General features: G+C 40.9%; 3 protein-coding genes and 1 long non-coding RNA gene across 26 annotated transcripts in view; 3 read left to right on the top strand and 1 right to left on the bottom strand.

Annotated features, from left to right (window-relative positions):
• The window catches only part of MTA3 (metastasis associated 1 family member 3), a 696451-nt gene extending 691077 nt beyond the window's left edge, over positions 1-5374 (bottom strand). For 19 of the 21 annotated variants that reach the window (XR_002436305.1, XR_002436306.1, XR_002436307.1 and 16 more), the window contains exons 1-3: positions 5244-5374; positions 3371-3438; positions 2086-2179 (exon numbers count right to left, since the gene is read on the bottom strand). Coding sequence is in view for 4 of the 21 variants with exons in the window: in XM_021389468.1 (XP_021245143.1) it covers positions 2086-2179; positions 3371-3438; positions 5244-5271 (190 nt within the window). In the remaining 17 variants the exon portion in view is untranslated. Of the gene's footprint in view, positions 1-2085; positions 2180-3370; positions 3439-4177; positions 4818-5243 lie in introns of those variants that run through there. The other 2 variants (XM_021389471.1, XM_021389470.1) reach the window with 2 other exon arrangements.
• LOC110395302 lies at positions 5050-7036 on the top strand. The gene is made up of 2 exons (XR_002436321.1): positions 5050-5253; positions 6442-7036. It is a non-coding gene; the product is annotated as an uncharacterized LOC110395302 (long non-coding RNA).
• KCNG3 (potassium voltage-gated channel modifier subfamily G member 3) lies at positions 21370-33928 on the top strand. 2 transcript variants are annotated; one of them, XM_021392567.1, is made up of 2 exons: positions 21370-22152; positions 30645-33928. In XM_021392567.1, the coding sequence occupies exons 1-2, from the start codon at positions 21530-21532 to the stop codon at positions 31288-31290; spliced, it is 1269 nt and encodes a 422-aa protein (XP_021248242.1). In that variant the 5' UTR covers positions 21370-21529; the 3' UTR covers positions 31291-33928. The 2 variants fall into 2 exon arrangements, with proteins under 2 accessions (XP_021248242.1, XP_021248240.1); XM_021392565.1 differs by having other exon boundaries at positions 21370-22185.
• Positions 48529-53573, top strand: LOC110396323 (cytochrome c oxidase subunit 7A-related protein, mitochondrial). 2 transcript variants are annotated; one of them, XM_021391919.1, is made up of 3 exons: positions 48568-48844; positions 51751-51885; positions 52742-53573. In XM_021391919.1, exons 1-3 carry the CDS (start codon positions 48773-48775, stop codon positions 52883-52885), a joined length of 351 nt encoding a protein of 116 aa, XP_021247594.1. In that variant the 5' UTR covers positions 48568-48772; the 3' UTR covers positions 52886-53573. The 2 variants fall into 2 exon arrangements, with proteins under 2 accessions (XP_021247595.1, XP_021247594.1); XM_021391920.1 differs by lacking the exon at positions 51751-51885 and having other exon boundaries at positions 48529-48844.

Below are 72089 nucleotides of genomic sequence, written 5' to 3'. Positions count from 1 at the left end.
TGTTTAAAATTGGTTTGAAACTCTTTCAAGTTACTGGAAAAAATGACTGCAGTTCCTAAATATTTTCTTACAAAGGCATTTTATCTTATTAAATAGAGCTTGTATCCACATCACAAAATGCAACCTTCATAAACTGCAGTGTCACCCAAAAAAGCCAACCTCTCACTCAACTAAAAATCTCAAAATATGCATCAGTCAGGATAGCTTTCAACAATCAGAAAAGAAAAGTAACAATCACTAGTAAGAGCAAATATCATTAGAAAAGCTCAAGCAGACCATATACTTGAGATTTCTCTGGATATGCACACTGGAGTAACCAGTGACTGAACAAGTATTTCCATTTCAGCAGAAACCCCTGTCTTTTAAGCTTTATTTTTTAACAAACACAGGTAGAAATGTTGAAGCACCAAAATGTTTAGTCATATAAACATTCAGTTCATAAATACCCAAATATTTTGTTTACATACATCATATTTTTTAAACAGAACACTGGTATTTCAGAAACAAAACATTTAAATTGATTTGACATTTAAATACATCTGCTGTGTGAGCTGTACGAAGATCCAGTCCAGCAATTTTACACTATGTGCCATCCTCTACAATGAAATACACATCTCATAAGACAATTCAGCTGTGCAGATTGGTGAGAAGGAAAGCATTATGTACAGAGAAAGCATCCACAGAGAAAATTAAATGCTAAGAACAATGGTTATAAGAATTACTACCTGTAAAACATAGAGGTGTTCTAAAGAGGCTCGTTGGACCAGCTAGAAATTACACCTTTATTTTCTCACATGAAAACAGCAAGGGATTCTCAATAGAGAAGACACAGTGGAACACTCCCTGGTGCTTCTACTGACCTCACAGCAGTGCTAGCATACTGGAGAGAAAGAGCAATGGACCATCAGCAAATCCTTTTTGCTAAAGTGCTGATGAGACGGCAATCTAAACCTCACAGAGGAGTTAGAAAATCTTTTTTCACTTTTTCGGATTGAATGATGCCAATGGAACTAACATTTCTTTTATTTCTACTTTGAATTCCTTTAAACAGGAATTGAAGATTCCTGTTTTAAAAATCAAATTCAAAAATTATATTCCTAGTAAAATAGCTTTCTTTTTCATCCTTCCCTTCCCTGCACAGAAAAAGGAAAGAAGCATGGAAAAGTTTAGCGAGGCTCACTTTAAGTTCTATGTTTCTATCCATATGTTTCTGTGTTTCTATACCTTTCACATAGAAGAACTGAAAAGACTGCGATGACACTGGAGGCAGACTATCACTAATAGGTCAACAATAATGCTAAAGTGCGTGCAGAAGTACTTAAACCACACCCCTAGAACATTTAAACAAAATAACTTCCATTGAAATACTGTGCTACATTTAGGAAATGCCTTCCTTAATAGAAATTATCTTATTCTGTATCTTATTTCTCCCTGCTTTAAAATCAAGCTAGTACTTCACACTACATATTTAAATCACCTCCAATTCTCTAAGGACACTGAAAGAACAAATTAATATCCAAAACCTAGCTGTTTCTCTTCGCTGTGGCTACCCACATGAGTAACATTAGCAGAATTGGACCTTAAATAAGTTGTAAGGTATTTTCTTACAAGTCCTATTACAACATCATTTATCTGCCCACAAAACATGGCATTAGATAATGTTTTTAAAGAGATGCACTATGATAAATTGCAGAATGGAGACTTATGACAGGTACAAAAATTTTGAATACTCATTCTTAACTGAGCTGTTATTTAACAATGTATTACACCCTTAGCTACAGTGTTACAGAGAAGTCTAGTGTTTCAGTTGTTGACCAAAGGGCAGCTACCAGAAACAGCTAAGTGAAGGACAAAAGTAAGTTTTTCCCCATTACCACAGAGTTCCCCACATTTTAGTGCAGTTTAAAACTCCAAGAAACAACTACTAGAAACAGGGCCAATATCAGATAACAATAAGAATCTGAATGGATATTAATTAACGCTTAACAAAAATATACATTACTCATGCCAAAGAAATGAAATTTGAAGTGCAAAAAGCAAGCAGGCTGTGATAGAAAGAGAAAACGCGCCGTGCAGTCTACTTACTAGCATGCTTATCTGCAAGCATTATGAGGCTGTTGGAAATATCTCTTCGCCTGTAGAAGCACACCACTTTCGCTTCCACATTCCCATTAGCAGTCTACAAAAGATAAATTAAATCAGAGTGTGTCCCTGCTCAGCTGAGTAACACAGACTGCACGTCCCCCACTTGCAATTTTTTCTTTGAATTAACTAGTTCTTACATGAATAGCCAGACTGAGATCAGAACTGCAGGAATTGCTTCCTGACGTGGGCTAATCAATTTCATATCAAATTACAGTATTGATTATAATTATTTACACATGCAATAACATATATTACTCAGCTACTAAGGGATGTTAAGGGATGTAACACCAGTATCATGTTAACGTAAGAATACCTAAGAAGCAGTAGAACCTTGTGAAGACATATATATTTAATCTAGTTTTAGACTGAAACGCGTGTATCAACAAATGTGTACCTCAACCTTTTTTTTCCAGAATCATATTTAATATTACATGGTTTGAAAATTAACTTCAGATTACAAAATAAATTAGCCAAAAAAATTATCATCCCTGTTTGCATAATGATAAGCATTTTACTCATTAACTTTTGACATAATAGTTTATTTGTAATTTACACTACTGCTTAATGGAAAAGTAAAAAAAAACCACACTACTTTATTATATTTTTAAAGTCTTAGTAGCATAAGATCTAAGAAATATTCATGCTTTTCCCAAGATGACACGCTGAAAAGGCTCCATACCCTATATAAAAATACACTGGGGATAAAGACAAGAGAATACAGTATCAATTTCAATTCGCAAGCCTGTCCTTCATTCAGCGCTACAAAAAAGCAACGTAAGAAACATCCACAGGAGCTGCGTATTGTTACTGGATCACTGAAAAGTCTCACTGACACCTACAAGCTCTTTATGTACGTATCCAGAAGCAGACACATTACATTATCGCTATCACTCCAGATGGATTCAGTGTCATCATCATGAAAAGAATTAAATATAGTAACTTCCTCAGTCATCCACACAATTGGTTTGGAATTTTTTATTTTATTTTATTTTTTTACAGCAGGGAACTCCTGTTCACCAAGAATGATAAACTGGGTGTTTCCTTAGATAAAAGGGTGGAACTGCAACTTCTTACACAGCAGTATTTTAATAACTGAAATATAAACACATAACAAATCTCAAGGCAGTAAAAACAGAAATCTTTTGGGATGTAAGTCACCCTCAGTTTTGGAAAAGTGCATTGACAGTTGATGAAAACTAAGCAGGAACCTTGGATGTTTGTGTACCTTGTTAAGCTCTTCAATTCGCCTAATGAGATACGGATTGCTGGAGGAATTTTCAAAATAAACATAATCTGCAACAAAAAAAATGAAAGACATCATATTATTTCAGAAAATAACATAGCTAAAAATATATATTTTTAGTGCAAAAGTTTTTCTGAAGCCTCCAGATGACCTGCAGAGGTCCTTTCCGACCTCAACCATTCTGTCATTAAGGGAGATTTAAGAAGAGAGATCTTAGTGAGTTTCTAGATTACAGAAATAATACCTGTGTAACATGTTACCTCACATTTATTATCACATGCTGCAGTAACAGAGTTGTCTGGATGAGTAATGTACATTTTCTGACACTTGGTTTTGTTGTCATCTCTGCTCACTAGCATGCAAACCGCAAACTATGTTAAACAGTAATAGATCCTCAAGTTGTGAGGTTCTGTACCAAAAGCTCTTCTAGGATCATTAAAATAAGAGTAATTTCACAGAGTATATGGAAATTTGCTCACATCCTAAAAGCTACTCCCAAGTAACATGCACACAAAAGAACTGACACATAAAACATTTCCTTCTATAGGTTTCTCAAAACTTGTGTCAAATGTAAAAGTAGCCATCAAACGACAGTCACACTTCGCACTCAGTATCTGACTTCTGCATGACGTGTCTCACAAGTTTTATTTAAGAAGAATAGGGAGTGAGAGGAACCGTAAGGATGTATAAAACCTTTTGCAATGCGTTAACGCTAGGTTAAAGCCAATTAGAGCCTCAGGTAGCTCAATTAGCACTGAAGGAAGAGTAAGATGTCTGGTTGTTGCTCACCCTTAAGATTACAACAAAAAAACCGGGCCTCGATGACCTAAGAAACAAACCCAACCAAGATGTCAACAGCGCTGCTCGGGTAGGGATTACTGCGATGAGTAAAGGCTGATGGGATTACAGCCTCAATGCCCTGATAAAAGAGAGCGTAGACAGGCGAGCTGTAGGTATGTCAGCACACCTTGAAACTGACACAGAAAGAGACTGAAGAGATGGGAGGGAGGGCACGGCTCCTGATAGCATCGCGCTTAGCAAGGAGCAGAAGCAGGGAGCGAAAAGTGAACTTCCGCGCTGCACCTGAGCAGCAGCGCTGGAACACAGACATGTACGCTCCACGGCGGGGGAAAGGGGGGATGGAAAGTTATCAGAGTCAATTTCGACAGGCTGGGGGTGAGAAATCCAATGTTTGTTTTGCTCCCAAGCGACTCCCGGCTCTCGCCGCATGCCAAGCGGCCATCTATTAACGACCCAGTCGAGCCGACAGACCCCTCCATCTACCCGAGCCGATGCGCTATTCATCTCCAAGAGATGCGGGGAGGCGCGCAGGAGCTCGGAGGACGCCGAGGCGCGGCCCGCAGCGCAGCGCCCACGGCCACCCCCGTGCCGCCTGCCCGCACCACGCCGCCCGGGCCCGCCAGGCCGCAGTAGCACCGGGCCCAGCCGTGCCACAGGGCCGGGGCGCACCGCCCGCCAGGCCGCCCGAGCCCGCACGGCCATCGCAGGAGGCGCGAAGGGCGGCCATGCCCGGCCCGGGAAGAAGCCGGCGGCGCCGCTCCCCCCGTCCGTCCGTCCGTCCGTCCGTCCTTCCTTCCTTCCTTCCCTGCGGAGGGCGGCGCTGCCCTTGTGCCGCTCGGCGCGGGGCGGCCTCCTACCCTGCGCGCGGGGCTGCGGGGAGGAACCTGCGTCCTCCGCTTCTCCCCGGCCGGGCCCGGGTGCCCCGCTCGGGGCCGGGGCGCTGGGGAAGGAAGGCGGGGGGGGCCGGGAAGCCCCTTCTCAGCCCGGCGGGTCGGGAGCGCTGCGGGGCGCGGAGCCGTGGTCACCGTGCGGGCGCTGCCCCGCCGCCACCTACCTCCCACTCGGTACATGTTGGCCGCCATGTCTGCGCTCTGCGCCCTCCTCCCGCCGCCGGGCCGGGCTGGGCGAGGAGGGAGCGGCTCCCGCGGCCCCCCCGCCCCGCGCTCGCCCCCACCCTGCGCCAGCCCTCCCCGCCCGGGCGCAGGACACAGCGCCGCGCCTCGAGGGGCCGCCGCTTCCGGAGCCGCCCGGCGGGGAAGGGGTTAAAAACCGCCCCTGCCGCCTCCGCCTCAGCGTGCACATCGGCCCTGGGTCGGGCGTGGGGCTCGACTGCCGCCCGCCGACCCCTGGGGGTGCGGCCGCATCCCCTGCATCCCCTGCATGCCCTGATGGGTCGGCGTGCCGTGGCCGAGTCCCCCCCACCGCATCACGACGGTTTGTGCCCCACTCGGGCCTTTGTTCCCCGTAGCCAAGCGGCTTCTCTCCGTGGGCAGCTACTTGCGGCAGCTGGGGGAAAGTTTGGCACACGTGTGCGCGCAGCACCTGTTGATGATCGGTTGGGAGAGGGTTTGTTTCCCTACAAAGAGCGGGATGCGACCCAGGGGCATGCTTTGCGGCTTCTCGAGCCGTCTGCTGTACTCGGCGAGGGGCAGCAGAAAGCGTCCTCGACAGGACAAAGATAGGTCCCGCAGCACCTCGGCGTGAGGAAGGGCTGAAGGAGCTGCTTGCAAGTCACCTGATGAAGGAAGTGCCTCAAAAATATCGATCTTGATGTTGCAGGAAGCCACCTCCCCGTGTTTGTACACAGTCTGCACCACCGCAAACCATCTACATGCTTTATGGCCAATTTTACGCTGCTGCCTTCGAGGAGAAGGGCTTTTTATCATTTCTCTTGCAAGGATGGTGGTGATTTATTACTTGTTTCACACTCCAGATTTTTCAGCATGCATCTTGAGCATTACCAAGGAAGTTTTTCAGTTCATCCTGGGAGAAAAATGAGTTTCCCCAGTGTTTCAAGTGACGTCTCCTCACTTTCTCCCTTTCCATGAATCTGGGCCGATAAGATGACTGTTTCTTTTACTGCACATTTAACTGTCTGAAATGCTGCTTTGAGTCAAACAGATTACAGAATTGCTGAATGATGTGCACCTGGTGCACAAAACACACAGTCAGGTGACCCTCTTTAATAAACAGCAACAAACTCAGTCATTAATGAAAGGTCTGATATCATCCTCTATTTTCTCTCCTGGCAGGAACATCTGTGAGAGCTGAAAGAAAGCCCTTGGGAGGCTGCAGCACTATCCGGCTGGTTCCCCCCAGACACAACAGCACTGCTGTATCGGGGACCAAATAAAAGAAGCTAGAAGTTAGGTGGGGGGTTATTTTCACTCTTGTGGTTTACTGCCTGGTTAGTGAAACAGAGGATAAAATTTGAAGGCAGGAGAGTAGTAAAAGCAAATAGTTGGCTTGTCGCAGTTGTTATCAATTAAACAAAACACCTTCGAGCTCCTTCCCTCAGTTGAAGCCTGCACTGTGACATGAGAGGAATTTCCCACGCTCTGAAGCTTACCACGTCCTCATCCAGCAAGGAGTGAATTTCAGTGGAAGCAGACTCTCCCTCCCGTGAACTGAAGGCGTGGCTTAGATATGAGGAGGGCAGCTTCTGAAGGTACAGAATTTGCCTTTCCAAAATCGTGAGCAAACAAACAGCCCAGGAATTCCCACAGTCCCGAGCTGCCCCTCCAGGATGACAGCCTGAAAGCAGCAAGATAAAACCTTATTTATAGCTGCCTGACTTAGGCATGCGTAACAGCCCAAATAAATAAAGAATGCCATTTGTATACCTTAGCACTGAATCCCCGGGCCTGATTGTTCACACTAAGGCAGTTCGTACAGTCACAGGCTGTGCAATCCAATGTTGTGCTGTGTCCTGGTTTTGCCTGGCTCAGAGTTGCTGCTACAAGCTGGGGAAGGCAAAGACACTTCTTGCTGTGCTCAGGTGCTGAGCTGCAGCACTGTCAGTGTATTTTATTTTGGTAAAGCAAACACAAAAGCTTGGACACAGTTTATTTTCTGTGCTATCTCAAAATAGGAAAAATTAAAGTTGTTTAAATATCTTCATTTTTCTAAATTAAATATAATGGAAAACTTGAATGCCCTCTTGTTTCAACCACAACATTGTTGAGGAAAAAAATAAATCACATAAGATTTTTGTCTCAACCTGGTAAATGAAATTCACTTAGCTGCAACTATGCAACTTTTGAACAACTTACATTGAAGGTTCCAATTTTGAAGGTTCCAGTCCAGTATCTTCTCTATAAATCTAAAACAAACAAGAAAAAACAACAAAAAAATAACAAGAAAGAAAACAAACAAATGACCAAACAAAACAAAATGAAAACATATGAAACTTGCTTGCAGAAGACATCAGTGATGACGACAAATCTTCCTACTAAATTAACCTGACAGTTCAGAGGTTTAAAATAAAATATATTGATTGAAGTGTGCATAAGACTGAAGTATTTTTGGATGTAGGAACATCACACTGAAATCAACAAAAACAGTAAAGAGTTATTTGTACTTTAATTAAAGGTACAGAGCTCCTTGTAGAGTTTTAATGGAGACACATCCTCATATTGATACAACAGAGAGGAAAAGGCCTTTAGTGTTTCCCATCCTTGAGCCGTACTTGCAGGTCCTAACTCAAAGTCCCTCAGACTCCGAGTTTCATTTTGGCAACAGAAGAAACATTAAGCAGAGATTTTATTCATTTGTGCCAAGGGAATGTGGCTGCCTTGTTAGTACACCTTTGCTGCAATGGATAAGCAGGCTGTATGCATGTAACCCATGCAAAGAGTTAAAGAACTTTACATTATTATCATTCCTTATCAGCCTAAGCTCCTACTCACACCAAGAGTAATTCATTGCCACAGAGGACTTGGGTAGTTCGCAGACTTGTCCATGAATCAAACATTATTTGTAGCATAAACAAAGTCACTTTCATCTAGCATGGAAAAACATGCCAGTTAGTACAGTTTCAGGTCTGTCAGACTGGGTTATGTACATGCTTGCAAAATCTCATAAATGATTTTCTAACAGAAGCATAATTCCTACTGCTATTCCTTATTTAGTCACTGAAGAAAAACATTTTTCCATATTAATATTCATGAATGTACTCATAAAAGCCTTAGATAACTTCCCTTGTACAAAAGGTTGGGGGAAGATTTTTAAATTTAATTTACAATAATATAGAATTCAGTGTTCATTATTGAAATCCAAAATTGTGGCTGCCTTTACTGAAGTACAAGCTAGGTGCAATCCGTACCAGACGCTTCCATCTCAGCCTCTTCATAAATCAGCAAATAATAATTAAAAAAACTACCCCAAACCCTCTCCCAAAATAAAATCTTCTCTTGACATCAGAAATTATGTGGGTTTTTTATTTGTTTTTATCAACTCTGTGAATCAGATCTCTCCAGAGACAGCTAAATATAATGTCACTATTTTCATTAAGTATGATTTAAACTATAGCATAAAGTTAATTGCTGAATTATCAGCAGACTGCAGATTTAGAAACTCAATCCAAATCTTAAAGTCCTAAGAATGCCACTAAATCAATGCGTAGAGAAAAGTGGTGCTTATGCTGGCAACAAGATATTATTTGAGTGGGTATTGAAAAGAGATATTGGTAATGGTTTTCCACTAAGCATCATAGAGTTACGTAGATAGATGGTATAGGCTGCCATATGGCACTGCTTTGAAACAAAGTATAATCTTATTTCCCATAAATCATACAATTAAATTAAGGACGCTTTGTGCAAAAGAAGTCAGACCTTGTATCCCTCTTCATATTCTGACTGCATATGCTATGATGAAAACTGTTCTATCACAAATGGAAATACAACTATTGGTTTGAGAGAGGGATATTAAAGTGTGGTTTGTCATGAATCTGTAAGAAACTACTATTAATGACCATACATTACTGAAGACTATATGTTCAAGAATTGCATTTCTTTCACTCCACAGGCATAACTCTCACAGGATTTGCTAGTAAACTCAGTAACAAAGTAAAGATCTTGTTTGGTAATCAGATAAAAAATCAAGAAAAAAGAAAAGGGAAATTTGCCCACCCAGAGCTATAGTTGATACCTGCCAATGTATTTTGCAGCTCACATCCTAACAGAGAAAAAGCCTACAGCTCTAGGATTCTAGTTTGGTAACCCATTTTGTTTGCTGGCTTTGCAGAAGACTTGAGTGCACATCTGGCTTCTCTTAAAGTCAGTGTGAGTTTTGTGGCTGACTTCATTAGGACTAAGATGAGAACTATTGTACACCTGTGTTAGTTTTGACGTAAGTGAAGCTGAGAATCAGAGCAGTTGGAAGCACATCGGTGTGTTGCATTCACATGCGGTACTCCTAAATGAAGCCATTTTGGTCTTAAATACAATTATACAAGATAGAGATTAAATACGCTGCACTGGATTTACTCGTTATTTCTCCTCTTCCCTCAATTGATCTATTTTTCATACTAAACACCTGCTAAAATGCTGTCAAAGGTGCTTAATGACACAGATTTAAGTAGAGTACGGTACATTCATCTGAGCAGAATTAATTTAAGTCAAGGACTCAGCATCTGTTTGGCTCAGTTTTTCCAGGGACTGTGTGATTACAGGCAAGTACCACCCGAGTGCAACTTATTGATCAAAGGTACAGTTAGTCTCTTCGTGCCTCACCATGCCTCCAGCCACTGCTGTGTGCTTCCATTATGGAAGCGTTTGACCTAAAATTCTCAGTACTCTTTCTATTTCAGCTTGGAAAATCAGAGTAATTGCTTTATGCGGGTCAGCATGGTGACCCAACAATCGCTTGCTACGCTGTTGGTATAAGAAACATCAGTTCTGAAATGGCTGGGTGAATTTCAAGGACATTTTATCTCTGGTGCAATACACGTACACCTTCCTCTTCAGTCACTGGAACCGTGCCTGCTCACACATAGTGAATTTACCTTTGTAATCAAATGATGTTTATTTCTAAAAATAAGTAGTGCCACAGAGGAGGTCAGTTTGCCCACCTGGTTCACAGGCTGCTGACTTGATGACTCGCATCCCCATGCAGTGTGTGTGCTGGGGAGCAGCAACACTCCCCAGGACTGTGGCAGCACTGTTATTTCTGAAAGAATCAGTGGTTGCTTCCAGGCTGGCAACAATCACATACCTGGCTGAAGTCAGCAAAGTACACACAGTGTTTTCTCAGGAAAACACAAAATACACCTTCGGGCAGCAAGAGAACTGGAGGTAACCCAGGTCACCACACCAGGCATGAGGTGATGACACAAGAAATATTGCAGGATAAGAGGCTACAAGAGGCTCCCGAGGTGCAAAGCTGGCATGCTGTTTTGTTTATTTGCTCTATATCAGCTCTGTGTTATGCCTGGCAAGAAGAAATAAACACTTTGAAAACCCTGTGCCCCATAACACACAATGACAGAATGAGAAAATGGTTACACTGAGAATGTGCCTGCTATTTCTCTGTTGCTTGCCAGGGAACAGGAGATCTTACATATTTCATAAACAGGAGTATAACCAGGAGTGTAAGTTTAGATGTTAAACCAACTTGTATGTCCTGCAAGTTCTGTAGTTACGGTTATCTGCTTGTGCTGAGCAGGCACAAGAATAGCCAGATATGTTTCAAATAGGCACAAACTGAATAACTGAACAAGTGATCACCCTCTGAAGCATCCACATCCTGTGAAAATCTCCTGATTATTGCAGTCTAGTCTCCTTCCTTTGTATGGAAGGCAGATATCAGTACTACTGTCTGATACCCCATGCCCAGGCCTAGTCCATCAAGTTTTATTCTTCTCCCTGACAGAGTGAAGATGTTTAGCTCTGCAGTCTTCAGGGCCATTTAGGAGATGAGCCTATAAATATATGTTAACCTCCACTACTAGACCCTCTTGCACCTTGAGTCTTGGTTACTGCTACGGATGGAAATCCATAAAATCTAGACAATGGAGTCTGCAAATACCTGAGTTTTAATATTCTACAGTATTGCTTAGAATACCAAGCAATATTTTATGTGCTTAGAAACAAATAACTCCTATCATTTATATTTCAATATAAACAACAAAAAACAAGGTACACCAAATGCAAAAGTACAGCATATAGGTGAGATAACTGAGCCCAAATGGAATGCTTCCACTCCTCTGTCTTCCTCCAAGCTACCCAACCAACTACTTTGAAGCGGGGAATTGGCCAATGAGGAGAACTGCTAGAGAAAATCTCAAATTCTTGCTTTCAAGAAGAATATGGCCAAAGAAGTACCTTTTGCAAAATGCTCTTGGAAATAACCTAGATTCCCTGATCCAATGGCTCTGCAATAGAAAACATTTCATGGTGTCCATCCTGCAAGTGCTGCTCTGGGACAGAACTTAGAAGTTCCAAACTAAACAAACCAACCAAACAATAAACATTGTAGAAAGAAGGAGCCCTGAGCTCACATGCATTACAGCGTGTTTGGTTTTGTATTCTTGCTAACAAGAAGAATAAGCTGTAATGGAATAACCACCTTTTATACTGACACAGCTGTGTTCCATTGAGGAGTCTGTAAAAGTTTTTAAACTAATGCATATCAACAGCAATGATAAAAAAAAATACAAAACACAGCCTAAATGAATCAAACCAAAAAAACTAGGCAATAAGTTATTTGGGACTATTTTCACTGAAGCCAGTTCCTGAATTTCACTTGAGTAACAACTAGCAGTAAGGTCAAAGTACAAATATCCATGTATGCAAAATGCCCAATGACATCAGAGAGAAGATTATTACAGTTTATGTTGCTAAAGCACATATATTCTGAGAGAGAAAAGGCCAGCTCATGGGTGTTGCCTAGAACTGCTTCCAGGAGTTCTGATCATCCTCCCAAAAGAAGATTTAATGCCTTTGAGGACCAGCTGGGTCTGTAGCTGAGCAGTGGTCAACACCCAAACCCATCCCTGTAGGTCTCAGTTCAAAGAGGCGCTGAATGCCATCTGCTTTCATTAATGTCAACTGGAGATGCATAATACAAAGTACAGAACTTAAACTTTGCAGTGCTGGAGAGGCTCTGGTAATAACTATTCATAACATCAGCTCTCCACAACCTTCTCTATGAAAAGAGTTCATAATAGTGGACCATGAGAGGGAGGGGACAATTGCAATAATAATTTCCTAGCCATAGTGACTGTCAAGTCTTCCAGAATATTACATTTTTAATGAATATTTTAAGGAGATTACATGTTCTGATGGGGTTCTTTCCTGTCAGTTTCCTTACGTTTTGTGATGAGGAAGGTTATTTATGATTGTCAATGAATATTTTACTCAGAACACAAATCATGTGCTCAGCCATCAACCTTTTCTGTTTAGAAAATAAAATAACAGCTAACTGAATATAGCCTCGTGATCTGTTGTGATGAGAGAAGCAGCAGAAGTTGTTTGTGCAGGGGTGTAGTGTTGCCTCCTATAGGATGGCATGCAGATGCCAAGGAGTTTACACTACTAAATCTACTACTAAATGGGACAAATTGTGCTGCTGAGCAGCTTCCTTATTCACCTGTGGGTTTCTGTCTCAATTTCTGAAAGCAATATTTGCTGTTCTATCAGTTCTTAACAAATTCAAGTACATTTCTGAAGGCAGTGCACAGTTCAAGAACCTTGTTGCTCAGCAGTGAGCTGTTTCCTACAGGCACTGGGAAAACCTCATTATGCTGCCAGAACTATTTCTGCACCAAAGAGGACAGAAGTAACTCGTTCACAATCTTTCTGGAATTGAGTATTAAATTGAAATTCACCTTCTCTCTGCTGTTCTGAACACCAAGGGATAGCATTGCTATTTCAGACACATCAGTCTTGCAGTCCCCTCTGAGTACAAAATTTCTGGGCCCAGAGAACCCATCATGTCACCATTCATAACTTTAAAATTTTCTCCATTGCTATTGCCATCACCAGCCTCCATTCCAAGGTTTATAACTTGGCAGCAATAGTTTGCACTGGGCTGAAATTTGTCCTGTGAAGTTTAAGGAACCCAGGAACTACTTTCTTTCTGTCTTTCTTTTTTACTACAGAATTATTTCTCTGGTAGGAAACAGAGAAGATTGCTTTTCTGTCAACAAAATACACCAAGAGTCTAATGCCTGAAAACAACCGTACCAAGAATTTATCTATGAGAAATAATTGTTTTGTTACTCAGAATAGCTGTCTCTTGAGTTAGTTGACCTAAATAGCCACATCTTTTTTACAGTGCAGATTCTTTTCCATGGAATTTGTTACTGCAAGCTAAAAAAATTACTTTAATATATTGAATACTGGAGTACTAGGCAGGCTATCATTACTAGTGATGAAAATGTATTATATTATTTGCCTACAGAGAGTTAGAAATACTGGGCCATAACTAACTCTCAGTCGTACCACTGTAAATTCAGTCTAAGAGATTGTTAAAAAAATAAAAAATAAAAATCAACAGCACAAGCAGAAAATCCGATTATATATCTGGCAGTGCTGAGTATGCTCACATTCTGTTAAGTCATTGAAATATTGAATTTAAGAGACAAGGAGACTGTAAGGAATATTTAACAATTAATCTGTGGAAATAATGAGACAGAGCACCAGGCTGTGGCACATCGCTTGGTCCTGCTGGGACTCAGCCATGGCAACTGTATGCGTCTTTGGATGGAGGGAGCATTCCCCAGGCGCAGCCGTGCCGGCACCGCATCTCTGAGTGGGAGACTGCAGCGCCTCGGTGCTCTGCAGGCTGAGCAGGGAACTCCTCCGGTTACACAGAGGCACAAGAGAGGAAGAGGAAGAACTCATCACTTCTTGAGTAGGACGCTCACAAGAGGGCTCCCTGTTTTTGTACCTCTTTCTTTGAAACAAACAAACAAACAAACCAAAACAAAAATTAAAAAAAAACCCACAAGATTTTCATTCCTCATTCTTTTTATCTTTGGAAGAAGAAATAAAATTTACTAGACAAATAAAAAAAACAACAACAACAACACAGCAATGTGAATTACTGAATTAGATGGATCTCAGAACCGAAGACATAACTGCAGGGGGAAAGAGCTCAGACAAACAAGGCACTGCAAACGTGAGATGTATGTTCCCCGTGCAAAGTCTGTTTGGAAGCACAAATGTTTAAACAGATGAAATTTCTCAAAAGAGAGAAGAAGTAAGAGTCACATTTAAACCCGCTGAGGAAAAAAGCGTGCTAATGATCCAATATTCTTCAGAAAATTAAGGAAAAAAAGTCATCTTAAGGTCATGCATTGCAGACTTGAGCATGAGGACATGATAAAAAATAATAATAACTAAAAGAAGCCCAATTCCCCCAAAAGAAGGAAGCTCCTCCAGCTTCTGGAACACGCCGTAAGAATGCTGCAGTTCCTGGGCAGGGAGGTCTGCCACAGAAACTTGTTCCTCCAATCTTGCACCTTTCAGAACCAGGACAATACTGTATTCACTGAAGTGCAACACTGTGCAGAATGTCTCATTACATGGTGTTGAGCTTTTCCAAAGGACACGTACAAATTTCTTCCTATTACATTTTTGAAATTGTTGAGGTGTTCTGTCTTGTTTGCGCAATAGACCCTCCCTCCCTTTGCCCTACTCCCCCCCAGTCCGTCCAAGAAAACATCACAAACTCCTGGCTACCAAAGGAAGACCTGATTTAGAATCTGAAGCAAGCTCTTTGTTTCATTCCAGCTCCTGCAATTGAAAGGCAAGTAAACCTGCCTGGCACCTAACATGCAAAAAACGAATTGTACTGAACATTTACCAAAGATCTATATCAGAGTAAATTTGCATAGCTCTGCAGACTGCAGCAACAATCTGCTCCTTAACCATTATTTCCAAGCCAGGCAAGATTTGTTTTGTTATCAACACTATGAAATTTTGCTTTGGCACCATTATTTCCAAGCCAGGCATGATTTGTTTTGTTATCAAGACTATGAAATTTTGCTTTGGCACCACATCCAGGCTGGAGTTAGTCCTAAGCTGATGGCAAAGCTGATGCCAAAGTCCCTCCAACCTCAGCTGCTAGAGTTTGTCCCAGCAGGGAGCAAGAAAATTCAGGGCTATTGAAACTACTAATGCTGCAGCTCTCTGTGCTGCAGGGACACTGACAGAAGAGTCAGAGCAGCACTGGCCACTGCTGCAGTGTGAGTGGCACACTTGAGGTCTGTGTGACACAACCACTTCTGAGAGCAAACACCCCACGGTGGTGAAGGAACACGTGTCCTCCAGCTGCAATTTCATTATGGGCTTGGCACGCACTCTAGAGGAATTCCACTGTCTACCCTTTTCTCTGAATCCCACTCCTCCCTCCTCGAGGGGAGAGCAGAGAGTCCTCCTCCCTTTTCTGTCATTAGCAGGAAAAGAAAAATTAATGAACATGTTACAACTGTGACCTCCGTGAACCTAAAGCATGGGGACAGGCCTGCCTGCATGTAGGTGGGTCGGCAGTTGCCAGCAGAGGAAGAGAAGTGTGTTGAAAGAGGCAAAAATGTGCTTAAAAATAATAATAATCATTATGAAATCAGTAATTGCATAGAATGAAGCTATGGAAACTTACTCTGGAGGAGAACATAGCATAAAAATCATACACAAATGAATATTTCTACAGTGAAAAAAGAAAAAAGTATTTTCTCATGTGGTTGGTTTAATCTCAAAAACTTCTCGGGTGTTCTGAACACTATTTTTAGACAGGGAGAATTAACAATCTACTGTGTAGTCCTGGTGGATTTTGCTGCAAGTAAAAAAAAATACTTGATCCAGCACATCTGTTGCTATATCCTGAAGTCACTCTTGACGGTACCGTCATGAAGAATAGCCTACCACCACAAAAGGGTAGATGTGGCACCTGTGGTGAGGTGATGGGTTGATGGCTGGACTAGATGACCTTAGAGGTCCTTTTAAACCTTAATGATTCCATGATTCTATGAAGGGAGAGGAAAACTGAGAATCTTTCTGGCTACAGGGGACAATTCTAGCTGTATAATGGAGATGATGGGATGATCACTCCCAGGGCATGATGGAGGAAGGAATCATTTGATATATGGGGTGAGAAGTTAGTGCTCCTAGAAGCAGATGCTAACTCATGCCTGGGGTGCAGCAGTGAACTCAGGGAACGTCCATGTAATTTGCTTGGATGTTGAGAAAGATTGTGTCAGCACTTGGGGAGGACTGCACACAACTGCTTACAAGCATCCAAGGATAGCACGGCCTCTTTGCCAGAAGCAGAGCACTGTCCAGTATGTTGCATATAAGTCAGACGAGTTGCAGAAAGTGCTGAGGGATCTTTAGCTTCTATCTGCACAGCAACAAGAGACAAACTTCCATTTAACATCCTATGGGCAAACTCGGGCTGGAGAAGCTTTATTGGCTTCCCTGTAGCTGTAATGGAGCTATGCTCCAGTTGTTCCTGAGGCTCTTACAACGCAAAGGCTTTAACACCTCATTGCACTGCAGAATCAGGTCTGCCAATGTCCCGAGGAGGGATATGAACACACCAAATCCTCCAGCAGTTCAGTAGCCTCAGGAAAGGAGGATTTTTATAAGGAGGCCAGCTCTGCTTTTCACTGAGAAGCAAAGGGATCCCTGTGAACAGAACAAAAGGTACTACTGTTTTATTAACTTTAACTGGATAAGTATTTGACATCAGTTGCAGTATTTTAGGAACCTGAGCATCATCTTTAGGTTTAAAATAGTTTCACAAGCATTTATCTATGTATGCAAACTTGGTAAATTTTATAAACTGTAGTCAACAAGAAGACTTTCTGGAATTTCCAAATAAAAATCTGTGTGCAAAGCATCAAAGTGATTACATTGTATCCTCAAGTGTAATAGTAACAGGGTTTCTAAGTCCCATCTCCTTCCCCTACCAGCTTAGACACCTGAAATGGAAAACACCACTATTTCTCACTAAGGAAAAAAACATGTTACCCAATAGTTTCAGAAATCTCTCTTTGGAAATTTTTTTTCACAAATCTGGTACAACTCTACTTATGGGACACTAACTCACTGTGGTTGAGTGTCTCCTAATTAGCTCTCGGTGCTCATCACCTGCCAACAAGCAGGCAGGGGTCCTGTGCTGCCTCTGCTACCTCTGCAGAAGCCCTCTGCACCCTCTCCAGCCCTGGAATTCAGAGTCCCAGTAACCCTTTATGTTAGCTAATGCCAAAAAATGTAAGATCCCAACAAAATAAAACTTAGATGTTTTTTCCTTTTCTCAGAGTGAACTTTAGATTCCCCCTGAACACGGCTTCCCTAGGTCCAAGCATTTCTCTCCATCTCTGCAGAGTCCCCCTTCCTCTTGGTAAGCATTTCGGAAAGGATCTTAGTGGTGTGAAAATGTATTCCTGTGTTCTTCTCTCCTGTGAAAATATATTCGTGCCTTCAAATTCCCCATTAGCGAGTCTCGTTCTAATCACCTTCCTCAGGCAGGCAATGTCCTCCTGTCTGTGCTTGTTGTCTTCCTGTCTGTGGTTCTTTGCAACAAGCCAGCTAAGCCCAGCTAGCAGCCATCTCTGATCAAGAGGGCTTTGTTGGACTCACTGATCTTTGAAACATAATGACCTTCAATCATTAGCCCAGCGTCACGTTCAAGAATCTTTGCTGGACTTCAACTCAATACGGAGGTGAAAGACAACAGGGAATGGAGGTGTACCTCACACCACGAAAGCTCAGTCTGACCCACACTGTGCCCCCGATATAAAATCCATTTAGTCACGGCCAAATTTCCCAAACTGTTAGCATGTTTCATGCAATAAGTTAGTCTAATTCTAAATGTCAACCACAGATTGTATTCTGTGCACATGTATATATATGTGAGTACCCAGCTCTCTCCTAAATGTCATTCAGCCACTTTTAGAAACATTCATATTCAAAATTATTCAGATTTTTATAAGTGCCTCAGTGACAAGGGAACTGGTGCTCTCATGTCAGGTACCACTGACAATCCCAACTGCATCTGTCATTGGACTTTGCTTTGCAGTTATACATGGTGATAGGCTCTCTCCTCATAGATTTTCTGGGTAGCTCACAAACTGTGTTGAAGCAGTGGGGCTATGGAGAAGAGAAGCCAGATTAAAGAAATGGTTCTAGCGGAGATCCTTTTCTCCCCAAGATCTAAACTAAAGATAACTGCAAACCATGGTCCATCTGTGCACATTGAACCTTCTGAAGCATTTGTTCTATTCTTCCTTTATTGTCTCTTAAAGTAATTAAGATAAATATTGTCAAAGCAGTCCCTTTAATACTAAAAAACATTGATTTCCCCTCCTAATTTTACATATTACATACTGTGTGCTACCTAAGCAGGAAAATCTTTTGTTCTGTATGTACAAGTCCATCATTAGGGGATCCTGCTCCACAGCTGGAGCTCCTGGTGCCGTGGTCATAAAACAACCGACAATCCTGAGAGAAGACACCAGAAGCCAATGCTGCCTGCACCAACGGCACTCAGTAGCTCCCTTGGTAGGAGCAGAATCTGATCTGGAGTCATGAGAAAAGCCTGCCAGCAAAACATGCCAACTTGCTCATCATAAGACTGAAGTAAAGGACCTCTGTTTTTAAGAGCACACACAGTGCTGCACTCAAAACACAGATCAACGGTCTCAGCACGAGGCTAGAAAGATTTGGAAACGGCAGAATATATTTCAAGTTCATTAAATACCCTTAGGAGGCAATAGCACAGTGCAAGCCATGAAAATAAATGTTGATACACAAAAAGCTACTTTTACATAATGACTGTAAATTGTGAAGTTCTTCCTGGGCAGCAAACAATACAACTTTGACACCAGGAAAATGCAGTTGCTTTGATACAATGCCAGTGCGTGTTTCCAGAGCGTTTTAAATAAGAGCCATGCAGGGAAAAGGCAGCCCCCAGCCACCCAAAGAGCTGAACCCAACTGCTCCCTGGGAGAGGGCTTCACTGCGCTTCAGGTTTTCAGCCAGCTCAGTGCCACCAGAGATCTACTTTAAGCCCTCCGACCACAGCCTTTAAAGGTGTCTTCTTCTGCTTATATTTGCACTTCTATTTTGTGCTTTGTGTTTCTGTTTACGGTCACACTCGGTCTCCTTAAGCATCCTGTCTCTTCCAGGATCTCCATCCTATTCTTCAAGGTTCTTCACTCCCAAAATGCAACGACAAAAGAAGGTTTTTCTGCTTACTGAAACTTACTGGAAAATAAGACACACACTGAACTGACATCTGTAACTCCTGAGCAATTCCTGTGAAACCGTCTGAACTTCCACAAGCTGACTAACAAAGCTGCTATTTCATATGTTCAGCAGTGTGACCAGTCGCAGAAGGCCACAGATCAGAACGCTTTCCAGGAAACCACAACTCCTGTCCGAATTCTGAGCTCTTGTTCCAAATTGCTGCTCCTGGTAAGGGAACGTGTGGCTTACAGCTACCAAAACCTGCTAGCTAGAACAAATCACTATTGAAAGGTGGTAATTGTAACTAAAATAACTGAAGTGCGACATGCCTGACCACAGAGAGGGAACACAATGGCAACCAGTGTTGCTGCCATCAGGTTAGTTTTGCTTACCAGCGTTGTTCTAAAGGAGAAAATCACTGTATTCAGAAGAAATTGAAAAACTCACATAGAAACCTGTAATGCCTCACCCACTGGGTCACATTCAAGCTACAATCTGACTGCAGCATGCCCAGCACGTTACCTGCTCTGCCACGGGGCCTCGCAGTGCACGGAGCTCGGTCTGCCCCAGAGCGATCTCCTGAAGGCGCGCTCCTGTGCTGCTGCACGGGGCCCTGCGTGCTCTGCTCTCTTCCTCTGCAAACTCACAGCAAAGTAGCAGGCGGTGAGGTGTACAGAGCAGGAGGGACAGCACAGCGCGGGGCTGGAGGCACGCGCCTTATCCAGCGATAATGCCTTATCGCTGACACAGCTCCAGACAGGCTCTGCTATTCTCTTTCTTTTTTTTTTTTTTTTTTTTGAACCAAATATTCTAATAACTGTTTCTGAAAGAACGAAGGGCAGAAGCATACACGTCAAAAAAAAAAAAAAAAAAAAGTGCAGAGGTTTGGAAGAGCTTTTGCTGCTTGTAAAATCAACGAGCAGACAAAGCACGCGAACCAGCGGGAGTTGCTGGAAGCAAACACTTTTCCAGCTGTACGAAAAACAAAATACACCAGAATGCCCCAAAGAGATCAGAACGCCGTTGATGCGGAGCTGACGCGCTCCCCTTCCCACCTTCCCAGCCGGAGTGGGGTGGTTCCCCGCTCCTCCCGGCGCTCTCGGGCAGAATAGCGACGCGCGGGGACCTCTAGCGGCCGAGCGGGGTCGGGCGGGGCGCTGGGGCACGGCCCGCTTCATCGCCTCCCTCTTTCAATCACAGCTGCCGCTACAGAATCGCGCGGCCGTCCATTTCTTTTCACACGTGTGCAAACCTCAGCTCTGAAAGTAACGTGGCGGCGGCAACAACAACCGTAAAGACAAACATATGTACCGAGCAACACAGAACGGGGACGGTGAGCGCTGTTCGGACCCAGGGGATCTCCCGCAGCCTCACCCCGGGCTGCGAGAGGCGCGGCCGGGAGAGCTGTGGTAGGGCGACGGGGTACGAACGGACGACGAGAGTGTGGTGGGAAGGGACTCCCCGCGCGTGATGCGAACCCGTGAGCCCGGAGCGCTGGGGAGCGGCCAGCTGCTGGCGGGGTGATGCCGTGCTGGAACAGGAGCGCGGGCACCGGGGCTGAAGGCGCTGACTGACACTTCGAACTACTCGCGGCGTCCGCACAGCAAGAGAGAGAAGAAAGAGAGGAGCGCCGCCGCCTCCTCCAGCTGTGCAGGAGGGGAGGGCTGAAGGAGCCCAGCCAAGGAGCCGGGCAGCCGCCGTCCGCGCTGTGCGAGCAAGAGCTCGAATCCCAACTCTCAGCTTTTTGGGGGTAAAACGCCCCAAACTTCTGCGCTTGGGCGGACGCTCGCGGGGCCGAGACGAGGGCTGGGGCTCCGCGCGGCGCGGGGGAGGCGCGTTCCCTCCCCTCCCACCCCGCCTCCCGCCCGCCCGGCACCGCCACCGGAGCGGTGCGGAGCGGAGCTCCCGGCCCCGCCGTGCCCGCGGCGCCGCGGCCGCACCCGCACCCGCACCCGCGAGCGGAGCCAGAGCCGTGCGTGGCCGCTGTGCGCCGGAGCGCAGCCCTCCGCCTTCCTTCCTCTTCCTCCTCCTCCTCTTCCCCCCGGCCCGTCGCCGAGCGCTGCGAGCGGAGCCAGGGCAGCCGCTGCCCCCCGCCGCTGCTCGCCGCCCTGCCTTGCCCGCCCCCCTCCTCTGTCCCGCCCAAGCCATGAACTTTGGCCGCGGCCCCGCCGTGGTATTGAACGTCGGGGGCACCCGGTACTCTTTCTCCCGGGAGGTGCTGAAGGATTTCCCGCTGCGGCGGGTGAGCCGCCTGCACGGCTGCCTGTCGGAGCAGGACGTGCTGGAGGTGTGCGACGACTACGACCGGGAGCGGAACGAGTACTTCTTCGACCGTCACTCGGAGGCCTTCGGCTTCATCATGCTGTACGTGCGGCATGGGCACCTCCGCTTCGTGCCGCACATGTGCGAGCTCTCCTTCTACAACGAGCTCATCTACTGGGGGCTGGAGGGCTCCCACCTCGACTATTGCTGCCAGCGCCGCCTCGACGACCGCATGTCCGAGACGTGCACCTATTACTCGGCCGAGGAACCCCCGGGGGAGCCCGGCGCCGGTCCGAGGGGCAAAGCCCGGCGGGCGGCGGCGGCCGAGGGAGGGAAGTGGCTGGAGAGGATGCGGCGGACTTTCGAGGAGCCCACATCTTCGCTGGCAGCCCAGGTGCTGGCCACCGTCTCCATCCTCTTCGTCATCGTGTCCATGGTGGTGCTGTGCGCCAGCACCCTGCCCGAGTGGCGGGCGCCGGAGAACCGCAGCGTGGAGGAGCAGAGCAGGTACACAGCAGAGTCAGTCAGGGAGCCCTCAGGGTAGGAGGATCCTTTATTTTCCCGCTGTCCCGTGTGTCCCGTCCCGTCTGTCCTGCCGCTCGTCCTTGTGCTCTGTAGCTGCTGCCGCGGCGGGGAAAGCCCAAGGGCTGGAACGGGAGCCGGGGGCTGGGGAGCGGGCGCTGCCCCGACGGCCCTGGCGGCTCCGCGCTCCGCTGCCGGAGGATCCGCTGGTGCGGGCAGAGCGCGGCTCCGCTCTCCGCGCAGCGTCTCGGAGCTGCCGCGCCCTCCCTCGTAGAAGCCGCGGGGCTCCTTACCCGCAGAAGAGGTTGGCACGCTCGGGAAATCGCGTTAGACCGTACTACCTCTCTATTTAGGGAATCGAACCTTGAAAAAACGCGGTTCCCTTCTCTTTTCCTAAGGGAAGAACACTTCGGGTATTCACACCGGTCCTTCTGCTGGAGCAGACCCAGTGTGACGGATCTGACCCGGTAAAATCTGGCATGTGGGAGCAGCCTCACCCCGTCCCCTTTTGCCGCTCAGCATCTCTGAGCGTGGATCGAGCTCAGCACGGAGCTCCTGAAATGCTTCATCCCGTACCCCGCTGCGTGAATGTAGCAGATGTTTACATTTCCGATAGACAAAACACGTGTAAACATGCTCCACGTTGTGAAACAGTTGCAGAAACGAGGGCACGGATTTTAGGCTCAGCTCTGAGTCCTCCAAGCTAGAACAACCCCTTTAGTTTTATCTCTTTGTGACCTCAGCTCGGGGTTACATCCATGCAACCCTACCGACTTCAGTATCACCACTCTCCATCTTCTGCTCTCATACAGAACAGAATAAGCACTGCTCCACTAAGAGTTCTCTCACAAATAAGCCTCAGACAACACAGATTAAAGTGAATGCTTCTTGTATTTCCCACATCCCTTCGTTTAAAACCAATAGAATATTCAACGAAAAGTGTTCAGCTTCTACTCTGCTCATGGGGCCCCACAGTGAAACTGCAGCCTCGTCATTATGAAATTACCATCTTTTACCATAGAGTTAATTGGAATGTGATATATCACATTCAGCCAAATTAATTCCTTGGAAAGTATTTTCCTAGTTTCCATTAACTTAATGGAAAGTGCACCTGTATTTCTGTTTGTAGCCGAGCCAAAGCATTAATTGTATGAACAACAAGAAAGCAGCTACAGTCTGAGAAGCTCTTGGTTCCTGCCCAGATACAGCTATGTCAGAAGCTGCTCCTACACGTTCCTCCAGTTAGGAAGCCTTACATAACCTCTGCAGTTACTTCAGATGGGGGATGCTCTGGATGACCTCTATGTAAGGCAGTATATTGCTTAGATATCCCCACTAGACAGGGGAAAATGCACGCAACAGCAACATAGCATTAACGACTTTGGCCATATCTTTGATCACATCTTTATGATGTGGATGTTTACAATTTCCCACTTACTAAGAGTTTAATGTGCAGATGGACAAGGTAGATGACGTAATTTTTCTTTCATGGAATCTTCATCTTCCAGAACATGTATGCAAACATAATTTTACTCCTCTGATTGATTGTATGTTGTGTAACGAGTGTTGAGGTCCTAAGTACTCATGAGATTTTCTGTGTAGCCAAGCACCTGCCAGGGTAGGGAAGGCTGCTTTTAAAATGGAAAGGGGCACTGCCAATGGTAGGGTGAGTTTCCTTAGGACCAGCTGTAGTAGTCTATGGATTGACAATAATAATAATAACTGTAAAAGAAGTTGCTGCAAACAATTTCTAACCTTCTTGCAAAAGTCTGTTGCACTCAAACACTCACACAGGCTGGTTCATTTCATGTGTGTCTTAGCCCATGTGCTATCTCTGCACATTAATCAACAGCAATTTAATATGAACACACTGACAATAGATACAGATGTGCTCCTGCCTGTCCACAGCTTGTCCCCTTACGGCCGCTCTGTTCCTTGTTCTGCGTGCTGCATCATGACTAAAAAGCCTGCAGTGTCTGGAGAAAAGGAGTGAGCTGCCATTGCTTTTGAGCAATCCAGTCAAGTTGCAGCTACTGACACTTGCTGGAGGATTTGACCTAATATGCCTTGTTGTCAACTGACTTCATTTCATTTACATTTCCTTCAGTTTTCAAAACCTGAGCAGCTTACCTGAAAGTCTGACCTTAGAAACCGCACAGCAGTGCACGGAGTTGCGTACTCTGGCAGCCCCGCCTGTCAGCGAGTGTGCTTGTAGAAACCTGCCGCTAGGTCCCGATCCATCCAAAAGCTTGAGGTGAAATTCTGCCCTTTGTTTATTAAGAGAGGTATCTTACTGAAATGAAAAAATTCTATGTAACTTATAATATGCAACAATGTTTATTGTCAAGAGAAATTGTGACGTTACTGCTGTATGGAGGTGGGTTTTGACATATGACACTGTAGTTACCAGCACAAAGACTTTACGTTATCCGTAAAAACACATTTCAAAAACTTTTAGAAATAAAAATTGAATGAGCTTACCTAGAACTCATCAAAGTGGAGATTTTGGATGGAACTGACTATTCAAATCAGTATCAGTCAGTGCTTAGAAGAGATGAGCATTACCTCAGGAAATTCAGTGACCCTAAAATCTTGCAGATATTTTCAGTCTTTCTTAGGTTTACCAATAAAAAACAACCTTTTCTCAATGTTATGTTACTTATGGCTTGGAAAGGTGCCATGCAAGTAATTTCTGTGGCTGACCTGAGGCAACCACCCACAGAACCACTTAGGGCAGCTGTAGTGAAACCAGCTCAGCCAGGGTGTTTCCCCCATATCTGGACATTGTTTCTAAGGGCAAGATGGTAACTAATTCCATAATTTACAAAATCAGCCTCTTTAATGATGTTTGCAGTAAGGGTTACTACTGCTGCCAATTAATACCAACAGTGTTTATATCTTTTCTTTTTTTCTATTACACAAACACCTCTTCACCAGAAGAGGATTTGAGTCCACCAAGTTTTTCCCACATCCTTCTCAGAGACCCTTATGTTGTTATGACTTTTCATTGTGATAGCACTGTCGAAGGGTGAACAGTGTATGTCTGTTTCTGGTCCTTGCAGTAACACCCTTTAGAGGGCAACAGAGAACTCCAAGGCTTTTAAAGGAGAGAGGGCTGAAGAATCTGACCTCTGAAATTCACAGATCTCAGGGACAGTATAATTCCCTGATTTGCAGAGGGATTGCCTTCCTTGAGTCCATGTTTAGGATCAGGGAATGAGCTATTAAAATGTTTTTGCATTTTATGATTTCTCTCCCTTCCCCAACTTGGCACGTTTCACTTACCAGAACTAAAGATTTGCATCAGATCTGCACAGATTAGGAGCAGACAGGAGGGACACATGCCTCCCTTCTGTTGCTTCTGGCACTTTCAAGTCATCTTTGCTCTCTTCTGAACTATGCCAACAGTTCCATACCGACAGTCTCTGATCATGGACCCATCCATCAACTGACCAGCAGCAGCATCTTCTGGAGGGAGTTTGAGCCTATGATAGGAAGCTCCTTGACTTAGAGCCAGTGCAGTTCTAACTACCTGTCTTTAACTATTTTTCTAAGACTAAATATGAGTAGCTAGGTAGCATGAAAAAAGGCTGTTGCCTCTTTTCCACTTATGATTAAATTGATATTGAAATAATCCCTCAGTTGTCTGTGTATATGATTGCTGTGTTGTTAAGCAAAGAAGTTAAACAGCATTTCTCAACAGATGCCAGTCAGCTTTTTTTTGTGTCTGCAAAACATCAGCTTAAAAAGTTACATTTGAATTTTAGAGGCACAAAAATCATTATTATTTCAGAACACCCAAATGTTCATGTTCAACACCTGTTCATAAAAATAAGAAATTTTTTCTTGGAGAAGATCTAACCATATTTTTGCCTAAGTTGCAAAAGTAGGCTGAAGGTAATGAACAGAACTCCAGATTTTGTTTAAAAACACAGATGTAGATTCTTCTTGTGAATTTAAGAGATTTTTGAAAAATTGAGATAACACAAAGAATGGACATGCATCACTCCCTGACCACAGCGGAACCTGAACAACCTCACCAGGGCTGGGTGCTAATCCCATGTTCCAAGAATGTGATAAAGATGCTGAGGATCCCAGGGATGGGATGTCCCTATCCAGATATTGCCTGGGAGTGGGGAACCATTTGCCCCTTCTCCAGGCAGTGCTGGTCATTACACCTCCCCACAAGAGGCGGGCACTAACCAACATTTAATGCATCGAGAGATACTGCTACCAGAGCTGGCACAGAAGGGGAAAATGCCTGCAAAACTGGCTGTTCTATGATCCTTGCTCTGCATTTTGTAGGCAGGCAGAAATCCTGTTGATTTCAAAAGGATTGAAAAAGGCTTTTTGCTGAAATGATGACGAGTCTTCCTAAGCAGGAGTTTGATCTTTCTGGCTACTGCTTGGACATTCTTCAGGTAACATGGAAATAGGCTTTAGCAACAATTTAACACATCAGGGCTGACAGCCTTGAATCCTGTCACAGCCTCTCTTTGACTGTTTTATGTTTTCCTCATGTCTCTTGTTGATGTGTATGTTCTATTTACAAGCTGAAACAGTAACAGTGCCACTAATGAATATTTTGGGGAGATTTCAACTGAATCAGGAGGGAGTATTAAAAGTATACAAATTGGCACACTGGGCCAAGGTGTAATACTAAGTTGAGATACTTCACAATATTATTATACTAAAAAAAAAAAAGAAATCATATTGCAAAACTAGTCCTTTTTAGTGATTGAAAAAAATTCTTCAAGCACTTTTTCTTAGTGTACATAAAACTGCCTATTCCGAAAGGAAGTTACTAGATGGAACAGAAAATTAAACACTGACTGGATTACAGTGGTAGTGAGGCTCAGAAAGGCTTCATTGTCAGTTTATGGACATAAGACTCATTAAGGTAATCTTAGAAACCTATTAAGTACCAAGAGGCCATTTCTTGAAAAAAACAAAATCCCATCCTCTTTCACGTAACTTAGGTCTGGGCCAGTGAACAGTAAGTTTGAGCAGAAATAACCTATAATTAATTAAAAATTAGAACTTAATATTCTCTTTGGTTATTCAGATTTTGTGGGGAATCATCAAGGAAATACTTCATGGGCTTGTTTTTAATTTCCCGTCTCCTTTCTGGATATCAGCTGTTTTAAAACTGAATGGAGAAAACAAACGAACACTAAACCAGAATAGGTATTAGATTTTACCAAATAAAGCTCACAATTTAATTATACATTTAGATACAGATGCTAAAGCAGCATATTATTTCAGGAACAGGCAGTCTGTCATGTGAACATGCAGCAATATTTTAAGAATTGATTACAGTTTAGTAACATTAGTCTTTCTAGTGAATTTCAGTTGGCCTTAGCTTGATACTAAATTCTTTTAAGGATTTAATTTTAACTTTCTTATTAGATATTATTTCTCCATTAACAAGGATATAACTTTATTATAAAGATAAGTCACTATATGGAAGAGGGAACTTGATCTGAAAGTGGAAACATACAGTATGTAGCACTCTAGCTCTCACAACAGGTCAGAGGCTTCTAGTTGTGCTCACCAAATCATTTACTCACTTAGATGACTCATTAGGATGGTTGAAATCCATCTACAAATGCAAAAAAAACCAAACCAAAACAAAGCAAAAACAGTGAGAAGAGAGGAGGAACAACACATTTCACTTGTGTCTAAGTAGTAAGAAAAGACCCATCTTTGTAACCTCCCAAGCCAGGATGTGTGTAATTGACGAGAAAAAAGGATTGATTAAAAAAAAAAATGGAGAAATGGAAGTGCAATATGTTGTCAAGAAGAAGTAATGCACCTCCATTATTTTGATCTTGCTTTGTCATTTTGCATCAGTGATGTTCCTTAGCTCTCTTGTAGTCTACAATAAAAGGTTCTCCGGTCCTTCCTAAAGCAGTATAACTGACTTACAGTATCTGTCATGCTAAGGACTGCTGGAGTAAAAGAATGGAGTAAAAATTACATTCCATCTAACATGGATTTTTACTTGCACAACTATTTCCCAAAGTTATATCAGAACACTGAATCAATATTGATTCATAAAGATAACTTCTACTGAATCGCAATGATTAGGACCTACCTTCCTCAAGACTTGACTCAGAGATAACCTGCCAATTTGGGATAAAATTAAGGAATTGCACCACCGTAGTTTTAGGAGCATCAGGAGGAAATACCAAATGAAGCAATTTTTAATTGTAAAATTAAGAATGGCTTTTTCATTTAAATGCTTGGTCTCATAGATCACAGATGGAATTATTCAGAGAAATCTCATGAGATGGAATGGAACAAAGTTTGTTGGCATTGTAGAATATTCCTGGCTGCAAATTTATTTCCAGCTACAACTTTTCTTGTAATAATTATACAGGGACTCAAGCAGCCAACTTCAAAACACATTCAGCCTTTATCAGTTTGTTCATTACCACAGCCATGCTGTTTGGCTCCTTTTACTAAAGAAAGTTTATGTAGTTTATAGTCCTGTATGTAAAAAATGACTGAAGTGAATTTACCCACTAACATTTTTTCTTGATTTTTCAATCTGAAGTAATGATAATTCACATTCATACAATAACTTTCATATATTCTGTACAAGACTTCTTTAGAAGGCATTATGACCTGAACTTTTTTTAAAAACCAAATCGGCATCTGACATAGTTACCACTCACTGTTTTTATTAACAGGAACACTAGTGTCTTCGAAAGCTTAATTTTTAAGAGAACACATCATTCTTAAGGGAAAGCTATTTTTGAAATTTGTAGGTCCTTACATGAGAAGTTGCTAACATGATCAAGTATTTTATAGGCCCTTTATTAAGAAAGGCCCCTTGCTTACAGGACTTTCATTGGTATTTGTGAAACAAAGTCATAACAAGGTCTGTGGCTAGAATTACAGCGTACCTTATGAATATACATCAACTGACTATTACTATTGCCTCTACTTTTTAGTATAAAACTGAAGTGAATAAAGGAATAAAACAAAGTTAAAACAAAACTTTAGTGTATGAAGCTTTTATGAAAGATGGTTTATAGTCCGTTAACATAATTACAGCAGTTATAGAAGAATCTGTCTCTCTAGCAGCCCACTGTCTTAATAATAATGACAACAGATTTCAGAAACAGTAAATATATATGTATATGTAAAGGTGTTAAGGAAACAAAACTTTATGCTTGAAATGACAGTTGAATTATTACTTACAAATCATTATCATTTCTACAGACAGTACCTCATTAGAACCCCTGCAGTAGGAAAAAGTTGAATCTAGCATTTTCAAGTCTCCAGTCTAAGGTCACTTTGGTGGCAGACTTGTTCATAGAGATGGCTCTGGTGAGTGGCTTTTTTTTTTTTTTAGCACAAAAAGTTGGTGAAAAAAGATAAGCAACCAAAGGAAAGAGGGAAATACTAACTCCCATTCCCTCCAATATTAAACAAGTGAGCACAGTTTGAATTCCTAAAAAAAAAAAAGGGTTAATTTGAGATGTGAGATTCAATAGTATGTGCACAACTATTATCAAATAATTACAGAGAAAATTTATCTTCTGTTTCTACCTTCCAGTGTTTCAAGTTGAGAACGTTCTCAAGTCTCACCTGCTCATGCAGGACTTTAAAACACTCAAGAGAGTGCTGAAATCACCCTCCAGGACAGCAATGCTTTCTTTTACCAAGGCAGCTATTTGTATTTGAGAAGATGATCCCACCTATCATTTTGCTTACCTTGACATTTTACTGTGACACAGTTTAGAGGGAGTTACATTTAAAAGAAAATATAAAATTCAGTAATGCTAAGTATAGTGGTAAATGAAGGCACACAAGATTATTACTTTGGTACTATGTGTACCCAATAGTGAAGAATAAAATACTATCTGTAATTTGTGGCAATACTATGAAATCTTGAATACAGTTCTAGGTAAGACCCTTTTTGGGATGCAAGTAAGACTGGTTTCAGCTGGTTCTTAAAGAGCCAATTTGCATGAATTATCTGATGCAAAAGCTGATTTCCACCTACTCCATCTTCACTTTCATTCTAGTTTAGCAATCTGGATCAACACATTGCCAGTTCACTGATCCACAGTCCTTGGCATTCCTGAGTGGATCAAGCCTCGCAGATTTAAAACAAAACCAAGTATTTTAGATTACGTTACACATTGGCATTGGTGGCACACCATTTTCTCTAGGGTTCCAGATTTTGTAGGCATATTTGTCCAGTATAAGGATATGAATATATAATCCATAGAAAATGATCAGTGAATGAGTCCTTAGCACAGATCAGTTTAAACTCCTCATTAGATCCTATGGTTATTTGCTGAAATCTGGTGCTTCATGCTCAAAATAAAAATAGTGTGGCTTTGTTTGTTGTTTGTGAAGGTCTGGATGTCAACTTGGTAATGTGTGTGAAAAAAAAACAACAAACCTCCACTGAAGCCCTTCCGCAGAACATAAATGCTGTACTTTCTTTCTTTTGACAGGATAATTGAAGCTATCTGCATAGGCTGGTTCACTGCAGAGTGCATTGTGAGGTTCATCGTTTCAAAGAACAAGTGTGAGTTTGTCAGAAGACCTCTCAACATTATTGATTTACTGGCAATTACTCCTTACTACATCTCTGTTCTAATGACAGTTTTTACAGGGGAAAATTCGCAGCTCCAGAGGGCTGGAGTCACCTTGAGGGTCTTAAGAATGATGAGGATTTTTTGGGTGATTAAACTGGCTCGTCATTTCATTGGCCTTCAAACACTTGGTCTGACTCTGAAGCGTTGCTACAGAGAGATGGTGATGCTCCTTGTCTTTATCTGTGTTGCTATGGCAATTTTCAGTGCACTTTCCCAGCTGCTTGAAAATGGGCTGGACTTGGGAACAAAGAATAAGGATTATGCCAGCATCCCTGCTGCTTGTTGGTGGGTGATCATCTCTATGACCACAGTTGGTTATGGTGACATGTGTCCCATCACAGTACCGGGAAGGATTCTTGGAGGAATCTGCGTGGTTAGTGGCATCGTTTTACTAGCCTTGCCGATCACTTTCATTTATCATAGCTTTGTGCAGTGTTACCATGAGCTCAAGTTCCGATCTGCTAGGTATGGTAGAAGCCTCTCTGCTGAATTCTTAAATTGACCCAACTCGAATTCTGTTGTAGTTACTGGCTAAGCTTTGTCTTAGAAGAGAATGGTGGAAAGTCCCTCCATGTTTCCTCCTTGACCGTCCTATGGAACAACATTCTCGCCCACCTGGAGAAAGCCCATCACCATTCAGACAGGAAGGATGGCCACCTACCTTGGGCACCTTGCAAGGAGAGAGAGTGATGTTTCAAATTTGAGAGAACAAGATGACAAAACAAGATTCAGAAGTCCTCAGCCAGAACAGCTTGGTCTTCAGTTTGCCTTTCCACACAAAAGCAGAACAAATAAATGGGCTTAACACCAAGGTCTGTCATTCCCATAATTACATCCTATATCATTCAGAGCAATGTGTAGCAGAAGTACATGCAGCTCTGAATGTTGTAGCAAAGATCTCCCTAACCACAGTTACTTTCTTTTCTGGAATCCAACCTTTAATAGAAGTGTTGTACTTCATGAAGATCAACATAAAAATACAGGCATTGATAAATGTATTTTCAGGTAGTTTAGTGGGAGAGCTATCCAAACTTTATATACACTCAGTTCAACTCCATCCACCTGAAGTTACATATTCATAAGAGGTTTTTTTTCTATTTAATTAAACATTTATCTGTATCATAGTGAAGGCTGTCTAAGACAAATTATAAAATTCCATCACTTGAAAGAATCTGGAGAAAGCACTGAAGCTCCCTGTCAAATGAGACTCTCCATCATCTTTAAACTAAGCAATCCTTAACAAAGGATACACTTTATGGAGGTTTTAAAAACAAATGCCCAAAATATATCAAAGAAAGTGAAATATAGAAGTGCAAGTTGCACTTGGCAAAAGGGTATATTCTCCAGTGTAACTAGGAAATTAAAATGAATCAAGTTAGGTTCTGAAATGCTGTTCACTACATTTCTTGTGTAGTACTGCTAAATAGCCTTGTACTGTATAATTCTGAAAAGCTGCTATGTAGAACTGTGCAGTTACATACTAAAACATGTTTATGTACAGCTTTACAAATTTGAGTACCAATAAACATCAGTGAGGAACCTTATTACTAACCTCAAAGTTCAGAGTCAACAGCATAGTTGAATTTGGTGTGCTTGCCTTAAAATAATGCATTTAATATTACTGCGCTGTAGAAGCATCTTTTATATATGTATTTCTTAACAGCTTTAGAAATAAAATGAGTACCACCTAGAAAACACATGTTTGGAACTGCTCACTCAGAGAGAAGTATCACATTGGCCAGTGACTGGTATGTTGAAGGCTCTACCCTGAAAGAGCATGCAAGACTTGAACAATGAATTAGCATTTTAAGTGGTCTTAGTCTTAAGTAGTCTTAAAGAAATACATTGAAAAATAAAATTTTTCTGAAGACCTGAAAAGAATTTTAGCAGCTTTCTGAAAGACAAGCTTGACTTTTCCTTCAGCAGTTTTTAAAGAACGTATTATTGAGTAACATTACAGACATACCTCCATTTCTTGCCACTGACACGTTCTGGTGTGCAGGTGGTCAGCTGTAAACTTCCCTGTTCTGCTATATTTATGCCTTTTGTATCAGAATTATGTAGTTCAGGAATGTGCTCTTGCATCCCCAGAGAGGTGAATATCAGTTAAGCAAAAAATTCTTAGGTGAGATTCACAGCTGATGTTAGCTAGGCAAGTAGTGACTTCAGAGATACTCAGATGTCTTACACCAGAGATGCTGGCTCTGTATTCCTGCATGTGTACCTATATATATCCTGCATATATTATATATTATAGTCAGTTGCAATGTTTTCTACTCCTTACAAAAAAAAAATCCTCCTTGATAAAATTGAAATTTCAACCTTAAATCCAAACACAGCGGTTTGAAGAAAATGACATTTTCATTTTCTATTGAAAAGTTTATTTTGGCAGTATTAAAAAACATCCAATTTTCAAGGAGAAAACTTCTATTTTTTAAAAAAACTTATCTCCATTTTTTTTCCTTTAAAAATGAAAAAAAAAAAAAAAAACCACAAAAAAACCACCCACTTAAGAACTTTACCCTACAGATTTTCACATCATTTCCCAAGTATTAACCTTGGGAAAAATACCAATAAAAGCCCTTAAAACTGACTTTGTCTTTTGTTCATTGACCAAATCAATGATCTGAGATAGAACCCTCCTCTCACAAAACGACTCATCATCAGGATGACAACTGTTTGAAATTGACATAGAATGGAAATGTACTTTGAAGTATGTTGCATTCTTGATTCCAAGACAAAATAAAATACATTGCAATACCACCATAAATCTAACTTTTAGATGCCTGTCAAAAGGAAAAAATATATAAATTAATGCACATATTAACTTGTGAATACCAATTTGCATCATGAATCATTATGTATAAGCAATTAAGTACAGGAAATTTTCAAAGATTAACAGATTTGGGTTATATCTGGTACACAAACAAAATGTTTGATCCTTTATGAATTGTTTTCCAGCTAATTAATCCATTCCCCAGTGTAAAAAGATTAGCTACTGAAAATAATTGTGTAAAGGAATAAGTCTGTGGAGATTATATACTTTTTAAAAATTGTTTATGTTCAATTTTTGTATGGCAAAATGTGGACAGAATGACCTTATGTATTTTTAATTCAGCTACAATAAAATATTATTTTGATACTGCTCTCTTTATAAGCCAACTAAGAAGAGATACTGTTGGGTTGGTTCTTCTGTTGTAGGCTTTTTTTTTTTTTTTTTTTTTTTTGCTGTTGTCTTATGATTATCAGCATGTAGACTTTAGTTTCCTAAGAAACCAAGTTGAAGTAACATGATCTCATTAGTAACCTTAAAACAGAATTTTATACTAAGCAATTAGGGTTCCTGATTTTTAGCAGTATATGTTATACCACTTTCTATGGACAAGTGTTTTTGTTCTTTTTTGTTTAGTGAAACTGTAAAGAAAATGAAATATATTTGTGGTCTAAAATAAGAACATATTTGAACAGGTGAAACTTTTACTGAAAGCGTACTTGAGATCGTGTTTTATGCAGCCACTGGGTACAGTGCTTTCTTTCCAAATACAGCATGTCAAAGCCAAATGAGGACAAACTGGCTCATTTCTAGTATTTGCCAGTTTTAATCCAATACAATAAAAATATTTAATGGATGGTACCTCTTTGATTGTTAGGAACATTTGCAATTGAAACAAATTAGATAAAATACAAACATAATAAAAGTGAAGATAAATGAAGACAACTTACAACTTGTGACCCAGCCTTTCTGTTCATCTGAAGTTAAACCAATGCCAATGAATTTTGAACTACCATTATCCATCTTGATGACAGCAAAGGTTAATCATACCTTACAGTAGATTAAACTTCAGATTTGATCCTTACGACTGACCTGCTGGGAACTGTACATTGGCTGCAGTCCTTCAGGGTACTCAGTGCCACTTAAACATTTGATAATTACTGAAATCACTGTAATTCAAAGGTGCCCACACTACATCTATCTTCCTTCTAGAGATCTACATGGAGCATCATCCTCAAAAATTGCAAAGAATGAAAGACAGTTTCTTCTGATGTAGGGCTGTGAAATAATATTTCTTTTATGAACACCTGCAAAAAACCAACCAAACAAAAAACCCCAATCAATTTAATCAACTGGTGATTTTACAGTTTTATTATCATAGGGATCAGCCATTTAAATGTGGAATTCATTCTTACTGCACAGTGGTTGATGCTGGTGTACACAGCAGCAAGTTTGAAGATAAAAATCCCATGTGCCTTTCTTGATACCTATGTATTTAAAGCGAAAGGTACTTGGTTTTTGTATTGTCTATGAAATTTAGTCCCTGTAACGGTATCAGTTTCCAACTTCTTTAGCATTCAGCTCTGCTGTTTCAGAAAGAAAGCTCATGTCCTTACGTGTTCAAATCACTTGTCTCTTCCCCTCTCAGTAATGATGAGAAAACCTTACAAGCCTCAAGAGCCTGCCAGCAGTAGCATTACACGCACAGCAGACACTGAATTCCATTTTCAAAGCAATGAGTCTCCCGTAAGCCAGGAAGATGAACGTCTGCTTTGCTCTGAATGTTCTTCCATGTAAGAGGTTCAGGATAAAACAACCAATTAGAGTTTTGGTCTTTTGAGGTACCTTGATGTTTTTAATATTATCCTTTCCAGTGTGTTTGTAAGATGTTTGCCAGAAAAGAACCTTAGCTCTGCATAGCAAAAAAAAAAACCAAAACCCATATATATATATATTTAAAAAATTGCATTATAAACAAAATTAAAATAATTGCTGATTTTAGAAAAGGAAATTCTTCAGAAAACACCTTCTGTTATTTGTTTGTGAAAGAAAACATACATGTTAGTATATAAGACATTAGTTCTTGCTATATAAAACACATCTCTGTTTACAGTAAGGAGACTTCCTTAAGTGAGAAAGGTCTTCTGGCTTTGCTAGAGCTACAGCAGTTTACATTAGCTGAAAATCTGTCCCAACACATGTGGAAGAAACAACAAAACACCACTTTTATAGTGGAAAACTAATATGATCTATAGCCTCTGAAGTGCAACACAAAGTAGGGAGTATCTTTCATAGATGATGTAATAGGATAAGCACCAAGAAGGCTGCACTGGGAGCAAGCACAACTGACAGTATGCTTGACAAGAAATTTTAAGAGCCACAGAAGATGAATAATATAAATCTTTAGTCAAATTAATAAAATATGAATGTTTGCAACTACATGCCAGACTCCTTTATTCTTTACAAACTCAAATGTTTATAATTTTATAGAACATTCATATGTTGCTTGCTCCTCTGTCAAGAAAAATGTATACTATCATTTGGAAATGTAATGGATATGTTTTCTTGATGTGAATACAGAATTAGATGCCTAAAATCACAAAATAAAATTTACTGATTTTGTGAAATATTTTGTGGGCTATGGGTCAAGACAAACATGTTTAACTGTATAAAATGTTTTGTTTTTAACAAACAAATTCGGTGGCTGTTCATATTGGTACCTTGGCAAAAACTTTCCTTCTTTAAGAAATTTTGGCTGTTGAGAAGCTTGTCATTTAGAACCTAGAAGCCTTGCTTAACAGAAAATCTGAAAATTTAATCCACATGCTACTGTGAGACAATAAATAAACATAGAGAGGGTTATTCTTCTCAATGACAGCAACTGAATATCATTAGAACAATATCCGGACAGAGACCACTGACAAGCAGTGTCCTTCAGGGGTCAGTACTGAAACCGATGCTCTTTAATATCTTCATCAATGACATCAACAGTGGGACTGAGTCCACCCTCAGCAAGTTTGTGGGTAATACCGAGCTGTGTAGTGTAGTCAGTGCACCCGGGGACAAGATGCCATCCAGAGACCTAGACAGGCTTAAGCAGTGGGCCTCATGTGGCTCAACATATGCAAGCACAAGGTATTGCACCTCGGTCAAGAACCCCCACTATCAGTACAAGCTGGCAGATGAACGGATTGAGCACAGCCCTGCGAAAAAGAACTTGGGGGAACGGTTGGAGGGCAAGCTGGACATGACCCAGGCATGACCTTCACAGCCCAGAAAGCCAACAGTATCCTGGGCTGCATCAAAAGCAGGGTGGCCAGCAGGGTGAGGGAGGCGATCCTGCCCCTCTAGTCTGTGATGGTGAGACCTCACCTGGAATAGTGCGTCCAGATGTGGAGTCCTCAGTACAGGAGAGACATGGATCTGTTGGAGCGTGTCCAGAAGAAGGCTACAAAAATGATCCAAGGGATGGGACACCTCTCCTACGATAACAGTCTAAGAGAGAGCTGAGACTATTCAACCTCGAGAAGAGAAGGCTCCGGGGAGACCTGATAGCGGCCTTTCAGTATCTAAAGGAGGGCTATAAGAAAGAAGGGGACAGACTCTTCAGCAGAAGAGCATGACAGGACAAAGAAAATGGTTTCAAACTAAAAGAGGGGAAATTTAGATTGGACATAAGAAAAAGGTATTTTACAATAAAGGGTAGTGAAGAGCTGGAACAGGCTGCCCAGAGAGATGGTGGATGCCCTGTTCCTGAAGACTTTCAAGGTCAAGCTGGACAGGGCTCTGAGCAACCTGATTGAGCTGTAGGTGCCCCTGTTCATTGCAGGGAAGTTGGACAATATGGCCTTTAAAGGTCCCTTCCAACTCAAACAGTTCTGTGTTGATGACAATTATATACATCAGAACTATTAAAAAAAAAACACCACAGAAAAGAAAAAACAACCATGTAGCACATGTGTTATTCCTTGAGGATTATTTAGAAGGACAAATCTAGAACAATTGATTGAATTTGGCTTCAAGTTCACTGAAATGTACTTACATTCATAGTTTTGGAGTTTCAAAGTAACGAGAAGATCCCCCAGAGCAACGCTTGCATTGCTGGGGTTCATGATAGGAGCTAAAGGGACTGAGCAAGAAGAGCAAAGATGCACTTTAGTGATTAATTAAGTGCAGCCATTTCAAGCATACTTCCAAAAATAAACACAACTAATGTTCTTAGAAAAAAGTTTGAATATTTTAAGATATCTGTGAATTATCAACTACCCTGGCATCAGCCCACTGCATTATTATGAAAATGAACATTTTTGTTTAGAACTCATGAGCATTTTTACTTCTCATTTATTTATCAGTTTTCTAAGTTTTTACATGAAATTAATGATATGAGTATGCTTTGCATACATTTTGCTAAAAGAACTTCTGAAATATTTTGGAAGCAAAAGTTCTCTGTTTTTAATGTTTTAACACATTATTTTACAGACACTTCCAGCACTTGCATCTCCTATCAATCTGAGATGCAACCACAAATATACTGAACACCAAAAAATAAAATAGGATTCTTGCTATCCCAGGGAGCATTTTATACATTTCTTGTCATAAGAATTTCAAAAAGACAGTAAAGAGATTCAGTGAAATCTAGAAAATCAGATACTTCAAAAATGAGATCCTTTCCATTGTATTCCAGAAATTCCTGACTTCAATTTTTGTTTTTCTATTTCTTTTCATTGCTATTTCAACAATATTGAACCATAATGAGGATCAACCAGGCTTCTGTTTTCCTAAGTAATCTACAGCCATGGGTCAAAATTACAACGCTGCTCCAAAGAAAACATAATCCAAGATCAAAACACAACATAAAATAGGTAACCAGACGAAAGTGCAAGCAAGCAACACAGCTTTTCTCTGCAGCATGAATGTCACAAACTTGTTGAGTCTGGTATGCTTTTAAGTACTCAAATACAGTTCCTCTCCTCCCCCTCCATTTTAGCATTGCTCACACAGGATGCAGCATTTAGAAGATGATCATTTCTATGTTGCTAAAAAACCTTTGTCGTTTGTACTGGCTGTGCCAAGATAGCACAGCTTCTAGCCACGATTTTGTTGCTAGGGTTTAATATTTGAACAGTATGTCAGTTGAATTATTTGATGGAAAGCTATGAACAAGTAAAACTGAGGCCATTTATTTGAATAGCATCCTGAATCCTTGATGCTATTGTATAGAAACTATATAAATGTAGAAGAGAAAAAATCCCAGCAGCGTATTCTCTAAGCATAGTCAAGCAAAGGCCCACTGAAAAGAAAATCTTCAGTAACAAAATTATTTCAGTAAAAAATAAATTCAAATTTAAAAGTATGGATTCATGCCACAGAGTCTGGCTTAGAGCCTTCAAATTTATATGGATTCCTTGAGTATCCCTGCCTTTGCATGTAGTGACTTCAGCCTGCACCTGCTGGGTACAAACTGAGCCTATAGGTCACAACAGCTTTTTTAATCTACATTGCCCCAAGAGACTTAAGAATCAGATACATCTGAAGACAAAAAAAAAAAAAAAAAAAAAAAAAAGAGAGATGGGCAATGAGTATGGAATTAAAGCTAGCTAAGATAAATTTTGCTTTGTTTTTAGAAAGTCTGCTTGACATCTGAATTACGGAAGACAAAGGCTTGCATGTACCTGCCAGGTTATCCTCAGCAAGACCAGGGACTGTGAAGCTCACTGGCTTCCCTCTGTATAGCAGACTCCATCTTCAGCATCTCTATCCTGCTTACTTCCTTAGACTTTCTGTTTTTGCCTGATCCTCACTCAAGGAGCGTTAAGGTTAAACATTAACATCCCATGACTGAGGCACCTCTTACCTTTGCCTTCTCTTCACATAGATTGTTCCAATTATATTTGAAATGCTATTCAGATTAGATAGCTGAGAGCAAATATCCATTACATTTCTCTGTGTCAGCGTAGGATAAAGAACTCTCTCCTCCTCCGCAATAAGTGTCACATATAATGGGAAAGCAACAGTCATGCAAAGCAAAGCAGTAAGTCATGCGAAGCTTTTACAAAGCAATACAGAAAAGCCTAAATCATCCACATCCTACCCTTCACCTACAACTTCAGCCTGGCCCCTTGCATCCTGCAACCCATTCAAATCCACTCACACATTTACAGTAAAGCTCACCTACATGCATTTGGACAGCTACCTGTGTTGCTGTGCCTGCCAACACTAGATGACCTGGCAACTGAATAGGCATGCCAGCCAATGGGCTGTCCATGTTGATGATTTGTAGTATCAAAAACAGAACATCCTGAGTTGGAAGGGAACCACAAGAATCACCAAGTCCAAAACCCGGCTCCATATAAGACCATTCAAGATTCAAAACCTATGTCTAATAATGTTGTTCAAATACTTCTTGAACTCCTGCAGCTCGGAGGCATAACCACTGCCCTGGGCAGCCTGTTCCATGCCCACCACTTGGTGCAGAACCTTTCCCTAACCCCCAGCTGCCCCTCCCCTGACACAGCTCCATGCCGATCCCTTGGGCCCTGTCGCTGCCACAGAGAGCAGAGCTCAGCGCTGCCCCTCCACGCTCTGTGAGGAGCTGCAGCTGCCATGAAGCCTCCCCTCAGCCTCTCTGCTCTGGCCTGAACAAACCCAGGGACCTCAGCTGCTCCTCATGCATCTTGTCCTCCAGATCCTTTACTATCCTCATAGCCCTCCTTCGGATACTCTGTAATAGGTTTATGTCCTTCTTACACTGTGGCACCCAAACTGGACCCCGTGCTCGAGGTGAGACCGCACAGTGCAGAGCTGGGTGGGACAACCCCTTCCCTCTACTGGCTGGCAGAGCTGGGCCTGGGGCATACCAGGTATGGTTGGCCTTTTTGGCTGCCAGCATACACTGCTGACTCACATTCAATATTTACCCCTTTCTTTTTTGGCTTATTACTCTAAGTTGTTGTTTCTACTAGGCATGTGTAAAGGAAATCAGACAAGCTTGAAACAGTGCATGTCCGCTGGCTAGACCCTTTCCAACAGTATGCAACAGCAATACTAGCAGCAACTGACAGCTCAGAACTTGGTATACTTTCCTTTCACTTGGTGTTAAAGATTTCAGTTTAAGACCTAGTTGAGGACTCATTACTTTTCATTCCATGGCCTAGGTGCATTTATCACTACTAAGAGACTAGGACTGCTGTGCAAAGTGAAAGAACATCACAGAGAGCAGACAGGAGACTGATTAATGAAAAAAAAAAAAAAAAAGAGATGGGAGTAGTGGGATAGGCAGAGGTTAAAAATACTAACTCTAACTGTGCAAAACGCTGTGAGACAGTTATGAAGTCCTTTCTAAAAGCAACTCAACAAAAATTAAGAACAGACAATACAGATCATTCCCAGACACCAAACACAATAGGGCTTCACTGTGCTTTCCAGCCCTCCACCCCATCACTGCTAATGTCCTGCCATGCCCTTCCTGAGAACACATCTCTGCTTTCCTTTGCTGGACTTCTTCCATCCAACTCCCTGCCTCTTTGGTTCCTACCCTTTTCATAGCTGCCCCATTTTCTTTCTGTCACCAGCTGCACTGGCCTCTGTGTGGGTACCAAATACTTCTGAAATGGTCTGCTTTCTCATCCTACCTATTCATTTCTGTCCTACTGTCATCTCTGTAGGTACATATATAAATTAAGTGTCCTGCCCTTCAAGGAAAAAACTGCGTTAAAAAGCTGTTCTGCAGTCCACTCATCTCTTGTAAGCATAACCCAATGGAAATCTGCCTACTTTGATAAGAAGAAATATTTTCAATCCTATCTTCAGGTTACACTGTGACAGTTTGCATTGCCAAATTTGTGATTTACTGTTTCCCTCTAAACATCCTGTAGAAGTGTCTCCCTACAGAAGCAATCTTTCAGATCACAGAGAAGAAAATCTAGCACCATCCCTTCCCATTCAGCAGTTGTCTCTCTTTCCATTGACTGCTAATGGCTACCCAAAAAACACATGGCATCCACAGTAACCAGATCCAAGGACTTGTTTGTGCAGGCTGCAACTCAAAATACACACAAAAGCAAACAAAGGGCTTTGACTTAAAGGCTCAGAAAAGTTACATCTCCTTTGAGATGAGTGCTGGAAATTTCCATGGACATGTGGCATCTCAGCATGGAAAGTCCCTACCCTAGCTTTTAATCACGACAGTTGATAGACTAAACACAACCTGTTGCTGCCTACACAAGCTGAAGTTGTAGTTAGTACCATGTCAGCCAGCTCCTTGCACTCCAGACTAATACTAACATATGCAGCAAAGTCTGCTGTGGTCAGTTCCAGAATCTGGGCTCCCAAGCAACATCCTTAGCGTTTTTCTCCTGATATTTTAAAGCACAGAATACTACAAACAATACTTACTAATTTGCTTTTCAAAAGAGAATGAAACAAAAGCTCTGTTGAACTGTCTTGGAGACCACAGAAGGGAGACGAGAACTACAGTACTGCATTAGCCGTTTTCACTGCTCAAAGCCACACAGATCTGAAACAAAAGTTATTCAACGTGCATGGCACATTCCAGAGTAAAAACAGGGTAAATCCATTATAGAAACATGCAGTTATTTACCAGTAGTCATAAATAACCCATAAGATCTCTACTAGGTCTTCTATTTCCACTTCATCCATCAAACATGTAAATCATATTTTGCTATTTCATTTTTTTGTAACCAGCTTCAAGAAATTTTTAAGCTTTAGGGATGCAATCACCCAAAAAGGAAAAAAGTGAACACATATAGACACGTATTGTTCAAAAGTCCAAGCTGGTCTATGTGCAAAGCAAGGTCATCTCTTAAATTACACTGAGTATATATGGGACCTTAAGTAAAATCTTTTTAATAGTGTTTGGAGAACAGTTCCCTTGTCTATACCCATACAATTTTTCTGTAAGGCAAGAAAGTAGATCTCGTTCTCAATTCATTTCTCACTGAAGCAGTATAAACATGATGTTATAAGGTAATAACCTAGTAAAAGCAAAAAAAGAAAGAAGGAAAGAAATGAGAGTAATTTGGTTCCTTTTGTTTTAGTGTAATCTCTACATTATAAGGCAAGTGTTTAGCCAGTGCTGAGAGGCTTGAGTCTGGAGACTCAGATTATAGTAATCTGATATTGTCTGTCTGGTGGCAAATTGATCTGGGACAAGCAATTTAACTGGGGTCAAAGCAGTACCGCCAGCAATATTGAGGACACATAGAAGCAAGTTTCTGTTCTGCCTTTGAACAGTGAGCAACAGGAGCTGTTGTCAAAAAGACACAGGGAATCCATCAGGAAACCTTAATCCCATAGCAAAAATCTAAAAGGAGAACCAAATTGGGGATGTGAAACAATCAAGGGAACATGAATTAAAATGCAAGTAAAATCATGCTGCCAAAACTCAGTTTCCATACCTCCTCATCTTTTCAGCTCCCTCAGGCAACAGAGCAGGACATGGCACTCTTACTAGAACATGCCTGCACTATGAATGCCTTCTGCAAGCTCTGGTATTCCCCAGCAAAAGAGAACTCAGATTTTCCCACTACAAGAGCCCTGACTTCTATACGCTGAGCCAAATGAAATTACTTCATAATCAATTTTTATAATAGAACCTATGCAAGACAAGTCAGCCAGAGTCAGTTCAGCAAAATTTACTGTGAAAAACCTCTACAAGACAGGTTGTAGCACTCTAGCACTTTCAGTCCTTTTTTCTGCAGAGCTGCTACTGCACTTCCCTCTTCCCCTGAATTCCAGAATTTCTCAGTGTTCTCCCACACTTTTACCAAATCTTCCCAACTTCTTTCTCCTATGCAGGGAAAGGCTATGAGGGCTTTTTCATCTGCTTGGACACCCTGTTTTACATGTCCCTATTCTGACAACAGTAAGAAAGCACAGACAGGTAGGTATACAAGAGCTGACAAAGAAAATATTTTAAAAGGTAAAAATACCGCATTAACATGGCAAAAGAAACGGTGAAAGCACCTAAAAACTTGCAAAAAACGTATCTGAGTTACACTACCATGTGAAGAGACTACACTGGAACAGATACCTGCTTACAGGATGTCATTGAGTCTACAGGATGCTGCAGGGAAATTAATGAGGGGAGTTACAAATGTATCACAGCATAACGGATCCTGCTGCTGGAAGAATACAATCCTCAAAAATAAACATTTTTAAAACTATTCAATTTTAAAAGCTGGATACACTGATCACATGGCAGCAATCTATTTTTATAATGTTACCTCTGATGTACTAAATGATTCATAAAACAAGAACATTTTCTATGAGAAAGATTTCTCTAGTAACCACACAACTGACATTAGTATTACTAAATTTAAGCGTGCCTTTTTATATTTTCCCTTCTGTAAATCAGCCAAACAAAAACCCACTAGAGTACAGCCTGTTGAAAAATTATCTGAGCAAAGCTGGGCGTTCTGAGTGGGTATAGTGAGAGTTCAGTCAGCTCTCAATTGCTTTATCTCATGGCAGTACCTGGAATTGTGCCCTAGAGGTAGCAGCAGTGACTCTAGGCAGGCATTGGGATCTAGAAAATCCATCTTCACATCCCATCTTCCACAGTTTACCAGGTTATGCCCCCTGTGGGAAGCATTGCAGACAACTGGAGTGATGCACAGAATGAAATACTGGATGCTGAGGATCGGGCATCCACACCATGCACGTTCCAGGTAGGTTTATTTCAGACTACTTCTAGTCTTGGTCACTGTTGGGAAAGGATAAATTAAGTCCAAGCACTTCAGAACATTGTGTAAGATATGCAAGTGATAATAACTAAAGTCATAAGTGTGAGTGACTTATGAGAGGGCAAGAAAGTGAAAGACTTAGGCATTCAAATCAAGCCACCTGCTATAAATTGCCCTGTGCATTTCCAAGACAATTGTATTTAGCTGTTAATGTTGAGAAACAGTAGAGAATCTTTCCTCAGCTTGACTCTATACTATTGTCTATCTGCCACACGTCATCCAAATAGCAGAGAGTATTTTGTGTGCAGAGTTTTTGTGGTTTTTTGTTTGTTTGTTTATAAATCATCTTGCCTTATTTAGGGAGTTTGTTACAATATTGCTTAAATATGCAGCCTTTTCTGGACTCCAGTCTTCATGCATTTGCACATGAAAAGGCTGACAAGAAGAAATGAAATATGATGACAATGCATCATCCTCCCAGTATCTAAAACAAATCTGAAAAATTAAGCATTTGCTGTGGACTGTTGACTGTTTGGAGATAAACACTCACAGCCTAAGGAGAGAGAGAGGGGAGGTGAAGGAAGATTTTGGCAACGGTGTGAATATATAAAATCTTAAAGACAAATTTTACCACTACATGTTCAGAGATACAGCTCACTTCACTACACTTATAATATCTAAAAGAAAAGACCAAAAAGCCTAGGGTACTGCCACCCTGAGACGTCTCTTCTGGTTGTAGAGGAAAAAATGTGTCAGAGTAGAAAAGCACATAGACAAGCTTTTGAGGTGTCGTCATTTTCATCAGTCAAAAGCAAAGGGCAAAGGATCTCTCACCACAGTGTTTCAAAAGTGATAAGCACTGTAAGCCATAAAGAGAGGGTACACAAATTTCAAGATTACTTTCCTTAAAAAGTGTACAGGGTGTTTAGGTAATTATTATTTTAATGACAGTGAACACTGATGTCTCAATCAGATGAAAAGTTTACCTTCAGGTCTACAATTCAGATAATAAAGGGAAAAAGAAAAAGCAGAGACAACAAGCTGGGAAAATGTGAAAGCAATATTTATTGGAGGTCCCTACAATGCTTCAATTCCTTACTTAACTTTTTGAGTTAAGTTCTGCCCAAAAACCTGAAAAGAATATAACGAGATAGATTCCCGTAAATCAAATTTAACACCTTTAAAACAATTCCTCATTCACACACTATTGCCAACACAATGTCATTTTTGCCAATATTGCAACTGCTACTAAGTATTTCTCAAGCAGAAGCCTTATGTGAAGACAAAGAAGTGCCCATGAAACAAAAGTGAAATAACAAACTGTTTCTAAATTCACATAGAAGATAAACACTTCTCTTTAACCCTATATCCCTCAAGAAATAAAAAATCACAAGGATTTTTCTATGAGAAAGGCACAAAAACTGTGGTTAAACTTATACTCATATTGTAAATACATGAATAGCTTTACAATTAAAAGCTATTTTAATCAATTTTCAACACTGTTAAGTCTGTTGAAGAGAACTCTTTCAGCTAACAATAGTATTTCCAAGAGTCATCTGTGATGTATCCAATAAATTGGGCAACAAAGCACCAATAAATTCAGGTAGCTTTTATAAACAACCACCACTTGAGTTATCATTCTGTGCATAGGCTTTATTTCTTTCAGTTAATAAAAGGATTCAGACAACATATTTACAATGTCACAGTCTCTTACATTAATAGAGCTTATGCTTGGTGATCATCATCTAGTTTGGAGGTTTGTATATATTATACATATACACACACAGACACACAAGGCAAATATTAAACAAATCCAATCTAGTACTTTTAAAAAATGAGTACTGCATAAACAAAACATAAGCGCACACAGCAATTTCATGTTCTAAATCCACCCACACAGTTGTTCTCAGCAATTCAAGGACAGATCTGCATGGGCAGATTCACAGAATTTGAGTTGCAGACATCTGTGCTGAAATAATGATCAGCATATGAGGGTGTTGTTCATTAAGCAACTGAATAAGGTCTTGTTTCTTTATTTATTTTATCCCCAAATCGAAAATAACAACACAGCAATTTCATCAACAAAAACTACAGAATAACCTCAAGGTACTCTGCTTCTTTCATTGACTCCCAGAAATCTATTCCCCTAGAAGCATAATCTTAAACTTACATGTATGAAATCAGTTGCTTTAAAAAATCTTGGAACAATAAATGGAACAGATTAGACTACAGCATAGCTTGTAGACCAGTAATTTATTTTCTGCCAATATCACTACACAGATGAAGGTAAAACAGCCCTAACAGACCGGCTGTCCCCATGAATTGCTCATCTCACTGTCTAGAAGTTAGAATTCAGCTTAAAGTCTGATGCAGGAAGTCTCTTCTCACCAGGACACTTTGTTTACATTAGCCATGCATAATTGTATGGTTCACAGAAATGACCAATCCTCCTTTAACCCTGCTAGAGAGAGTGGCCTTGTTTTGCCCCCAGTTAATTCCCATAACAGTAGTTTTACAATCTAATTACACGTTATGTCAGCAAGTCTGATAAGCAAAGAAGTCTTCAGCAAACATCTACAGACTAAAAAAAAAAGTTGGACCAAGAGCCGAAAGAATAATCAAGTTTCTTTCTTTAAAAGGAAAGGCTTCGTATTATCCTTTTTCTTTATTTTTTCCTTTTCCTGGAATATCTCTTTGCTTTTGTATTATGAGAACAACAGAAGCTTCACTTGTAATGATTTTTAATCATAGAATCATAAAATCACCAAGGTTGGAAAAGACCTACAAGATCATCCAGTCCATCTGTCCGCCCATCACCAACAGTTCTCACTAAACCGTGTCCCTCAACACAACATCTAAATGTTCCTTGAGCACCTCCGGGGTCGGTGACTCTACCACATCCCTGGGCAGCCCATTCCAGCACCTGACCACTCTTTCGGAAAAGTATCGTCCTCCCATGTATCCCTTTTGTGAGAATTCCCAATCTTCAGTCTTCTGAGCTAAAACAAAAGAGATACAGCTCCTAGATTTATGTCTCAACAGCTTACTTGTAGGCATTATAACTCAAATTGGCTAACTGAAAAAAGTGATACATTTGCACTTTTCATAGCCTTATCAGAGCTCCTTTTTATCTATCCTATTTCTATCAATACTGAACAGTTCAAGAATTTGACTCAACAGAGCAAGGAAAATGGCATCATCTCCATCTGTGAGCTGCCACAATCTTCTCCAGATTCTGGGTGTGTTAATACTGGAACAAAATGCAGAGAAACAAGACACGACACAACCTTAGTAAAAAAGCTTGCTAAGCAAAACTATTTCTCTTCACAAATGCTGAAACAGTGGGACAGGGGGAGCTATGGTGCACTTGCAGACAGGCAGGCCCCAGGAAATGTTCTACAGCAGCCACAGAACAAACCAGCTCCCATGGTCATCAACAGATTGAAACAGTTAGCACAAAAACATAGCCATGATTCCATTCTAGAAGAACATGCATACCCTATCTTCACGATCTCTGCTCTCTAATAGGCAGATTTGCAGTCAAGCTTATCTTCCAGTTTCGTTTTCCCACAAATAAGCAGAATTCTGAGCTGCAAAATCCTTTCCTCCATAAAACATACAGCCCTCATTCCAGTTCATTAATACTTCCTAGTCTTTAAAGCTACAGGGATTTCACAGCTCTTTATGCAATATTCACAAAATGCTTTCATGAATCTCCTATTTACTGAGCAAATAACACAGCAACACTGGTTAATGTCTCTAATACAGAGATGAGATGTTCTGTGTCACGTGTGGAGCATCCTGCTGGCTCTGCAGAGGACAGCAGAGATGGAGCTAGTGGAACAGGACCCTTCCTGGTGATGAGACCTCCACACACGCAGATCTGGGGGTCACAGCACCCACAGAGCAGCTGTGGTCCCACACAGCCCACTAACCATGAAGCATTACCACTGGATCATCTTTTATTACAAAACGTTAAGACCCCAGTAACAGCCTAGGGCTGACAACTCGCAGGGTAAACTCAAAGGCAGCATTTGCACGGTGAGACACAGGTAACAGCAGCAAGTTTTCACTACCAAGAAACTCAGAGCGAACTGCCCCGCACCCAAACGAAGCAGACACAGGATCTGAACTGTGGGCGTGGGGCTGGACCCGATAGCTCCCTTCCACCTCGGGACCCCTGACGGCCCAACACACGCCCGCCAGCAGCCCCCGCGCACGCGCAGAGCTGCCCCCCCCACCCAGGGCGCCGTTCCCGCGCCTGACGGCTGCTGCCTGCCTGGCTGCCAGCGCGGCCCCGCGGCACTGCAGCGCACCGAGCCCTGCGTTGCTGCGCGCCAGGGCTTCGCTCTACCCTCGCTCCTCCGGCTTCTCCTCGGGGCGCTGCTTGCAGGCGCTCCCTGTGGCCACCCGCGGGCCCTCGCGCGTCCGGGCGGCGCCAGGAGCCGGCGGGGTCCTTCCGCACCGCGCGTCGCCGCCGGTGGGTCGTGGGAGCTCGCGTGCCCACCATGTACTACAAGTTCAACGGCTTCACGCAGCGCCTCGTCGGGGCTGCGGCCTCCGCCGCCTACAACCCGCAGGTAACGGCGCTGCTGCCGCCCGAAGCGCCGCGGCGGCCGTGACCTTCGCTGCCCTCGTCCGCCTGGGGCGGGAGGCGCGGCCCGAAGCCTGCGGACGGAGAGGACCCGGGGGCTGCGGGCGGACGCGGAGGGGCGTAGCGCTTTATCCGCTCCGGAACTGCGGCCACAGGCGGTGCGGGATAGCGGCTGGGAACTGAGCCGCGCTGCATTCGCCCATCTCTCCGGTCTTTGCATGCGGAGAATGTGGCTACTGAAAGCGTTAAAATCTTTTTTTTTTTCAGACACTACGCGGCTATAGCAGTTTGCTTAAAGGAAGATTAAAAAAAAAAAAAAAAAACAAAAAAAACCACCACCATAGCCATTCCTTTGCACGATGCTTACTTATCTTGAAAAAGCCTTCTGCTGACTGTAACAAAACTGCTCATACTAACGCCAAATCCCTTTGAGACTTGTACCATTCCTTCTGTTGTAATCTTAAGTATTTTAAGAATGCTAATTTTGCACTTATCAAAATTATGTAACATAGCGTGAACAATTCAGCCCGGTTGAATAAATGGGAACTTTCTCAGCTAGTGCCGGTGAGAAATCAGACAGGTTAAAAAATTACTGCTATTATTTAAGAGGCTAATGGCTGCCATAACCATTACATATACAGTACAAACTGTTCACTCAGGAACGGGCGTGTATTCGAAACAGTAACAGTGAGACCATTCTAAAATGCTATCAGGTGAGTAAGACTAGATGAGCTTTTCCCTAGTTCTTCAAGGCTGACCATAGGTGGAGTAGAAGCTTTGTCATGCTGCTGTATTTTCAGCTGATATACCTTACTTTGTTTGTACCTACTAAAAAAATAATAATAATTTTAAAAAATCCACTAACCACAGGTCTTTTAACTAGGGTGAGTTGCTCGGACTTGGTGGAGAAACTCCACTGTTTAACCTTTCATACTGTAGATTATACTTCAGATAGAAACAATATCACTTAAGTCTGTTATCACAATGCCACCATAGCTTTATGTGATCCGATCAAAAAGCATTTTTGTATTAATGACAGCAAACAGATTTAACCTCATACAGCAAGGTATGTTCTGCTGTGAAGAACCTGCTATCCAGGTGAAACGTGTCTAGATTCAGTAACTTCATCAGAGTTACTTCAGTGCATGTTCTAAAGTAGCATTTCTCAACTTCCTTTCCAGTTTCCCTTTTCATTTTGGTCCTTACCTCAGTCTTCTCCATTTTCTGATTCTGTGATTCAGATTGACCAATTTCCCTAACATTTGCAAACTTAAGTGGGGTGCTATTTCTATTAAATTATTAAATCCTTTAACTGTTTTGTGCTGTCAGGAAAAAGTAAATCTGCCTTGGGGTTGACGCTAGCAAGGCAAACAGCTGTACAGAAAAAACATGCCTGGTCTACAGGTATGTAGACATAAAATGAAAAGAGTGCAAGTCTGGCTTCACAGAACCACAGAATCATAGGAGGTGGAAGGGACCTCTGGAGATCATCCAGTCCAACCCCTCTGATAAAGCAGGTTTTCTACAGCAGGTTGTACAGGAAAGCATCCAGGCATGTTATGAACATCTCCAGAAAATGAGACTTCACAGCCTCTCTGGGCAGCCTGTTCCAGTGCTCTGTCACCTCCAAAGAAATTTTTCTTCATGTTCAGATGGAACTTCCTGTGTTCCAGTTTTTGCCCATTGCTTCTTGTCATGTCGCTGGGCACCACTGAAAAGGGCCTTGCCCCGTCCACTTGACACCTATCTGTTAGATATTTATAAGCATTGATAAGATCTCCTCTCAGTCTTCTCCAAACTAAACAGTCCCAGGTCTCTCAGATCAAAATATTGTTCAGTTTCTTAAATATGAAATGTATTATTTAAGTCCTTTGAGCAGAAACTAGAATTCCAGTGCAGCCTTAGCTGCATAGCATAGATCACTGTGAAGATCAATTGCTGCTTCTATTTGAAATGTAACACTATTGTGTTAACCTGCTTGTGCTATGTCTTTCATTTTATGGCAAGTTAGAAAAAAAACATAGTTGTTTGAGGAGCTGTAATGTAAAACATCACTGACATGTGCTGAAGCATAATGGCTAAATATAACAGTAGAGGTAAGGAGGCCACCTCACAACTACTATGACTTTTTACACTTAAAATTTGATCCATAGAACTGGATTGTGTAGGTTTTATGTCAGAACACAGCCATGTGAACTGAAAGGCAATTAAATTGTGCTGATTTATAAGGAGTACATGAGGGATGAAAAGCTACAGCAGTATGTGAATTAGAGGGTGTTGTTAGGCTTGTGTAAAGCAGCTGCCAGTTCAGGGCTTCTTGGGTGTCCTGGAAGACCTAGCCTGCACTTCCCCCACCAATTTTTTTCCCCTCCCTTCTTATTTTCTTTTCCCTCCCCTCCTCTTCTCCTCCAACGTATGCATTCCGATTATTTAAGGCTCTATTATATAGCAACTACTTGGAACATTTGGGAGGAAGAGTAAATGAAAGTCTCCTTACTCTGTCTGACCCAAGCATTGGGGATTCCCTACTCCTGATCCTACTGCTGATAGGACCTGGGTACTCTGTGCAAAAACAGAATGACTTGGACCAAGTACCAACCCAGAAAAGCTTATGATAGCTACAAATTTGTCATTTAAAAAAAAAACAAACAAACACCAAAACCAAACCAAACAAAAAAAAAATAGAAGATTTCTGTTATCCTTGCTAAGTCCAAAGTTGTAGCTAAGAATGTCTTTCATGAGTTTTCACTTTTTTTAACCCATGGGTCTTCATAGCAAATATATATTTTTGTAATGTATCCTTGTAATGACTGGCAGCGTGCCTGCCTAGCATGACAGCTGGTACATTTGCAAGTATTATATACCTTTATATTTTAATCTTTATTTATGCAGGGACTCAAACCAATAGTTTCCACTGAATCCCCAGCTCTGATTTTTGGGACAACAACTAAACTTTCTTCAGATTTACCAGCAACTGATTCTTTCTTGGGTAAAAACCAGGTGCCAGACCTACAGAAACTTTTTCAGGTAATGACAACTTTGAGAGTAACTTAAAGAAAAGAAAGAATGAACCATATCTTGCTCTATTTTCATGTGGCTGACTACTTCCATCATTCTACAATGCCTTAATTTTTGTAGTTAAGGAAGTACAGTGTAACTTGTATTTCTCCCTCAACCTTGCATGGGGCATAAATACAGAAAGTGAAAAGTCTAGTAGGTTTATCTTTTTGTTTGCTTCAAAAAAATGCTTACTGTATTATTTCATTTTTGGAAGCACTTTCCATCTGGAATCCAAGCATATGACTGCAAGTAGAACAGGAGGAGCAAAGCAAATCGTTTTGTGTATAGTAATATGAATATTACAGATGCTGTTGTTAATGCAGTGTTAAAAAGAGCACAGTAAGGTTTTCAAAGCCAGTTTGTTAGCTATGCAATTTCTAAGTGTACTGAGTCTTCTCATAAAATAGAAAAGTTTTTTTGCTGCTGTTGTTAATAAAAACATCAAGAACATGCTTTGTAACGTACCCTTTTCTCTTTCATGCCACTTGCATTTGGAATATATCAGTCTGACTCGGTGAATAACCTTTTCTACATAACTTTTCACATTCTTTTGTTAGTGACTTTTTTTTCACCCAGGTCCTCCTTAGAAATATTTCACTATATATTTTTTCTGCCTGCATTTAATGGCTTTAACTAATAAAATTAACTTGCTTTGCATTTGTCTTGCTAAATGAAAAGCACTTAGTAAATCTGATTGTACATAGCCTGTCAGTGGGGAGGTTTACCTCATGAAAGTCTCTTAGTTCACCTGAGGCATCTTGTTCATTGTGTCTTCTGTATGAGTGTTTATTTTCTTCTGTTTATTTTTAAACTCTTCCCACAGAAAGCAGATGGACTGCCCGTACACCTGAAACGAGGAGTTCCAGATAAGCTGCTTTATCGGACCACTATGGCTCTCACAATAGGCGGGACTATCTACTGTCTAGTAGCACTGTACATGGCCTCACAACCAAGAAGCCAAAAGTAGATGAACCATAACTCACAGGACTCATTTCTTTGGAAGACCTCCTGCATGTTTCTCTCTTCACTTGCTTCTTAATTCTGTGATCATTTAATGTTCATCTTTTCAGATCAAATTTCTCAGAAAAAGATGTTTCTAAACTGGTTGCCTTATGTGTTCTAGAAATTAATATAAACAGTAACTCTAAGTCATCATCTTAACATATGGTTGCAGCTTTGCATTTGTTGTCTTGCAGGAGTGTACGAACAGTTGGAGAAAGCTGAACTTCTTCTCCCTACCCATCTCCAATAATGTTGGAGATAGAAGTACTACTTTCTACGCTGGGCTCCACGTTCCTTAGTGGGAGCTTGCTACCAGTTTCCAAAAGAGTAAAAGCAAATCATTTAATTATGGTGACATACCAAGAATCTATTTCTGACATACACAACTCATTTTACATAAGCAGGTGGCAGTGGAACTTCTCCAAATGCTGGTATATTATTAAATACTTGTACCTCTGATGGTAGGGCAAATGGCTTATCTCCTTGGAACTTGTAAACTGGATTTATTCCATGCGAACATCACAGTATACAGCAGTATTTTATCATCAGTTGTACCAGTTTTTGGACTTTTCATTTGTCAGATGCTCTTGTGCAATTAAAATAAATGAATAATAAAATGGGCAAGTCTTGAAAGTTCCATACCATTTCAGCTGGCCTGGTAGTACTGGTGCACTGTTATTCAAGTTTAACTTGTAGATCTCCAACCAGAGAATTGGTTGATCTACCTTAGTAATCTTTTTGAGATGATAACCCTCTTAAAACCCTGTCTTGGAACTCAGTGGTTGTTTTAATTATATGTTTCAGCAAAACAGATCACTGTATTTCATAGCTCAACTGGGTATTCTTTCCAGTGCATGCACGTATTTATGTACACAAAGGTACTGTCCCTAACACAAGAAAGACGTAGAGCTGTTGGAGCACATCCAGAAGAGATCCACGAAGATGACTAGAGGGCTGGTGCACCTCCTCTATGAAAAGGCTCCAGGCAGACCTCATTGCAGCCTTCCAGTATTAAAAAGGAGTTTATGGACAAGAGGGAGACCAACTTTTTACACAGGCAGATAGCAATAGAACAAGGGGGAATGGTTTAAAACTAGAAGAGGGGAGGTTTAGATTTGATGTTAGGAAATTTTTTGCTCAGAGTGGTGAGGTGCTGGAACAGGCTGTCCACAGAAACTGTGAATGCATCCCTGGAGGGGATCAAGGCCAGGCTGGATGGGGCCCTGGGCAGCCTGAGCTGGTGGGTGACGACCCTGCCAGCAGCAAGGGATTGGAACCAGATGGCCATTAAGGTCCCTTCCAATCCAAGCCATTCTATGATTTTTATGACATGTAAATTTTCTGTGTGGGTGGAAGTGAAACTAATAAAACTATTTGTTTTTTTCCCCTGTAATATCATAGCCTCGAATTGCAAGTTTTACACAAGTCCTTGTAAAAGGTATCCTCTAATTTGATAGATTCTGCTTTAATTTATGAACAGAATATTCACTTCCAATTACTCATGCACCGAGTCTGGATAAGCACTGGCCTCTGTAAGGATTCTTCTCTCCCAGAAAGGTGAAGAAAACATGAAAATAAGCAAAACTATGTAAATTAAGCAAAACAGTTGATAAAGGAACATAAAATTTTGATTTGTTCACTCTCTTACTAAAATAACTGATTTGTTTTGTAGTTAAATTATACTAAAGCCTTGTTACTCTTTCACAGGAAAGAAAACAGCTGCTTGTGTTGCGATCTCAGATTTCAGCCAATGCTGGTATTTCAGGAGTGGAGAGATTAAGTTACTAAATAGGAAAATTGTAAGGACAGCAAGACTCAAAGAATAACATAATGTTGTTCTCCAGGAACTGGCAGCTATGTTGCCTCTACTGAAGATGTATTTTATCCTTAGTACTACATGCTTCCATAGCACTAAGAATCTTGTGTAGGCTGCTAAACTTTTCTATTTTCAAAGAGTAATTAAATAAAGCAGCATGGAGGTCACTGTCTGTCTTCCCTGCATATCATATATTAAGCACTCCCCCACAAGAATCTTCTAATAAAGGATACTTTGCAAACAAACTTTACAGGTAAATTTTCATGAGGATGAGTTTCTGCTTTCCATTTGCTGCTACAGTAGATGTGGATAAGGTAACTGAACTGTTACCCCATAGCATATTAACCAGGTGCAATACTTGTCCAATTACATGTGGAAAGAATAACAGAGACATACATCACTTAGGTTCACATTTACTTTGAAGGAAACTCAGCTAGAATATTGGGTTTATGTATTGCTATAGCAGTCATAGCTGGAGCTATAGATATCAAAATTGTCTTATTCTCCTTCGTCTAGCCTTTTCCAACTCATTGTCAGATTTAGCATGTGTGCTAAACCGAAGAGAAAATACTATTAAGTTTTGCAGATAACCAGATACTAGATAATGCATTGTTTTATTATAAGCACTATAGATTCTGAAAAACTATTTTCAATTTTCCTTTCTCAAAAAAAAGCGTGACAGAGCTGAAGCAGGATGTGAACACTCCTTCAGTTTGTCAGATTCACATCCATACTTGAGTTGGAATTTAAAGAACAAAGTGTCACCAGCTGTCAGCAGCCATTGGGCAGGGGCTGTGGTCCTGAGAGAAAGAGCAGAGTGCATATCTCTATTCCCACAACAAAGTGCTCTGAAGAAGAAAAAAACTTGGAAGCTACAGCCAGAGGATTAGAATATAGAAGCAAAAATCCTGCCGTTCTCAATTAGTTTTGAGATCATCATCGTAAAAAAAATTCAACATAAAATCCTTTTTCTACCTAAGAACAACAACAACAAAAAAAGGTATCCAACAGTCTTTAAAATACTTCAATGCCACAGACCTTATGAAGATTCAGAGGATTTAAGTGTTTAGAATTGTTCTTTATGATGGAGGGACCTAATCTTCTTATCCTGAAGCCCTCAAGAACACCCTTACACTTAAATAATCTCTCTCTCTGGCTATATGCCAAACAAGGCCTTAAGTATGGAAAATAAGTAAGGAAAACTATGGGTGAACTTCAGTGTCAAGAAGGCTACTTAATTCCCACAAGTAAGAATCAGATCTGGATAATACATCTTCACTATGCATGCTTGTTTCTTAAAAAAAAGTACGTTTCAGTTGTATCTTGAAATTTACATAGTATAACAGCAGCGAGCCCCAAGAAAAGAAGATACATTTTTTAAGTGATAGCTTCTACCCAGATGCTTTGGCTTGAATTCAGAGCAGAGAAAAAAATTGTAATAAACTCCATGGTGCTGCGGTTGGAAGGGAAAGCAGCTGAGATTTACAATACTCAGGAATAATATTATCCCGTGATAATCATTCATCCCCATGACATTATCTTATGGTTGAGAGACAGTCTTTTTCCTTCTTAAATGATCTCACTGGCAACCTGGATTCAATAGTTATATCTTTGTAATGTTTTTTAAATGAGATCTCTCTCCCTTCTTTTCATGTGGGCGTTCTGGAATAAATGCACTTGAGAAGATGTTGATAGTATGCAAGTATGTCTTCCAGCAGCTTTAAAAATAAGAGTATGCTAAGGAGAGGATTCCTTCTCAATATTATAGCATGGCCATGTCATCTCAGCAGACTTTTGCCTCAACATTTTAAATTGTCAATTGACCGATTATTTCAATGTTAAGTCATTAATTCATATTCCTTTAAAGCATACGTGTCCAACCTTTTGGCTTCCTTGAGCTGCACTGAGGAAGAGAAATTGTCTTGGGCCACATAAAATACACAATATAGTTTATATATGTAACTAATGAAACTTTTTATATATATATATTGAATAAGTGTTTTGTAGCTGAGAATTTGCTCTATCAAATAGCATTATTGTGCTCTTTGTATCTGATGTCATTTCCATGGAAATAAATAGGAGGCATTACTTTCAGAGCAACCTACATAATAAAAGCAAGAAACTAGGAAAAATAGAAATCTGAACTTCCTACCAAGTGTTGTGCATTAATCTTAAAATCTTGAAATTTAAAAGATCCAAATGCTTCTGCATCGAGAAAAAAAGTGCACATATCAAGTAAATTACATTAAAAAATTGTGCTTAATACATATACTAGATATTCTGTACTACCGTTCTTTCCAGTCCTTAACCTTACTCAAAAGCTTCACAGGAAGCCATATTCTGATCTCCATTTAAACTGGAAAGTGGGAAGAACTTTCCTGTAGCACAAACATTAATTTTCGAAGTAGACAATGCAAACAACCCTTTAAGCTGCTTTCCATCCCCTCCCCCCCCCCCCCCCTTTTTGGCCTATTCAGTACTAATTGCATCTTAGTTTACTGAAGATTATTTAAATCAATTCCAGTTAGCTGCAATGCAATTGATGCACAGATTGCTAAGAAGTAGAGGAACATTTGCTCCTTTTGCAAAAAGAAGTTACAAGCTTGCCTGTGAATCAGGAATTGGGATATATGCTCAAATACCAGAGTGGCTTCTCACTAGCACAAGATCTTATCACCTGGTGAACTATCCCTGTACTTCTGATATGATCCCAGACTGCTTTTAGGTATAGTGCTATACAGAAGAAGCCATTTTATTCATACATCATCCCAAAATATGAGGAAATAGAGTTTAAGGGTCTATTTCACCCCAGCTTGCCCATCTGTTGCAGACAGCTCATATCTGCCCTACAAAAGGCATTCATACCATCCTCTGGCTCCATGCTAGAACATTTTCTAAATGACTTCACCCAGTGGATCCAGTGCTGCAAAACTAGAGGCAGTGGGAAGGAGAGGGAGTTATTTTGTCTCAATTCACCTCACCTGCATAAGATCATCACTTTTCTACCTTCCTTACTCGCACATTTTTATTCATAAAGACCATGAAAAGTTTTCTAGTTTATTTCATTTTTTTCCCCCTACAGCATTTTTTAAATATTCTGTGCCACAAAAGGAATCAAACTGTGTTTACTAGTTTCAAGAGAACTCCTGAAATACTCCTATCAGGAATTGTGATTCAATTGTCACATGTATTTTTATTCAAGTTGGAACAAACCCTGGAAGTCTCCTTTGTGAAGTACATGATCCTGCTAACTCAGCAATTCACATCTGCTCTAGCTATGCAGGTGAACCCCTTCCCACACTTGCAAGTCTTTGAAGAAGCTGTTAGACTGCTGTACAGATGTAGGTGCAGCAAAAGACTCGCTGCTTTCAGGCACCTGACTGTCTGTCTAAGAGAAATGTAGGAAATATTTATTTCCTGCAACTTTCTTACAGCTATATTATCTCAAACGTATATCCTAGCCATTTTTTTTTAATATCTTGCACACAATGCAGTTGCACACATCAATCTTGCTACTAATTGCTGTATGTGTTTATGGTCTGATGCTAGCTCAGACCTGAAGAACATCAGAAAATAGCTTAGGTTGGAAGAGAGCACAAGGATCATCAAATCCAGCCCCTGGCTCCACACAGCACTACTCAACAGTCAAACCTTACGTCTGAGAGTTTTCTCCAAATGCTCCTCGAACTCCGGCAGCTCTGGGCTGTACCCACTGCCCTCTGGTGCAGACCCTTTCCCTAACCCCCAGCTGCCCCTCCCCTGACACAGCTCTATGCCGTTCCCTCGGGCCCTGTCGCTGTCACAGAGAGCAGAGCTCAGCGCTGCCCCTCCGCTCCCTGTGAGGAGCTGCAGCCACCATGAGGCCTCCCCTCAGCTCCTCTGCTCTGGGCTGAGCAAACCCAGGGACCTCAGCTGTTCCTCATACTTCTTGCCCTCTAGACTCTTCATCATCTCCACAGTACTCTTTTGGATGCTTTCTAATAGTTTTATGTCCCTCTTACATTGTATCACCCAAACCTGCACCCACTGCTGTAGGTGAGGCTGCACAGCACAGAGCAGAGCAGGACAACCCCTTCCCTCACCCGAAGGCAAGGGAGCAAAACTAATTAACAACTCCTTCTTGTTAAACTTAGTATTGCGTAAATGTAATAAAAATGTTGGTCTTCTAATTGTAACTGATTAAAGCTGATATTCGCAACCAAACACACTTGAGCACACTCATCATTAACAGCATGACCCAGCAGAATTTACAGGAGTTGAGACATCTTAGGCTTTCATAAAACAACAACAAAACCTTACTTTGCAATAAAGCAGCCTGGAGCCTATACAGGATCACAGAGATGTGGAGAAACCAAGAGTTCAGAACCTCTCTTCAGAAAATTGTACTTTAAAAACACAATGATTTCTGACAAGCCCGAAATAAGATTCCCTGGTTTCTCAGAATTTCACCTGGAGGACTTTCTAAAGCCCTCTAAAACAGTTTTCCATAGCAATTGAAAGGTTGCTAGACAAAGGTCTGGACTTTTGTGTACATATACTCCTAGTTATGCAGAAACTGGTAGATAATGCCTATCAGATCTGTCTACAGAGAATCTGTATTTGATCCCTCCAGTACAAAATGTGAATATTTTACTAACACACCATTTTCTATATGTGACAATATTAAAGTGATTGAATAACTCAGAGAAGCATATACCCTTAAAGAAATTTCTCATCTCTACATGGCACATTTTTACTTTCACTGACCAACAGATTGTGAGAAAACCTATGTAATACGATTTCCTGGATTTCAGACTCAAATCCCACATTCTTCATTTAAATCTTATGGGATAAACCAATCCATGTAAAAATTAGAAGAAAATCCATCAGAAGCAATATTAACCACAGCCTTCCCCTCTCCCTGACTTGCTGCTCCTCCTTTCCAGGAAAACATGTCAGTATCTGTGCTTTTCCTGCCACTGTTTCTGGGAACAGGAAGCAACAAACAAACATATGCTGATGGTATGACCTTTCTTCCTCATAGAACGAGGGAGATAGGGTGGCAATAGAACGAGAACGTTGTTTCCATGACACCAATTCCTTTATTTTGTTGATGCATTAAACAGCGAGACTGCATTTTTCTCTGAAATTTTAGCACCTCACATGCCTGACTTGTCTAAGGAGGAGGGGATGAATACTCTGGCTCATCAAACAAAAGTCTAACTGCCATGGTTGGCACTTAGGTACAAGTGATGGAAGGAATGTGATACTCGGTTTGTCTGGAACCAAAGCCATCAGGAGTAGGTGAACAGATCAGCTGTAATCAGCACCATCAAACACCAGAACATCTATTGGGAACACCACTTCTGAGCATGAGTCAGACAGTTATTGCATATATGTGTGCACACTATCGTAACTATAATGTTTGGGTTCAGTGTTTTCAAAATTCAGCAACTACCACCAAATGATGATCTGTTGTGTGAACACTTGTAAAGACACTTAGCTTTTACATCTTATGAGCTCAAATGACCATCTGATAAACATCGATCAGCAATTTTGATGAAATGTGTCTTTTCCCCTCAGTAAATTTTAAGTGGCTGCATAAATGACTTCAAATGCTAGACAAAGCCTGAACTGCTCTTTCAATTCCTATTATTTTTGTTAGATATTTCTACCAAACATTTGCAGGAGGGAGCTTTATGCTATCTGACCTGTATGAACAGGTCTGATTCTAGTAATTTACCATGTAAGTTGCAGAACTTACTTCTTGGAACTAACATGCAGACACACATTTATGAGTCTTGTCAGCTTAATTCTGTGTTTCAGTTGCAATTCAGGTAAGTATATTTCCAAGAGCTGAAATAAATAAGATATGATATAGTATCTGTAATATTTTGCCTGTTTTTCCACCACTGGCTTGAACAAATCAGGTCAGTTGGGACTCCAGCGAGACCCATCTTCCCAAGGCAAAAGAGAAGCTGTTTTTAAAAGACAATATTTATATACTGTGTTGAAATCCACTCTAGAAAACTAAGTTGAACTATTACTGCACTGTTTACCTTGGGATTTTGACATTTTAGGCAAATTTGTGCTACTACACCTTTCTACCATCAAATAATTGCTCTGGTTTTACAACAGCTCAGTTGTTGTTAGCAGTTAAGAAACAGTTTGGTATGGTGAAGATCCTTAGTGGGAGGAGGTGCAGGACTGCTGTCCTAGAGCTATGAATGCTGGAAACACGATGATCTCCAACTCCGAGTCAGCCTCCACTGGCATCCTACCTGTATGTCATCCACAGTTTGTGAAAAGTTTTAACAAGCATTTTTCTATTAATGTGTTTGTGTGTGTGTGTGTGTGTGTGTGTGTGTGTGTGTGTGTGTGTGTGTGTGTGTGTGTGAAAAATGGCAAGGATCCTATATGCTGTCATTTTCAGAGTCAGCCTTCTCAGCACAAAGAGTGTTTGGCCAGAACTGGAAGAGCCCTACCAGGCTGCTGTGTATCAGGTGGATCCTCTCTTCTGGACTGAGTCAGAACAAGGTTGTAATTCATTTTCTGGTTGTATTTCCATACTCTTCACTATTTTATTGCAAAAGTTTGTGTTTGTTCAGATTTGCTTAACATTCCCCCAAATTTAACTCCTACTGGCAAAATCTAAGCCAGAGTGGGTATGTACATATGAAAGGCATTCTTTATATTTCTGTTATAATGGCCCATTATACAAACATTCAAGGTTAAGTTGAAGGGCATTAGAAAATAAAAACACCAACAAAACACCAAAAGTTTCTGTCCATTTTCACAGAGTATGGTGGGAAGTACCTATAGATTACAACACCACCACACCCACCCTCAAGATTTCTTTCCAATTGTATCTGTCCTGATCAGAAAGATCAAGTTGCAGAGAGCAATTAATTTTTATGAAGTAGTTTGCAATACCTCTGCAGCTCCAGACAGGGCCCATGCTGACGTCAATGGAAGTTCTAAATGTGAATGTGACAGTATATATGACCCAATTTTATGCTCTTTTGAGACTGAAAAGTTAACAGGACACAGAGTGAAGATCAAACTATAAAGCAAGTGTAAAAAAACAGTCCTTTTGCCATCTAAAGTATCCCACGTAGATCTATGTGGTCATACCTGCAGAGTGAAACAAATGCAGTCCTGATTGTCAAGTCTGCAGAAGGGTTGCAAAATGGATAGTGCTGTGTTCAGTAAATGGTAGACTGTGAGTCTACCATATGCAAATGATGCTTCTGTTAAACACTATGGTCATATCTGAAGAAACAAAGCGGAAATCAACACCCCACCCACTGAAAAATCCCCATGAAAGTGCTGCAGATTCACAAGTAACTATATTTTCTATAATTTTTTGCAACAAAGGGCAATTTCTAATTGGACAGATTGGGATAAGTGAAAAAGTATATTATTTTCTTAGGTTTACTCTGAATCCAACTTTATCTCATACAAAGTCAGTTATGCATTACAAGATACAGCAGCATTTTTTAAACAGTGGTGGCAATGACAACTGTCAGCATCTTCACAGTTGTGTTTGTGGTGAACAACTGGGTTCTTTGAGCTGGAAGAGACTGTCAGATCTCACAGCCTGAACGGCCATGAGATGTCATCTTATAATATTTTCATTGTTGTTGTTGAATTTAGGCCAACCTCCAATATTAATTGCAATAGCTCAATTTTTTATCATTTAGGTTACAACCTGAATGTGATTTACTCTATTAATCCTTCATTAATAACATTTGGTTAGGCCTGAACTATGCAGGTTATTCATTTCAATGCAGTAATAAAAGGTTTGAAATGTATTTCACATCACACACAAGAGGACTGGGGAAATGAAAGAGGCCTAGTTCTCAATTTATCAGCTGTTATTGTAATATCTGTTCAAAATCATCTTAGGATAATGACATTTTAAGTCAGTAAGAAAAATTCTCCTTGATTTCTATTTCAACTTGAGCTTAAAACAGTCTATTAATCTTGAAACAAATACTCTGCTCTCGGGTAATCTAACCTTCAAAAGTTAACTTAAAAATAGAAAAAAAGTAAATGCTTTTCCTGAAGCTTTAAATGACGCACATGAAAACACACAGAAAAAAAAACCAAAGCAATTTATGGAATAAACCCTTTACATTAAAACACATTCAATATTTATTACTGTTTTTTTCTTGAGCAGATGAGACCTGTCATTGAATTTAACCCAAGCCTGAAAAACTTTTAGTTTTCACCATGATGAACTCCTTAAACAGAAGATTTAAAAAAAAACAAAACAGAATAAAATTTATCTGGCTGTAGTGCAAATGCCTTAAGGGTGTTTTAACAAGTGCATTTGTTCTTCACAGGGCTAAATTAGTAGAGTGCATATGCTAGAATAAAGGATGCAATACAGAAGAAAAGAGGGAAGAAGGACAAAGGCTAATTTAGCGTGATGAAGACTGAAAGAAAAAAGTATGGAGGAAAAAACAGTGTGGTTTTTCTATAAACAGACTTCAATAGGACTGGACTAGTGCACGAGATGAAATCCAGAGTCTGCTTCTTAGAGGTGAAACTGAAAGGAGCATCCAAAGAGCAGAAAATACAAATGATGGCAATGAGAATTTCCCTCCAGTGTTTCCCTAGCATGTCCAAGCTATCACACAGAGTCATCATCCAAATAGTTCTATTAGAGCTAACACAAATAACTGCATTTGTGATGGTAATATTCATCTGTGAGTGAACAGCAGAAGGCAGACCTTCCATTACAAACCATTAAGAGCTTTGTGTGAGCAGAAGCTTGTTTCTCCCAGAAGGCAATGAGGGTATTGAGACATCTCAATGAAGAGGGTTGTTTATTTGCCTTTCTCAAACAAACACAGGCTGAGACTACAGACCTCAAAATGAAGAAGTCTGTCGATGAACACTTGAAAACAAGCTTGATTTGTACACTATTTTGTGGAATTTTGATGATGCAGAATACTGAAGAGTTTAATAACATAACATAGAATAGCGTTTTCTGTCTGGAACTGACAATTTGATTATTGAAGTGACTATACTGCTTCTTCTAGCTACAATGATTTGGAAATAATTTCTGGTTGATTGACCTCTGTGTTTTACCCTTGTTATTGAATTTTAATGTTGCAGTGTTTCGTGTAAATGTTTTTATCTTCCTTGCTGATGAGATGTGAATCTCCATTTCCAAAATATTTAAAACTTAATGAGATAATATCTTTGAAATATTTTCATTGAAATTTGATAAACACCTAATATTAATACAACATAAGATTATCCTGAGACTCAGAGCCACTTTGGAAGGAACACATGGCTTCAGAAAAACATCTTGGAGTACCCAAAGGGGACATGAAGCATTAAGACTGAAGAGGAAATGAAAATCTGTTTTATATAGGGCTATATGAAAAGGAAACACAGAAGGCTGATGATATGAAACATTCTCCCTAGATTTCTGGTGTTCAAAACTTTTCATTTTTGTAATGGGAGCTTTGCTGAAAATCTGAGATGTTTTACTATGAGCTCTATTAATGTCCCTAGGCAGCTCAGACTTAGACCTTAGTTCCAGTGAAAGACCATAGCTCCTATTGAATGAATTGTTGAACATTAGCAGTTTAACCTCACAAAGGAAACAGTAAGCGTTCAACACTTGACAGGATTAGAGCGTGGTAGCTATCATGATTGCTTTGCCTGAGACTGACCTTGGGGATTTATCTCATTTGAAAAACATGGGGAAAAAATCCCTCAGTACCTGTTTTGAATGCACTAAAGAACACAAAAGTTAGGGGCCATCTGTGGAAGGCTTATGAATAGCAAGGCTTTGATCTTCACCCTGACTCATTTTAACACAGTTGTACAGATTAAGCCTAACTGCCTTACAATCTCATTGTGCCCCACATTTGTTTTTCTAGTTCTTCTCATGTCAAAACCCAATACATGGTGTATTTTAATAAATCTCTATTGATAACCACTTTGGAAAGGATATTTCCAGCTAACTCTGAAAGGGCGATACACATTCATAAGGCAGGGTGAAAGCACTGAAGCCAAACTGTTCTGTGTGCAACAAAACTGGCAGTGGCTATTCTGCAGTACTAATGCTTTGAACCTCAGACTTGCCCCTTCCCTTCGAGGTAAATTCCTAGATCTCTTTAATATTTTAAATCAGGGAACAGATAACTACGAGCTACAGACAGGCTAACAGACAGAATTAGCACTGTCAAAATAGCCCCAACAAAACACAAGCAGCATTTGAGTTCTGCGTGCTTTTCCTAATGCTGGGAGCATAGGTCTCTCAACTCTCTACTCTGTCAAGGCATTTATTTTTAAGAAGCTTAAAGGAATTTAATTTTTCAAAATTTGAAGGAGATCAGTAAATACATTTAAAACAGTGTAAACTGGCAAGTGAAAGATAAACAATAGGCCAAATCACATGTTGCATAACCAATCCATCACACTGCAATAAAACTCATTCCATGGTGAAGAAAGATGTAGCTACAAGAGAGCCCTTGGGCCAGTGCAGAGAGGAGAAGTGGCAGTGCACCAAGACGGCAGTATTCTGAAGGACCGAGAGTGCTGATGTAAATTGCAATGATAGCCTATAGGACCCAAATTGGTTTGTGAGCTTTGTGATGCTTTGCCACAAAGTACTTGCTGATGAGCCCTATCTTTGTAAAAAAAGGTGCAAGGAGGTACGATTCACCCAGTCATGTAGTGGTTTAGTGGCTGACAACAGCCAGAGTATTGGAGAACCCAACTAATTGCATTCTACTGCAACTATATCAAGCTAGAGTACTATCATCAGCAACTGATAATATTAAAAATATCCATAATGCAGTAAAATACTGTTTAACTAATCACTTAACCAGGACAAGCAATGATAACAAACACTGGAAACTGCATCCATCTTTGTGGGCCATCAAACACTATTCAATAATATAATAAAAAGATTCAGCAAGTTGCCATCATGCCTCAGGCATATCCTTTCCACATAGCATTTACTGTGTATCAGGCAGAATCATTCCCTAGCAACACCAAACATTATTATTAGCATTTTAAGTCCCAAGGTTATTAGCAAGCTATGAACTCACAATACTTGGAAGATAAAAACAGAATATTTTTTATTGCTCTCATTCACCAGGTGGTGTTTAATCATGATGGTGCCTCATTAAAAAGCATTACATTAATGCTGTCTGTCAGTAGAATCTGCAAAGCCTGTTACACATTGCCTTTTAAAAAAGTCTGTCAGCTTCCTATATTTTCAGAGTGCTTTGAGGTTTAAGTTAAAGCCTTTTTGAAGAATGATATAACTGTGTACACTAGAATTCTCCCCTCCAGGAGAAACCATGCTTGTGAAACCAAAGTCTGAGCAAATAAGTGAGCTATATGCAGAAACTGACTTTGTGAACTTGCAAGTGGAAGGAAGGCAGGAGGACTGCCTAGCATTTGGCTTCCACCCCCAGATTCTTCTCAACAGAGAGAAGTATTTTCCCCTATTTGCCCAGCACAGCAGTACCTCAGCCTTTTTCAGAATTGCCCATCAATGGGCTGGTATTTCCTATATGGGACCCACACTTCCACTAGAAAATTCATAGAAATGTATGAATTGTATTTACAAACAAAATAAGTAAAAGCATTGCTATAGAATAAAATCCTCAAGTCCCTGGAAACACAGTCTACTCCCCAAGTAAATGAGGGTAAGGGAAGGCCTTTGGCACCACTGCCCTCTATGTTGTGCTGGGCAAGCTACAAACCAGGCCCCTTCTTCTGGCAACTTCTGCTCCACCTATTTTGCTCTTCATGCCCTTTATTAGTCTACTCCTGCTTTCGTGAAAGAACTTCTGAAACAGTTTACTGAGGCTCAGGTTTGAGGATTAGTTTTGCTGAGAAATTGTCTTTCCCAGCCTTGGAGACTCCCTTTCAGAGCACTGCTCCTAATGATTACGGCTGCACCACACAGCATGGGACAAAGCAAGCAGGCCTCATTCCTTTGAATTTGAAGATTGACACACACAGGCTGTCCAGAATTTCTCTTTTCAGGCTGTTGAGTGCCACAACTCTACCTGTGCTATGTTGCAGTCAACCACACCAACAGTTAGATGTTCTTTCTCCAACCACAAGTGGGAAAAAAAAGAAGCACCTGAGCTTTTTCCATAGGGACACTCAGCATGAAGGTGAAGGCCAGCCTGCCTGAACACCTCTTAATTCCAGTGACAGACAACACATGGCTCCCAGCTTATTCCAGCTAACGCCAAGATTGTGAGTCCTACTGAACACTTCTCTCAGTGAATTCGAAGAAAAAAACTGCAATGGTGTGCATCACCCAGCCTCCCATAAGCCAGCCTTCAATAAAAGGAAGCACTTTGGCTTCCTCCTGCAGCTCTGAAGATGACTGTGTGAGGCTGTCATGGTTTTGTGATTTTCGGTTATTGGTATTCCACATCATAACATCATGTAGTGGATGTACCGGGTTCTCAGAAGAGGACTACTACAGTCCCCACGGTACTTTGCTCCTCTGTTACCGTTTTTTCAGCCAGAGGGAAAAGATAAAAGCTCACAGTATAAAAGTTTGCAGACCACAAGACCTCACCCTTTTTTTCTGCCGTCTCTCGTCTTGGCAGCACCTCGCTCTCCAGCCATCTTATCGTTGGTAGTAGAGTAAGGCCTACCTTGATTTTGGGACATTCTCTCTCTCTGTATTGGATTTATCAGCTTAAACTGTAATTATATTGTATTATAGTGTGTTGTTTTGCATTCCGATATCTTATTTAGTAAATTAGTTTGTTTCTCCTCAGATTGTTGCCGCTGTTCTTTGCTCTCAGGGCCATCTCCTTACCCTTTTCCCCTTTTCCCAGGGCGTGGGTCCGTGGATCCCCCGTCCCCTTCGTCACGGAACCAGGCCGGACGCCCGTAAACCGTTGGCAGAGGCAAAGGGTATCTTTAAGTCTCAGGTCAATCAGGCAAGTGGAGACAATTTCAGTTCGCTCCCATTGGGAACTCTTGCCTTGTGAGATCAGCGGATGCATGATGAATCTCAGAACCACCATCCCCTCACTCCTTGGGCACACTCCTTTTCCAGTGACAAGGTGAGATGACAGGTAGCAGACTGGTTTATGGTCAGACTGGTAAACTCATACAAATTCCCACATACTGACATAGATCAAGTAACTGAAGTACCAAATTATAGTTCTTCCAGATCCCTACCTGCCAATATATCTTACTAAATGGTGCAGATAGTATTTATTTGCATATAGATACTTGTGAATCTTCACAGCCTGAACAATAGCATTTCTCATTACCAAGTCCTCCTCTCCACTCCTGACATCTGGCACCTGCACTTTGTCTTCCTGAAACAGCAAAAGTATTCAGTGAGCTGAGGTATCTTTTGTTTTGAAGCTTTTCTTTCAGAAGCTCAAATTCACACAGCCCACAGACTGTAGTTCATCATCAATCCCTAGACAGAAACTACAGGGTTATAAATTACCCTGCAAACAGAGGATGGCTGTCCCCTATAACTAGGGGACTCTGAGTCTCAGTGCAATTCAGTGGGAACAAAACACCAGAATCTTGCGCTTCCTTTTCAAGCCTGCAGATACCTGTATGCATGTAATGGACGACAATGCAACAGAATCTACATGTTTGGAGACTAAGAAGTGTTTTGACACAATAATATTTGGAAAGGAACTTCCTTAGCTTAGTGATTCTTGTTTAATACAGCATGTTTTAAAGAAAGTTAAAACTTAAACAGAATTAAAACTAGTCCTGCAAGATGTCTGAGGAAAAAAAAAAAAAATCAGCTTCCAACCCACCTACAGTGCCAGTCTCTCTCATCCACATGTTCCTTCTTTTGTGGCACTAAGCCTTAAGTAGAAATCTTCTGGGGATAATTCTAAATTGGCTCACCAGTTGCCCTCCAATTCAGCATATAGCAGCACTTTCCAATTAACAGGTATTCTTTCACTGGAGTCTACACTCCAAGACTCATTATTTTAAATTTATCCACAGATTGAACATCTGTAATCAGGCCAGGTACTAGCAAGTTTGAAATCCTCCCTCATCTAACCACATTATTGCTCATTAATTTTATTTTTTAATGTTGTTGTCAACTATTCACACAACTTCAGCTAAACAAATCAACTCCTATATGTCTAATTTTTATTATCAGTAAAATCGAATCATTTATATTCACCTCTGTAAATCTGAATCTTGTACATGCTGCATATTATTATGTAAGAGTGTCTACAGAGAGGCTTGTACAGGCCCTTCCAGTCTAAGAATAATTTCAGTTTTTAATTTTTCATTCATATTTTTCTAGCTGGAACATGACAAATTTCTATCTGAGGCTGCATTTAAGAAATCTGAGTGCTAAATGGGTAAGAACTGAAAGACAAAGGAGGCTAGTACACCTTCTAGCAGGTGAACATTAAAGACAGCAACAAAACAATCCAAAAAGATTCCAATACCATCACAGATGGTTTGGAATCTAAAAAGAGACAGACACATCTGTTCAGTATGTGATGAAAACGAGCTGTAATTCATGAAAATAACATTTAAGAAAAAAAATCCCTAAACATAAGAAACATGTCCATAAGAGAGATGAACAGAATCCACATCTGCGATCACTCTGTCTTCCTTTTGCTTAGTGCTCCTTTCTTTCTTCTCTGGCACACCTTGCGTGCCCCTTCATCATGACCAGTTTGTGACTTTCCTCGTAGTCCCAGCATTTCCCGCATTTCTGCAATGGGGCCACCAGATCCCTGTGTGAGCAGAGGCATACACATGCAGCCAACCTTTTGTTCCCAGCAGCCACGCTGTTTTCAGATGCATTATTCCCTCATGATGCCTCATGTTTCTCTTGCTGCATCAACTGCAAGGGCGTACAAAATATAAACAAGCAGTGATGAGCTGCAGCATGAGCTGCACAACTACCCCAGCAGTTCTTTCAGTTAACACCAGATTGTGGCATAACCTTTCCTTGCCAAGCATTTTCCCCACCATGTTACCCAGCAAGAAACCTAAATACTGTATCGTTTAATGTTCAGCAAAGCCCCTACTTTATGAAGTTTTGTCACAGCAAACGTCTTAATGAAGCAGAGAACAGTTCCTACTCTGTTCCTTGCCCTGCCACCCCCTTGGACAGCAGCATCTGGCCACTTGCAAAAGGAAATTCAGGCTGCAATAATTTAGATAAAATCTCCCTTATCAGAAGATAATGAAAACAAGGAGGAAAATACCTCTGCCCATGTACCATTCTCAAAGGCACAAAAATGCCTTTTTGAAGGAATAATTTTTCTTACTAAAAATGAAATAAGATAAAGACCAGATAGTGTAACACTGTCTTCTTCAGGCTGACATTTTTAAATGCTATTTGTCCTTCATTCTCCACAAACCTCAAAATGAACACTCATGCATACTGTCAGTTAAATAACATTATTTTAACTGCCTTAGAATGCTTCTTCCAGTTTTCATACTAATTTTTTCTAGCTCTTATACCCTGAGCTATATAATCTATTATAGCTTTTATCTTCACACTAACCACTTCAGGAGCAATCTGTGGATATTCTAATCTTTCTTTTTCTAACACCATAATCTCCTGATCTTTAATCACAAAAAAAAAAAAGAGATTTGAAAAGCTGTTCTGTGCCTCCTGTTCCATGTTAGCAGTTGCTAAGTCACTTTGCCAAATTATTGCCGAGTAGCTGAGCCTTTCTGCTCTACTTGATATTTACTTTTAGTTGTGCTCCCTTTGTTCACCTTCCACTGATGCTTCATTAGTCTAGGAATTGAAGAAATAAATAATATGTGGTTTCACTGTTCTCTATTACTCAATGACATTGCTTGTGACACCTTCACTCAGTGCCACATGAAAAACTGGCATATGATGCTTTATTGAGCTAGACCAATGTAAGGTGAATGCAAATGTATTTTCCAACCATTGTTTGTTTTTCTTTTTTTTTTTTCCTCCCCAGTGTTTAATAAATGGGAGCCAATTGTAAGATAGTCTAGTTATACCAGACTGAACATTTACATGAATCAGCCTTAATGTTGAAGTGAGACCTGTTTGGATAAGGAAGCTATACTGATCTCCACGATGATCTGCAGAGGCCCCTTCCAACATATGGTTTTCTATGACTAATTCCAGTCTTCCCCAGTTCCATCCAAATTACATTTTTCCTTTGATCCTTCTCCTGCTTTGCTACCCAGGCTTACTTTCAACACAGGCAATATAAAGTCCTTCTCATTAAGATCACATGTCCATGTATTTATGAACAGCTAGACTTGCAATAAAAGCCATTCAGGGTCAAGTCTTTCCTGTCTATGGTCTCACCATTTTCTTTCATGTTCCAGGACAATGCCTGAAATAGCTGCTTTAGATTTATTGATGTATTTTCCCTTTGCACTGGGACTTCATGAGACTGAGTTCTACCTTCTCCCAGGTAAGCATCTTTAATACTAAACTGTTTATCATGTTGTCTGGTTCCATCCTGATTCTATTCTAGGTGGATAACCTTCAACTACTTCGCTGTGAGGTATAATAAGTCCAAGTGGAAGGACACTGTGCTGTCACCCTTCTTGTAGTTTTAAAAGACTTGTGAAGTGCACACACACTACAGTCTCTTTTTAAAGAAAAAAAAAACAAAATAAATGAAGAAAACCCTCTCTCTCTTCCTCTCCCTCCTAGTTGTTCAGTATCAAAAGGGGGACTATAAGAAAGAAGGGGACAGACTCTTTAGCATGGTCTGTTGTGATAGGACAAGGAAAATGGTTTCAAACTAAAAGAGGGGAGATTTAGACTGAATATAAGGAAGAAGGTGGGTTTTTTTTTTTTTTTTTTACAGTGAGGGTGGTGAGGCACTGCAACAGGTTGCCCAGAGAGGTGGTGGATGCTCCATCCCTGGAGACATTCAAGGTTAGGCTAGGGGTGCTCTGAGCAACCTGACTGAGCTGTAGGTGTCCCTGTTCATTGCAGGGGAGTTGGACTATGACCTTTCAGGGTCCCTTCCAGCTTAAATGATTTTATGATTCAGATGAAGCCCAAACTTACTTTCAGAGAGCCAGGAGAGTCCACACTGATCACCTCTTGTGTGGTTCCAAGCCAATGAAACAACATGGGTAGCTATCTTTAAACTTAATGGCACAAAGAATTACACTTGAGTTATTTCTCTCTTAGAAACTAGTTAGTATTTATAACTTATTTCTGTATCCACTCAAATAGAAAAAAAACTATGACTAATGTGGAGAGGCTGCCATTGTTACATTCACAAGAAAAATAGCGCATTGGCAAAGCAATCGCTTCTGCCGGAATGCTTCATCAGGGCTATTGCGAAGATTAGACAAAAGGTCACAAACTTATGTTTCTGTCTTTGTTAGGTTTAGTAAATGTGTT

This window comes from Numida meleagris, chromosome 3 (genome assembly GCF_002078875.1).
Source record: "Numida meleagris isolate 19003 breed g44 Domestic line chromosome 3, NumMel1.0, whole genome shotgun sequence".
NCBI lineage: Eukaryota > Metazoa > Chordata > Aves > Galliformes > Numididae > Numida > Numida meleagris.
This window is presented reverse-complemented; position numbering and strand designations above follow the sequence as displayed.

What these genes read in the sequence shown, in the direction of transcription:
- LOC110396323 (XM_021391919.1), top strand. Translation starts at nt 48,773, where the DNA reads ATGTACTACAAGTTCAACGGCTTCACGCAGCGCCTCGTCGGGGCTGCG. An exon ending in CCGCCGCCTACAACCCGCAG is followed by an intron (nt 48,845 to 51,750) that starts GTAACGGCGCTG and finishes TTATTTATGCAG; the next exon opens with GGACTCAAACCAATAGTTTC. An exon ending in ACCTACAGAAACTTTTTCAG is followed by an intron (nt 51,886 to 52,741) that starts GTAATGACAACT and finishes CTCTTCCCACAG; the next exon opens with AAAGCAGATGGACTGCCCGT.
- KCNG3 (XM_021392565.1), top strand. Translation starts at nt 21,530, where the DNA reads ATGAACTTTGGCCGCGGCCCCGCCGTGGTATTGAACGTCGGGGGCACC. An exon ending in TCAGTCAGGGAGCCCTCAGG is followed by an intron (nt 22,186 to 30,644) that starts GTAGGAGGATCC and finishes TTCTTTTGACAG; the next exon opens with GATAATTGAAGCTATCTGCA.